Raw genomic sequence first — 70,952 nt, 5'->3', positions numbered from 1 at the left:
TCTTTGAGAAATGGAAGGGTTTTGCCCCAGACTGTACCACTGCTGGCCGCTGTCCCACCTTGGGCAGGGCTGGCATCTAAAACTGCCAAGAGAAGGACACGAGGCCCCAGCTCAGTGATGCGCTTGCTTAACCATAAAGATGTCGTGAAGGTCCAGCCCCATTGCTGTGCTGAGCACTCTCCCACTGGGACCAGGCATCACACACGTCCTGCCCACCCCACCAGTGAATGAAGCTGAAGGCACTGCCTCGGCCACCGTGGCCACCACAAAGCTCTGTTTGGCAAAACACTTTAAGAGGTGCTTGACTTTAAGGACACAGACGTATTCCACTGACTTCCATGGGGATTAAACACGTGTAAGCGTTTGGCTGGGGAGGGATATCGGTGCATCCGGCTGTGCGGTGCCGTCGAGGGGTGCACGGCATTGCCTCCCTGGGACTGCTGACTAGTGCCATGGAGCACGAGTTCTACCTGCTCTGGTCTAATCGTGCAAGGAGCAATAATAGCAAACAGATTATTTCATCCTTATAAAGCCCACAGACACCGAGTCTGACTCCGTTAGAGGAACAGGGACTTCCTCAGGGGATGTATCTGAGCGTTTGAGAAGAGCAGAAAGTGTTTCCGATGTGGAAGGTGGCTCAGCTGACTCAGGGGACAGGAGGCTGATGGTGTTGCTGTTTCCTTCTCTACGCCCTAGAAACTTTCTAGGTCTAGTTAAGAGTTCAGGTTGTTTTACTTTGCTGTTCAAACTTCGGATGAGTTTTGCCGTTTCTTTTTTCCATACACCCAAAGGCAACTGGGTGCCTGCACCCCCCACCTGCCCACCCCTCACTCGTGAGTAGGAACGTGACCCCACTCATGGGGCACAAGTCCTCACTCCTGGAGCTGTGTTCTGCAAGAGGAACCGAGGCCTCGCTCTCGCAGCTGTGCATTCCTGAGATGAAAAGGGCAGCTCAGGCTCAGGCTTTCGTAGCAGAAAATCAGACCTGGACAATCTATGGAAAACTCTGGCAGCTGCAGGAGCCGTTTGGCTGCTGGAAAAATCCATAGTGAGCTCTGTCGGAGTCCCCTCCTGCTGCTCCAATTTGGGGAGCCTTCCCCTCAGATTTCCAAGATTTTGAATGCTTGCCCATCAGTCTTGCTAGAAATGTCGCTGTTTGAAGACTCCCAGTTTGGAGGTGTAGGAATTATAAAATGCTGGCCTGGCTCTTTCGGAAGGATTATTTGCTTTTCAAAGTCACTGTCTGCAGCCTGGGCTGATCGTTCTGTTGCAGAGGAAAATCAGCAGCAGACTGAGACGTGGATGAAGTAATGAGTTCATCTCTCTGCAGTCTAGCCAGGTGCATGTTTGTTTTTTTTATTTTCCCTCCCAGAACTTAATTAAAATGCATTCATCTTTCCTCACATTTTTATGAAGCTCAGTGGCAAATAACGGTCACTCTCTGATTAGGTGACATTAACTTGTTTTCGTGGCTGAAAAGGACAGGTCCAAGGGCAGCGTTGTTCCCCTGCGTTTGGGTACTCTGGGATGTGCTATCTCCAGCAAGCAGCTAGAAACCCAGGTTTTATAATCTGCACCAGCAGATTATAAAATCTGTCCAGTCCCATGGGCTGGACTGTGCTGGTGAGAGGAGGAGAGACTTGTCCAATGGAAAATATATGCATTAGTCTGGGCTGGTTGATAAATCCTTACCTGGCTGATGATCTTCCTGCTCTGTTTTGCTGGTGTTGGCACTGACCCCACGGACCTCATTCTCCCTGGGGTTTGGAGGTCCCCTGGCCGGAGGAGCAGCCCGTTGGCCATGGCTTGCTGCCTGCTCAGAGCCCAGTCTTGCCCGGACTCCTCCTGGTGTCCCCAGGGGAAACCTGGGGAAAAAGGAAAACAGAAATTCAAGCAAGTTTGATTGAATAATGAATTCTTTACTCAGCCACAAAACTGATCATATTTAGCCAGAGCAAAATTAAACAGGGGCCCTCTGGTGCATCAGAATAGCCTGTCCTACAAAGGAAACCAGCAGCTCCATTGTGGGAGGGATGTAAATTTGTTGATGGGAACAAGCTCACTGTGACCCTATGGCCTTCTGCTCTGCTGCCATTTTGGCTACTCCAGCCTGTGGCCAGCACAGCCAGCCCAGCCCTCAGCCCAGCCGGGTTGACCAGTGGCACCCGTGGGTGCTGGTGAGCAGGGTTGGCTGCTGTGACTGGGAGCAGGCTGCACGGAGGGCTGTGCAGTCCCAGAAATGTCTTTGTGCTCCTTTGTGACACCCGTCCAGCTCGCTGGCATCCCGCAGGGTGTCTGGCTGTGAAATGACTGGCTTTACAGTGACGTTTGTAAAATACAGCTCTTCTTAACACGGAATCGGTTGTTACTAGCATGAATTTTGCAGCGTTGCCTTCTGCTGGAAACTCCTGCTGCTCTGACGTGCCAAAGCTCAGGACGTTTTGTTCTGTTTTCTCATCTAAACCTGACCAGTCCCGTGAGATCAAAATCATACCTGAAACACTCAAATTTCTCAAATTTCTCAAATTTCTCAAACAGTATATGGTAATTGAACACACTCAGGCGTGTTGCTGGGACGGTTGTGCTAGGAGAGAGCGTGCGAGTCCAACACAACTGCACCAGTGGGTGGTTTGGGTCTTGGACCAAGGCAAGGAGGTTGGAAGGAAGCACATGGCTTCACTTGGGTGCTTTGTGGCTTGACCATCTGCAAGGAGGATGAAGAGGCACCATCTCTTGCATCCACCCTCTCTGATTTAGCTCGTGCCTGGAAAAAGGCAGTGGCAGGGGCTGTCTGTGGGATAAATGGCATCTGAAAGAGAGCAGATTTAGGTTAGATGTAAGAAAGAAATTTTTCACTCTGAGAGTGGTGAGGCAGTGGAACAGGTTTCCCAGAGAAGTTGTGGCTGCCCCATCCCTGGCAGTGTTCAAGGCCAGGTTGGATGAGGCTTTGGGCAACCTGGTGTAGTGGAGGGTGTCCCTGCCCATGGCAGGGGGGTTGGAACTAGATGATCTTTGAGGTCCCTTCCAACCCAAACCATTCTACGATTCTATGATTCTGTGTGACAAGTGGTGCCTCCCGAGGGCCTTCCAGTGCAGACCCACAAAGTTGTGGCTGGAGTGATGGGAACTACAGAAGAGGTGACTGCGAGACCAGGGGGTTCAAAGAGCTGAGCTTGGCTGCCTGTTCCGGGGACAGGTTAATCAGCTGTAACGTGTGAGGTCTGCACGGCGCGGTGATGGGTGGGAGCATACGGAGGGGGAAGGCCATGGAGTTAAAAGAGCGTTGGTGGTAGCACAAGTGTCCTTCCGGCAATACGTGATTTGTTAGGCTGTGACGGTGTCTTTCACATGAAGTAAGCAGCAGATGCCCCATCATACGCAACATTTAATGCAGGATGAGAGCAGTTTCACTGTAGGAAACTGTTCTCTGTCTGCAAGGGAGGCACTGGGCAGGCTGGACCGAGCTGGCAACACCGATTCGGCGACTGCCGTAGCTCGCATCGTGCTCGCAGTTGGAAAGGGAATTTTTAAAATCGTGTTTTTATTAGATGCCTAATTGACTCATCATCCCTGCCCTCCCCCCATGCACACATGTTTGCTCTGCCCTGAAATATGAGCTAAACGAGGCTGGCGAGAAATGTTTTCTGAATATAGCTGGGGAGAGAGAGGGCTGAGGAGGGTGAAGGAGGAGTGAATTCGTGCCATTTTGTGAAACAGAAGGTTGTAAAAGACTGAAAAAAACAACCCAACCCATGCAAAAAATAACAACAACAAAAAGCAGTTGTGGTTTCTTAAGCCAGTTTGCGTTCCTGGAAGTTGATGACGCCCTGGATTACTGTTGTTTTTTCAGACCTCTTTCAATCTTTTTAGGATAGTTTGTCTGTAGTGTGGGTATGTGTGGGCAGAGAACTGGGAAACATGCAAAGGGGAAAAAAAAAGTTAAAAATGGAACAGGCTGACTGCATATCCCTTTAAAAAAAAAAAAATTAAAAAAAAAGAGCTCAAAGTTGTTAAAGATTTGGGTATGTGGGGGTGGAGCACAGGCATGGCAAAGGAAGTCAATCCTGAAGACCACATCTAATCCAGGATCTTTTGTGCTTATTAAAGGTTGTGCCTCCTCGGCTATGGGAGAGCTGTGTCTCGGTTTGTAAAATAATTGGTCCAAACTTCTGATTTATGTCCCTTGGATGCTGCCTTGCTCTGCAGAGAAGAGAAGGGATGCAGCCAAGCTGTCCTAGACCAACGTGCTGGGAGCACGATGGTATGGCGGTCTTGAACTGGTGCCACCAGGAAATTTGGTGTTTTTTACAGTCCAGTTTTGGTGTCACATCTATTTTGGCATTTTTTTGCTTAGAAAACAGTCACCTTCATGAAGTATTTCTCTTTTCTCTGTGTTACTCAGGCTTATGCTAAGCTGAGCCCCACCGGTCTCCATGGGATGCTGCTGCTTTGTGGGTAGTCCAAGAAATTCAGAGTTAGCTCAGCCGGTCCCCGAGTGGGACAGAGGGAAGGTGGGGAGTCAGAGGGCCAAGGTCTCCTCCTGTTTACGTGAGTGTGTAACAGCCAGAGCATGTTCTGGCTATTCTGCTCGTTTCCTGATGGTTGTTTTGGATTTTTATTGCCTGCACTAAAAGAAAGGTCTGGTTTGTAGTCTGAATATCTAGAAGGGACTTAGTGGAAAAAAACAGTTGCTGCATCGGTGTTGGAAGAAGGAACAGCTTTTCCCACTCTGCCAGGGCAGGTGGTGGTGCCCTGGGAGGATGGCTCTGTGCTGGCAGGGGCTTCGGCTCGGGCCCCGGTGGCTGTGCCCTGCCCGCAGCTACCAGCTGTAAGAGGGGTGGGTGCTGCTGCTGCCAGGTGAAAAACACCCATTGAGTTTTCACTCCAAGCTCTTCTCCACCCTGAAGCTCCATAAACATGCCAAGATCACAGGTTTGTGGGTTTTTTTTTCCCTTGTTACCAAAGCAGAGACTGACGTTGCCAGTAAGCGCATCCAACAGGTCTGATCTTTGCTCGTTGCTCCTTCCCAATTTTCCTTATCGAAAAATTTCACATTAGCTCTCTTCCTTTTTTCCTCAGCTGGAAGCTTCCTTTTAAAACACTAATATCTGTATCATTTTTATTTTCTCCCAGCAGGTTAATTAATACTTGATTCATGACCTCGAAAGCTAATGGATATTTATCCAGCTCATGAAGGAAACGAATGCCTTCTATAAATAACTGCAGCAACACTCGCTAGCGCTGACAACCCATCTTTATTTATGCTCCTTCTTTTTCAGGAAACGAGCCCTGCTCGGCTCCAGAGGAGTTAATCCTAACCTTTTCCCAGGGTTGGTTTTCTCACTGGCCTGCCTCGATGTTTTCCTACTTGAGCTTTACTTTGTAAACACGGTGCCTTTTTTTCCGAGGGAAAAGGGCAGCGTTTGTGGAGAGAGACCCGGAGAGCACGGAGTAATCGCTCCAGCCTGGGCCAGCAAAGGCTGTTTGAGACCTTGGGTGTTTTCATGGCCTGGGAGGTCTCTGGCACTCTCTGAAATGTCGTTTAGTTTTGGCTATTAAAAAAAAAAATGGGAGAGCCCTTTGCAAGTTCTCATCTGCTTCAAATAACTGGTGTTTAGTGTCTTTGTCTCCAGCTCTCCAGCTATTGTCATCGGTGACCTTAATTAGGAGCACATTAAAAATCATGTCTAGTTTGTCATTCACGTGCACAGAATTAGAGAGTGATTATTTACTTTCGCTGTTAACTTTCACGTTCCTCCTGGGTGCTGCTCTGCACCCAGGAGAGCATCTGGCTCCTCGCTGGAGAGGAAGGTGCTTGTTGTCCGTGTAGACATCAAGGGCAGAAAGAACTGGGTGGGTGCTGGGGAGCTGGACAAGGGGACCAAGGGACACAGAGGTGGCATGAGAGTTGTAGTGGACGCTGGAGGCCAACGAAAGCATGACCTGTTGTACCATGGTGCCTTGGCTCTCCCCACGGCACTGCCCATTGCTCGCTGCTGCCCGTGGCTGGGTCTACACCAGGTCCTACATCTCTGTTACGGGTCTAATGCTGCTTGTGGCTCCAGAGGGGCTGGGGGCTGCCCACAGCTGGAAAAATATTGCTGATGTCATTTCTGGGCTCCTGACCTCACTGCAGCAGAAACCGATGGACAGCTTGCCCTGGACTCTGCAGGGTGGACTTTTTGCCACTTTGGCAATGACACTTGTTTTGAGGCAGGATAAGAGAAATCAAGTGAACTCGCTCCTCCTGCATTGCTCAGTCTCTCAGTTTTCATCGTCAGCGATGCAATCTGTGAGGCTGCCCCCGGGAACTCAGCCTCTGGAGTCACACCAGTGTGTACAAACCTCAGCTTTTGTTCATTTTCATACCCCTCGTGAAAATGTGAGCTGAAAGCTTCAAGCATGTGAAACCGCTAGACATTTTTTATGATTGTTTTAAAAATCTATACTGCTTAAGATGAACTTACAGGTTTTGTGGGTTTTTTTTGTTGTTTGTTTTTTTCCCTAGGGACGTTGGCTCATGAATTTTTGATTCTTGATCTTAGCAGCACTGATTGAATTAGAAACAGAACAACTGATTTTAATGAGTGTAAGATTAATGCAGAGGAGCTTGGCTGAAACTGCCATCCAGCTGAGCACGGAGGACTGTCTCACTTCACCTACCAGCTCCCTCCTCAGTGGGCTGTTGTATTGCCAACGTTGCCGTAGCAGAGAATGTTCTCATCACTGGTCATTACCGGGGAGAGATGCTCATTAAACAGCCTGGCTTGTAAAAGATATTTTGCACATTAACCCTTGGCAGCTGCCCTGGACCCTCAACAGTCCTGCAAGGTGGGCTGTGGCTCTTGAGCATGTAATGGGGGAAGGAGGAGGGTGCGGATGGATGTGCGCTGGTGGGGGAGAAACCTGCCTTGACCCTGGGTCGGTGTCCGCTGGAGGGGAAGGAGAAGACTCTACACACCTGAAATTAGATGTTTGTGTCGTGAGTGGTCTTAGTACCTGAGCAGGTGCTGGAGGGCCAAGGATGTGTCTGTGCCGGGGCTCCGGAGCGCACAGGCGTAGGACTGCCCGCAGCAGGAGGCATTTATCTGAAAGCCTATCCTGAACTTTTAAAGGATTTGTTTCTGCTTCAAAACCTACATATTATAAAGCAAAATTCCTCACGTTGTTAGCATCCCTTTCCACCAGCAGCAGTTGTTAGATTCCAAGTCTGTTGCCAGCAGCAGCGCCGATGATTTACCTCGTTTGCTGCAAGGCTGCAGGACGAGCCCGCTTTCCCCTTTGCTGAGCTTCCCACGTTGTCTCTTTGCTCACCAGGAAGAAAAATCCTGCAAAAATGGGGCTGCCACCACCTCAGGAGGCTGCCAGCACCCGCCTCCAGGTGCGGCTGGCTTGGAACACATTTAAAAACCCGTCCCGAACCCGTTTCTCCTCCTCTGCGTTTTTCCCAATACAGTTTTCTCCCCCAGCCTGAGCTCCTGGCACCAGCTTGCAGGGAAAGGACAGCCACCCAGCACTGAACAGCAGCTCCTGAAGAGCAGTTAATTCATCCTGGTGCTGGAAAAGGGGATGTGGATGCTGCTGCATCACGGCATCTGCCCCGTTTCGGTGTCAGCGCAGGCAGCAGCGAGCGTGGCTTGGGGGAACCCCCCACCCAAGGGTGCTTCTGGGAAAAGTGGGTGCCACTGAAATCTGCAGTGCATTTTTTTCCCTTTTTAGCACAGCAATTCCCTTTATTTTTTCCTAGGCTCAACTTAAAGTTTGTGCTTTGGGGTTTTTTTTGTTTGTTTGTTTTTTTTTAATTTTTGTAGGGCTTTCATTGCTGTGACAGGGATACCAGGGTGGAACAGCTGATCACTGGGATCAACAGAAAATCAACAGCCAACAAGACTTTTCTGCTAAGATCTGGGGTGGCCCAGAAAAGGGGGCTGCGAGTGGAAATCTTTAGGAGCCACCACTTTCAAGCCTGCAGGGACCACCAGCATCTTGGAATCATAGAATGGTTTGGGTTGGAAGAGACCTCAAAGATCATCTAGCTCCAGCCCCCCTGCCATGGATTTTACACCCGTCTGGGTGCAGGCCACCTCCAGCTGTGCAGGAACAGCAGCATCATGATGGGGAACATCCATTGCAAAGTCCAGTGGTGTTATCTGGGGCTTTTGGAGACCAAATTCCAGGTGCCCTCCTATGTTCACAGCTCTGCCACTGAGCCAAGAGACCTGGAGATAACCAGTGCTGTGAGGCAGCACTCAGCATGAGTCCTGGCAGCAGCTGGATATGGTGCCTTGGGCTTCATCCATGTCTACCCCAAAAATGCTTGGATGGGGAGCGACGCTTGGCCAAGCTGTCCCATAGCAGCTCCACAGCTGCATGGCCCAATCCTGCTTGAGAAACTGGGAGATTCAGGGGTCTGCAATCATCAAAGCACTTCACATCCCGAAAAACACGGCAAAGCCTCCTCAGCTGTGTTGTCCACCTATGTCCTCAGCATCTCCCCAGCCTGGCCAGGGCCGGAGCTGCGCTGCTGACCTGGCCGGGCAGAGATGTCAAGGGAAGTAATTTTTTCTTGTCTTTTTCACATTCTCAGCTTGTGACTCAGCTATCAACCATTGTTACCTTCCCATGTCTGGCAGATCAAGAGAGGACCGCTGTGTTCGTTCTGTGTTGCCAAGGAGAGCTTAAATATTGTGATTAGAAAATTCCAGTCTCGCAGAGTCTACTCAGATGTGCAGGAAGAAACCTTTGCAATTAGATTCCCTGTGTGCCGGCAGGAGGGAAGAAGTTCCTCTTTTTTTTCCTCTTTTTTTTCCATGACTATATTCTTCTGTGATTTTAGAGCAGCAGGGAAAAAAAAGCAAGCCTGTTTGATTTTCTTCATTATGCGAAGCTTGGTTTTACTTTCTGATTACCAAAGCATGATAAACAGAACAGAGATTATCTAGAGATTTTCGAAGATTTGCTTTCAAATTTTATTTTTCCTAAGCCTCATTAAGCTTGCAGGTTTTATCTACACCTTGTTCTTACAGTGGAGTAGCGTTGCCATATATTAACAGCCATATTTTTTCATTTGAAATTAAAACCAGATAGAGGCTTCTCATGCTTTTCTTTCAAATCCTGTTTTAACAAATATTGATCGTGGGTTTGTTGTTTTTTCTCCTCCTCTGACCCTGCTGGCTCTGTAAAGGACAGTCACTAACGAAATGCTTCCGGTCCTGGATCTCTCTGCGTTACTGAGTGCAGTTTTGTAGATTCAGGGATAGATTTTAGAAGGTATAATGTAAAGATAAAAGAGAAATGTGGCTCCCAACACAAAGACAGGCAGGAAAAATAAGATTTAAAAGCAAGACCTCTGCAATTAGGGGGTACAGAGCAGCTTAGATGTGGTAAGATAGCCCGTGATGTGCCTGGGTGCATCTTTTGGGAGCTAACTGCTATTGAAAGATCTCGTCCTCCCTGACTTTAGGAGAAATGGTGAAAAATCATCTGACGGCTGAGAGCCACCAGGCACAGCCTGTGAGCTGCTCTCCAGGAGGGGTTTGGAGGAGGCTGGCGGGGAGTGGGTGTGAGGACATGGAGGGACAAACACAAAAGGCACCCTAACACCTGATGGTGTTTCTTGTGCCGGAGCCAAGAGAACTGACCCACCTTCTGGGTGTCCCAGGTGTGCATCTTCCTGTGCCCGTCCATGAGCCCACAGAGGTCTTGGGGCGGCTTGAAGATGCGATGAAAAGGTCCCTTGTGCCACCAACTCAGTGTGGGAAACAGCTTCCTCTTGCACATGGGGATGGTGTGACACCACCGGAGCTGCCTGTGTGCTCTTGAGTTCCTGGGGAAGGCGCTGGAGATAAAAGGCCCAAGGCAAGTTTCTCTGTTGATGCCCTGCCTTGTTATCTTAGGAATGGGAGACCCGGGTGCACAGAGTTGGGTGAGGACAGACCATTCTGAGGGTGCCACTACGCCAATCCCTAACCTTTGCTGGATCCGGTCTCACGGGGACTGGACATCTGCAGCCAGTTCTGCTTTTACCCTCAGCGTTGCTTCTGCTCCCCTTCCCGACAGCGTTGCACTTCTAGGAGAGGCTGGAGAGAGTTTTTCCAGTAACACATCCTCTCGCTATCTCTGCTACATGCAGGATGCCAGGCTTGATGAAAATGTTCTGATCTGTTCTGACAAATCCTCTGTTCCTAAGTAGATAATAACCAGAAAATCTTCCTAAATAAATCCTGGTTTCGGATCTGTGCCCACACTTGTTATTCTTTTCGTGCCAATTAACTGCTCCTTCTTGCCCTGAACTGGGGGCATCCTCAGCCCCTCGAAGTAGAAAGGGGGGCACAGATTTGTGGCTGCTGAAGTCAGAATGGGACCCGGTGGAGTTTTATGACTGTAAAAAAATGCAAGTCTGATTTGGCAGCATTAACACACAAGCGACCAGAAACACTCTCCTCGGCTGAGCAGAGATTAAAGGCTGTGGATAGTTACAATCCCAAACTGCAGCGGAAAGTGCTGGGACACCTCTTCATCATATCATTGGGCAACGAAGCTGGCAGATGGATCTGACCTGAAGGAGAGAAGAGGAATATTTTAGAATAATATCTGTTTGCTTCTCCTTTCTCTTCCTTCAGTATCAAGTTGATATACTTGATACTGAGACCCCCTTGGCAGAGGGCAAGTGTTGGGCTCCATCTCCCCTTAAACTCGGGCCACGTTTGCTGCTGCTGGTGAGATCTGCGTGTGTAGTGAGCACACGAAACTTCCTCGGGGAGATTCACCATGGACACGTTGAAGAAGGGATCATCCTTGCTGGTGATGGCTGCTGCATTCCTGTGGACAGCAGCCACGTCCGCAGCATCTGTGGTCCAGGTTTTTGACCTCCTTCTTCCATCTGCAAATCCTCGGAGTGCATCCAAAGCCCTTGGACAGTGAGAGAGCAAAGCTGCAGAACAATGCTCTCGCTCAGAAGAGAGGCAGCGATGCCACCTGCAGCTTGGAGCAGCCAGGCCAGGGGTGCTGGACTCCCAGAGTCCAGGGGCTCTCCTGGCCGGACAGTGTTCACCTGGAACCCAGGGACTTCCCTCAGATGAATGTCTTGCACAGAAAATTAGAAATATTCTGATGAAAGATTCTGCTGTTGTTCTGAGTTTTCCCTAAGAAAGGAGAGACTGAGCAGCATTTTTTTTTTGGCTGATGCAGCATTACCTGATGCGTTGTCCTCAGATTCATCCCAATCCTTGACAGTTCTCTTCACCTCCTGTGTTTCTGCCTCTGGAGTCTGTGATCCCATGTGGTGAGTGCTCCTCCATTGCCGGTGCTCACAGCCCACGGCCCTGGGATGAGGAAATTAAGGTATAAGTTGATCTTGCATTGGAGTCCTAAATCTTTTCCAAGCTGCACATGATTCAGTTCTTCATTGCCCTCATTTCTCGTTGATGCTGTCTCTCTAACACATGGTAGAAATTACACTCCTTTGGGGTCAGGGCAGTAGCTGAGTGACAAAGCCATCCTGAACCAGGCAGGCTGGGATATTCCGACTTGCTGGGCCAGGAGTTTCCTCTGGAACAATCTTGAAAGTTATTTTTTTACATAGCCCGTTCTCAGACTGAGGCTTCTATGGGCCCAGCAGGTATTTTACTCACACCTTTGCTCCAGGACTTCGGCCCCCCCCACCTCGACTGGTCCAGCACCTGGAGAGATGGGAGTGGGATAAATGGGTGGCCAAAAAAAAATAAATAAAAAAAACCGTGCAGCTGCAAACCCGCCGCCGCCTGGTTGCTGGGCAGGCAGGGATGGCCCGGCGGTGTTTGGGGAGGCGGGTGGGGGGGAGCAGCAGTCCCGGCCGCAGCGCTGCGGTGTCCCCAGGAGGTGGCGGAGCACGAGCGGAGATGCTGCGCGGGAGCGCAGCCGGGGCCGGGCGCGCTGGGACCCGCGGAGCCGCCGCACCCCCCGCGGCTAGAAGGGGAGCGAAGTGATTCATCAGGGCAGTTCCAGGAAAGAGAAGAAAAGTCTCGCATCTTCTTTCTCGGAAACCCATTGTGCCAAAGCCTTTCATTTGGGAGGGGAAAAAAAAAAAAAAAGGCACAAACTCCACATTTTATTTGGATAGAAAGGAAAAAATGAGCACATTTCCCCCCCTTTGAACAGGCGCAGCTGTCAGGACATCCAGTGTCTTGTGTCCCCGTGGCCTTTCCGCCTGAGCAGAGCCTCGGCTGACTCCTGTTCCCCTGGCCGGTGCCCTCATTCACTGCTCTAATATCCCATCTGTCAGTCCATTCCTTAAGGAAACTTCACTTACGGCTTGGATCGTGCTAATAGCAGCTGGCAGAGGTTTTCCCTGCAAAAGCAGACCCGGCAGCAGCGCAATGCGTGGAGGTCTGGGTGGCTGGGCAAGGACAGCTCGTGCTCCCACCTGCAGCTCTTGGGCTGGGATCAAAGGCGTTTTCCCCACAGGACATGTTTAGCCCATCTTCCCTCCTGGCATCACTCTTTAGGCACCTGTGTGGGAGGTGAGACAGCTGGAAATAGCAAATCAGCATTTCTTTTCTAAACATTGGTGATTTTCCCTTTCTAGCAAAGGGTGTAGAAGAAAGAGATCAGCCATTACAGACCAGGAGAAAGATTTGCTTTCAGTGAAACACTGATCTACAGCTTCTGCTGGAAACATTACATTTCAAGGAAATCATTGTCTATATTTCATTTGAATGGGTGACTTTGAAACGCATCGCTATTGTTGGTAAACCATACACCAGACTATTTAGCCCATGCCCAGTTTGTAACAACAACAACAAAGTTGATTCCTCCCCAGAAAAGAGTGTCTTCTCTCCCAGTTTTCCCTTCTTGGGTTTACATGTCGAAAGTTAACTGAAACAGCTAATGGTGACTTAATGGGGTCCCAAGGCAACAGGGACCAAGTGCTGCTCTCTGTCTCCCCCTCATCTGTTTGCCCCCGTGATTGCTACAGCCAATCTTCCAGGAAAGTCCCAGGACAGTAGAGCGATGCTCAGCAAATGCAAAAAATCAGATGTAGAAGATGTTGTGCAATCATTTGCTTACCGGAGCCCGTTTTTTGCTTTTCAGTCCCTAAGAGGCAATTACAAATCCTCATGTGAAATGCGGTACAGCCCTGCTGCAAAGTGTTGGCAAGAGTCTTCCGTCCTATCCTGAGATGGGAAAAAACAGCAGTTTCAAGGCCAGTTATTTTTCAAATTCAAGCAAAAAAAAAATATCTTGTTTCTTTTTGTTGTTCCTTTTAAATTCTTACTTAGCATCCTGAAAACCCTTTAGAGAATTTGCATTTAGAACATGAAATGAATTTCTCACAGTGAGGCCAAAGAAAACCAGGGTGCGTGGGTGGAGGAAGCTGTGGCCCATGCCAGCAGCCAGCGCCAGCAAGTAGATGTCCTCAGCTGCAGAAGGTGAGGCCGAGCACAGCCACAAATCCTCCTCGCAGCCCATGGCACTTGCTTTAAAGGGCCTATAAAAAAGCTGGAGAGGGGCTTTTTGCAAGGGTGTGTAGTGACAGGACACGGGGCAATGGCTTTGAACCGAAAGAGGGGAGATTTCGATTAGATCTAAGGAAGAAATTCTTCCTTCTGAGGGTGGTGAGGCACTGGACCAGGCTGCCCAGAGAAGCTGTGGCTGCCCCATCCCTGGAAGTGTTCAAGGCCAGGTTGGATGAGGCTTTGAGCAACCTGGTGTAGTGGAGGATGTCCCTGCCAATGGCAGGGGGGTTGGAACTAGATGATTTCTGACATTTTCAAATAGCCAAAATTCATTCAGAAAAGCATAAGACTCTGCAGGAGGGACATATTCGGTCCCCACACTGGTGGCATCCACCATGACCACAGACACACAGGTGTGTTTCTAGCTCAGCTGCTGCACAGCCCATGTCCTTACCTGTCCATAAAACACCATCTGATGCCTGTGCCAGGATGAAGATGCACAGGGACAAACCAGACACCTCCGTTTTGCCTAGAACGTAAGTTCACGAACTTCCATTATCATTCAGGCATGATCTGATTGAAACATCATGACCCTCTGTTCCCCTCTTCTACTCTTTTAGAACACATTTCTTGCTTTTTCCAGCTGGACAAGCTTCTGCCAGCTTTGAAGTAAATATTTTGTTGGCTTTGGCTGCTGTCAAAGCCACACACAGTCTTCTGCCTGATATTTTATCCATCTGCTGCTAAAGGTCTAGAGAATATGTTGAGCTTAGAGTCTCAGAAGGGTTTTGAGGTGCTGAGGAGGATTGAGTAGCACCAATGCAAGAGAAAAATCTTCTTTTCAGCTTTCACGTGCATAGTAATTCAAGCTGAAACGCCTTAGAAATTAAATACTCCGAGAGATGCTTGTTACGACATCCCAGTACCCACGTGCTGAGAACTGGAGAGCGTACGCTGGTTCGCATTAGCTGAGGACCTGATACACCCTGTTCACTCCCTCCCCGGTTCACATGCCGACGTGTAATCCAACACTGATTTCCTCTTCTGTCTCAAGCGAATGGAAAAAGAGAATTGGACTCCCACACCATCCAGGCTGCCAACATCTGCCTTGCCTCATTTCTTCTGCTTGAAGAACATCTGGCTCTGCTCTGGGACAGCCACGTGCGGCTGGTTGTGTTGCACGGGAATGGGCTTGTGCTCGCTGCGATGAAGCCTCTCGCGGGTTTGCCAGCCGGAGCGTGGCGTGTGCCCGGCTGGAGATGCTTGCTGCCCTTGCAGCATGGCTGCAAAACAGCTCACAGTGCCTTTTCTTCCAGAGCAAACACAAATAACTTTCTGTTTAATGCTGATTCCATCTCCTGCTTTTTTTTCCCCCCCCCGGGCTGCTCTGAAGAAAGGATGTTTTTGGGACAGTTGAGCTGTGAGATCTGGAGGTACCTACCCAGGAGAAAGCACATGTAGCTGTGGCACCACTGCTGTGAAGGGGGCACACAGGAGGAGCTGCTCAGGGCTGGGGTACGTTGCTTTTACCCCGCGGGCTGTCTGCAGGCAGGACACTATCTTGTAGGCCACCACGGGCAGCCCTGCCATGGGCTTCCTGCAGGACATCAGTCCTTTGCTTAACATTTCTCAGCTTTACCCTCCTCCAACTCTGCAGAAGTTTGTCCCATGCTGTTTTGAATCTTGCATCTCTGCTTTGCGTGAAGTTCCTTCAAATTCTCAAAAATACCACTTCGCTGTTGTTGCTTACTTTCACTTAAGGGGAGTTGCTTAGCTAACATTTGAATTAGATCGTTTTCCTACCTCTGTCACAGCTGCGAGAGGACAAGGAGACCTGGAAATCCCTGTCATTCCCATCCAGACATTTTTCCAATATCCCTTTGCTCCCCAAAGCCTTGCAGGGTGAAATGCTGTCCCTGAGCTCCCAAACCTTGAGCACGCCTATGCCTTACTCCTCTGGTCCCCAGCACTCAAAAATTACCGTCTGGCCCCGTTTCTCTCACCTAACCCCAAAGCCATGGGCTGTTCTCCGCTGTCGCTCCGGGATGCCCGTTTGGGGACACGGCGCTTGGGGACCGGCGCTGGAGGCAGCTGGTAGTGAATGGCCCTTTGTGGCTTTGCTGCATAAAGAGGGCATTATTAAATCTAATAAATAAGAATCTCCCTGTTAATAAGACTGAAGTTATGGCAGGAGTTACCAGGGGGAACGCACAGCACCCGCAGCAGGGAGCTGCCTCACCCGCTCCGCGCTGGGACGATGGGCACGCGCTGCGGCACGGCCAGCGTGCCCCGGTTCAGCTCTGTCGGCAAAGACACCGTGTGCGTGGAGGGCTCCTGCTGTGCTGGAAAACAGGGAGAGTAACCAAAACGATAGGCCAGTTTTGGAGCTGGTTCGCGTGGTGGAGCAGGCTGCATCCCACCGGGCTGCTGCCGGCCCCCGCGCTCCAGGAGCAGGTAGAGCGATCGCAGCTGCTGGGGGATGGTTTTTCCCCGCAGCCCTTCGGCTCAGAGTGGGATAGGAGAGAGGCGGAGGTGACCTCTGAAGGGAATATTTAAGAAGTTGGTTCATTTCCAGGAAATCTCTCTCTTGTTTTCTCTTTTTTTTTTTTTCTCCCCTCAATGGAAAAGCTAAGTCCTCGTGAACTTTTTGAGAACTTTTGTTCGTTGCCTCTTGCCAGCCAAGCTCTGCTTTGTGCTGGTGACAGAACCCCTTTCTCCAACTGCTGGCCATGGGCCAGGACCTGAAAATCTCGACTGTGTGCAGGCAAGGCCATGAGCCCTGTCCCCCTTCCCTCTGGGCTGACGCAAAGCCTCAGCTCCAACCAGCTCACCTTTGGGGGATTCTCTGTGGGTCTTTTTCCTTCTCTTCTTGTGCAGGAGATGATGGAGCCAGCTCTGCTTGTTTCATCTTCCCCTGCAATGGAAAGCCCCAGATTTCATGGAGAATAATCCATCGAACCTGTGGCAGCAGAGGCTGAAGTGGGTTGGTGATACCTAGGAGAAACAACTGTCCAAGCGATGTTGGCAGGAATAGTCAAGGCAGGAGATGCTCTTCACCCCAGAGAAGGAAATGCAATTGCCACGAGAAGATTTCACACCTCAATCCCTCTCTGCTTTCTAGTCTTCCCTCCTCTTCCTCTTTCCAGCTTCCAGAGATGCTCTTTCTGGGACAGGACTTTTTGCTGGGGCTTTTATTACTGTTTGCTTTACGTCATTCAAAGACCTCCAAAGGGACCCAGTCTCCTCCTGCTCTGTGGTAGGAAGGAGATTTCACTGTTCAAGAAGTGAGGGTGGGTCTGGGTGTAAGAGCAGAGACAGGGAGGACAGAGGAGAGGGAAGCCGGGGTATTTTACCAGTCTGCTCAAACCAGCAGCCCCCACAGCAGAAGGTCCCCTCTCACCAGTGGCATCTCCAGAGGCACAAACCATGAAACGCTGGTGGAAAACACCCAACAGGAACGGATCATACAACGTGTCATTATATCAAGAGGCTCACGGCTTGAGCTCTCCACTGCCACTGATATCCCCAGGGCACTAAATAAAACTCTTCACCAAGTTCCCCTTTCCCGGAGCTGAGGCTATGAACAGGTTAGCGAAACGTTCGGGGATTTCACTTACCCGTTTCCCAGGGGTGGGGAGCAGAAGCAGAGCTGTTGTGCAACCAGGAGGGAAATAATCATGATCTCTCTAAATATCATCTAAATGTGATCTCTCTCCAACTGCCAAAATATGTTTTGAAGCTGAATGGGGAACATACACAAGCAGCGATTGCAACACAGCTACCGCTACGAATTATATAAAGAGAATTTTACTTTTCTGTGAGAGTTTTAATGTTTGCAAATGAGCTGGGCACAGGGATAATGTGTGCTGAGTTGTCAGGAGGAAAATCATAGAATCTTAGACTGGTTTGATTTGGAAGGGACCTTTAAGATCATCTAGTCCAGCCCTCCTGCAGTGATCAGGGACATCTTCACCTGGATCAGTTTGCTCAGAGTCCTGTCCAATCTGATCTTGAATGTTTCCAGGGATGGGGCATCTACCATCTCTCTGGGCAACCTGTGTTAGCGTTTCATCACCCTCATCATAAAAAATTTCTTCCTTACATCTAGTGTAAGTCTACCCTCTCTTACTTTAAAACCATTACCCCTTGTCCTGTTGCTACAGCCATATTAAAAAGTCTGTTCCTGTGTTTCTTATAAGCCCCCTTTAAGTACTGTAAGGCTGCAGTAAGGTCTCCCTGGAGCCTTCTCTTCTCCAGGCTGAACATCCTAGGCTGATTTCCAGAGGGAGGAGTGACAACAACTCACCCCAGCATGGAGGGAAGGCAGCGGTGAGTGTGCTGGAGATAGTAAAGATGAGGGACTACAACCATCTGGCCAGCAGCTCTGGGCTCTCTGCAGTCATCTCCATCTGTTGGGGAAGGAGTTTGAGCTGCTCAGCTGTTTCTGATGGTCCGTAGCAATGATGACATATGTGGGTGTAACCGTGATTTCTATAGACACATTTATTGGAACGGTATAGAAATAGAGTGCAAATTTCAATAAGATGTGTTTAAACATGTCATAGGCAAATAGTCTTATTCATTGGTGGCAGAGGAGCCCAGAAGGTTGGCAGCATGTCCAGATTCGCTGATACACCCAGATCCACCAAGCCAAGCACAGCCTTGATCCCCAGAGATGGGTTATGACCCTTCTTTCTGCAAACCTTTCTGTCCCTCTGCTGCACACTGCTCCACTCGACAAGAGCTCTCACCAATGCAGGCACTATTTCGTCAACTGGAAATGCAACCTGGGGTAGGGCTCAGTGTAGACACCTGCAGAGTCCAGGTGAAATGTCTTCTGCAACACAGAGTAGCCCTCAGCTGATGCTCTTTGGAAAGGCAGAGCCTGTTCCTCCTCTTCGTGGTACGCTGATAATGGTAGTAAATATGTGCAGTATCACATCAGCTAGGTTAATACTGAGTAATGCGTAAATGAGCATCTTAAATCTTTAACAGTCCTCCTGCTGAAGTTGTTTCCATTCGAAAGTCCCATCCAAAGTCAGATCAAGATCATCCTTCTCCTGCTCTCGAGAGAGTTCCAAAATCACCTGAAATGGGCAAGATAAAACATTATTTTTCTAGAAATTCACTAGAGACTTTCACTAGACACTGTGATGCTCCTTTGCAGGAGCTACAGCTCTGCAAGCCTTATGAGAGGTCTGTGAAGTAGCTTCATGTGGGGAGCACCTACATAGTAGCTGAGAATCCCGTGTTCTCTGGTATAACCCACTAAGAGGCACCAGCTATCCATAGGTGGACTAGATGATCCTTTGGGGTCTCTTCCAATCCCTAACATTCTGTGATTTCCTAGCACCTCCAGGCAGTTTTTTTGGTGTAGCAGCCTTCTGCCCGGGGCCCAGGTCTCACTGGCTTTTGTTGCTCCTCATGTCTTTACAGCATGTCTAGCCTTGAAATCACTCACCTGAGCCAAAGTATTCAAAGAGAAGCTGTACTCCTCGAGGTTGAAGTTTCGTTTGGCTGTGGAGAAGTGGAAAGAGAGTCGAAAATCAGCAGTCTGTGTTCCACCTCTTCAAAAAGTCATCTTGGTTTGCCCTTACCTTCCTCTAGCTTGGAGAAAGACTGAGACAGGGGCAGTGCATCTTCCATTGGGACCTTGTAGACTAGCAAAGAGGGGAACCTTGAAGAAAAAGAAGAAAAGGCCATTGCTCTGTATTGAGGTTCTGGGATTAAAAATTTATGTCAAGCTATGAGCTGGGTGTATGGATGTTTTGCTGCAGGGATCACAGCAGGGTTGGATGTGGTGATATTACCAGATCAGATCCCCATACAGGGACTCTGAGCTGTTCATCCATCTCCAGCTGAGATCCTATGTGTGGCCATCACTCTGGGCATACTTTAAGGGATGAGATAGTGTTGAAACCATCGTTCATCCTGTATTTTGTACTTACCGCTCCTGACGGGCTGCACTTGGGAAAATCCTCAAAATCTCAGCATGGAGAAGATCAGTGCGCTCTGGATCCTTGACCTTAATTTCCAGTAGATAGCCTTTGCCAAACTTGTTCTTCAGGTACTGAATGGAGCCAATGCACCTGCCGGGGAGGGAGGGGGGAAAAAAAAAAAAAGAGATGTCAGTGTGAAACCTTTGGTGCCCCACCGTCTGCTCCTTCCCAAATTGTACTGCTGGTGAAATCACAGGGAGCACTTCATAAAGGCCATGGTGATGGACTTAGGTAGGTGAGGCCGGAGGGGAAAGCCCTGTGGCTACATGGACCGTGTCTCAGTTCAGCCACGTGCCGGCTGAGCTGCCGCCCACCGTAGCTGCCCGGACACCACGACGGCCACGCGGTCGCACACCGCCTCCGCCTCCTCCATGTAGTGCGTCGTCAGGATGGCTCCTGTCTCCTTGGTTTTCACGGCGGCACGAATCATTTTCCTGAGGACCAGACAGGGAGGAAAAAAAAAATAAAAAGAAAAGCTAACATTCCATAGGAATATCAGACACTTTTTCTTATACTTTCGTCCCTCCAAATGCCTCTCCCCTAAAACAAGTGTTAAAACTTTACATACAGCAACTTTAGGCTGATGTGCACACAGTAGTACTTTGAAATACTGACCAAAAAGTATTTTTGACTCAGATCCCTTTATGAATTCTTCCAAATCCTGTACATGACTGTCCTAAAGTTTGCAACAACGGTGAAGGTACAATGTTTTTTCTCCTTTCTCATACTTCAGCTAGAGAGAATCAGGAGAATGGAGTTTCCAATAAAACCATTGACACGTGATGAGCAGCACTAACTGCAGATGGGATAAACCACTCCTTACCTAACCTTAAGCATCTACTCCTGGCTTCCAACCCCTTTACCACCATGGTGGCACAGTGCCCGAGGTCCTACTCACCAGACACAGCGCTGCCCCTTGGGATCCATGCCAGCTGATGGCTCATCCAGGAGCAGGACCGCAGGGTTGCCCAGCATGCACACTGCGAAGCACAGCTACGACACGGAAAGAGGTTTGAGTCCAATCTTTTGCAGTCCCTGGCACTCTGTCTACAAAGAGCTGTGAACAGCACCACTTCTTTTATGGGAATCGAGGCTCTGATTTATAGGAAATGTGGTTTTGGAAAAGGCTAATTTCCATCACTCCACCATGGAAGACAACACGATGCTCTTCCAGGTAGCTCAGAGCACAGGTAGGTCCCTCTGCTCACAGAGGGATTTTGGATTTGTGCTATGTGTGCTGCAGGACTCGTTATAGGTAAAATAAAACAGACCTTTCTGGTTATCTCAGGAGGTAATTTTCTGGGTTTTTTTTTCAAATAGTCTTGAAGCTGCAGAGCATTCACTATTCTGTGGGGAAACGGAACAAGCGAAGAAAGGAACATTTTCGTTATTCTCAACTCAATAATCTCATCAAGGATTCCCAAAAGGATAAGAAAAAGGAACTTTCTTCCCCTTGCTCTTGACTCCTGCTTGTTTTCATTAAATATTTATTGTGTTATTAAAATGTAAGTGCATATTTGAAGCAAAGTGTACTGAATAAGCCACAAGCTCTTTTCCAAACCCATCATTAGTGTCAACAGCATTATAAATCTGTTCCACCTTGCCACTGTCAGCTGAGCAGGGAGGACTTAAACACCCTTTCTTGTAGTGCCAAACCATAACATCAGAGATTCTAGAAATGCTTCCTAAAGATAACATACTTAAAAGGACATTAGTGATAAGTTTATCCCCACTAAATGCACTTAGGCAAATTGGAGATTTTCTTAACCCACTTACTTAATCACAGCATTTAGCACAAAATCACTTTTGCAGCCCCATTTCCTGAGTTTCTTTCCAGGTTGCCTCTGTCTCACAGTGAATTTTGACTTTCCTCTCCCCTCCCCATGCCCTAGGACTGGGCCAACCAAACGTGGGTTGGTCCCCAAACATGGGCCAGCCCCGGGAAGCACCCTCCATCCGTACCGGTTGACAACGGCAGCCGTATCCTCCTTGCGCACCCCTTTCACGGCTGCGTAGAGCCGCAGGTGCTCGTGCACGGTGAGGTCTGGCCAAAGCGGGTTCTCCTGCGGGCAGTACCCCAGGAAAGTGGGTGCATGGTCCTGGAGGTGGGAGGTTGCTCCACCTCCTGTCTTCATCAGCACCTGCACAACCAGGTTGATGGTTTCGCTCTCACATAGCCTTGCCCGGATGCAAGGATATGGTTCAGAGGAAAACTATGGGCTTCATCAGGATTTGGGCGAGGAAACCCAAAAAGCAAGGGAGTGATTTTGCAACCCTCATTTACATGGTTTCTAAATATAAACATAGAATCATAGAATCACAGAATGGTTTGGGTTGGAAGGGATCTCAAAGATCTTCTAGTTCCAACCCCACATGGCCAATTAGGGCAAATGCAACTGTTTGTCAAAGTTAGAAGTAGCTCACAATATTTTTTTATTAACACATCATTTGATTTAATTGCACACTGAATTCACAGTTGAAACCTTGATCAATAATAATTCTTTGAAAAAAGTTTATAGCTTAGCCTAGGTGCGAGGTTTGAACTTGCACTTTCTCATGGATTTACCCCTTTTCTCCAGACGTCTCCTACCTGCCCAGCAGTCAGTGTCGTCTCACCAGTAATCATTTTGATAGCTGTGCTTTTACCAGCTCTGTTGGGCCCCAGAAGTCCTAATATTTCTCCTGGAATCAATACATTTAATTTCTTAGTAATGCTCCTCACTCAACAAACATATCAGGTGCAGTCCCACAAAATAAAAAATATAAAAGAGAGCATGAAATGTCAAAGGTCTTATAAAAGTAAACAGTATAAATATATACTCTGAGAGCCCATCATATTTCAACTCTAACTGATGCTGCGAGTCTGAGCATTGCTCCCAGGTCTCAGAAGCCACCGCTGAAGTGGATCCTGGAGAGAGGGGGCTATGTTATTTCAGGAGGCTGCATCCACATCCCGTTGTTCATTAACACATCAATCACAGACCAAACATGCCTTAACCCCAGAGCAAACAGATTTGACCTGTATGTCCTTGCTCAGATAACGGAGAATCTGCAGAGAGTTAACTCTCTGGGTATGATCGGGGCTCCAAAACAGGTCTAGGAAAACGGTTACAGTTCTCACCTTTTTTAACACAGAAAGAAACATTTTTGACGACTGCTTTCTTCTTCTTCTTAAAAAGTGAACCAGCTTGCTTTATTTTATATTCTTTGCGCAGATTGCTGACAATAATGGCTAATCTCTGGAAGCAAGGAAGAAGAAAGATTAGTCTATTATATTGAATTGCATCAGTCCTTCGGTAATATTTTTCCATTAAAAAAGGCAGAAAACCTTCTAAAGATCTTTGAATGTGTTTTATAGTTCACTGAGAATATGAGGTGCAACAGGACAGTTTATTGTCCACGTTCTTAACAGCTTTCTTCTCTACCCTGATGAGACTCGTGCTGTACATTTGGGAGTCGGAGTTTCCCCGTGAGAATAATACAGCCAGAGCACTGACCCGCACTTATTGATACTTGGTGGTTTGTTTTCTACCAGTTGACTTCTTACTGGTATAAAATAAAACAAGAAGGACACAAAACTTAGTCGCACCTCCTCCTGACTCGGAGCCGCTATGGCATTTCTCACTGCTGCTCTTTCAGCTTTGACATCTTCATCTTCCTCTTCGAGCTCCTCAGGGTGCCGGAGGGGTTTTTGTCTTCTTGGGGAAATCCTACAAACCCACCAGATCCGTCTTAGCATTTTGTTCTTTACTCTTGTTCTCCACTAATGCATTTTGGATAGACCAAGAGTGAATATTCCTCTGGTTCAATGTTTCTTGTGGGATTTTTACTTATTTTGGGCAACCTCGTGTAGTGGAGGGTGTCCCTGCCCATGGCAGGGGGGTTGGAACTAGATGATCTTTGAGGTCCCTTCCAACCCAAACCATTCTATGATTTATTATTTTTTTTTTATATTTATAATTTTTCTGTGTTGTACAAAGAACCAAGCTGGTACATCCATGCAGCACGGGAAACACCACGTGTGGGCACCAACAAGCTTGAGGGCTGTTTTATATTATTAGAGCACTGTAGTATTTAAGGGGCTATTTTAGTTATAAAAAATAACCAGTATTAAGAAAAATATTTAAAAATAGGGACACAAAGGTAATGATATCTGATCAAAATGTCATCTTCAAGGAAAAGCACTGTGGTAGGAGTTTAGACCTCGCATGTGCCTGTGGTGCATGTGAGTTTATACGAACCTAAATATTGGATCCTTTCTCAGAACTGCTCTTCCATATTTTATCTCCAAATATCGAAGAAGAAAAATGAGACCCACAGCATGGATATAAGGCTGAAAAAAAGAGGTTGCCACATTAACAGCCTTGCCTTCCATCCTACTATGGCTGAAACTGAGAAGCTGGTGGCAGTGTTATAAAATATGTGGGGAAAACCCACAGAATGTGAAAATAAACTCCTTTAACATTTAAACTGGGAGTAACCCTGAAGGCTGTGAACTCTATCGCTTACCAATACTGCAGAAAATACCAATGGTAGAAGAAAAACATAATTCATAAAACAGGGAAGCATTAAGTGACTTGGGTTTTTTTAGTTTTCCCTTCCCCATTCCAAAGGAGTGAGGTTGTTTTCATACAGGGGGGTAATCTGTCATCCAGACCCACCAAGATTCTCCTTCTGCATGAAATGAGCTCCAGGTTCTTGCCTGCTTCCTCATAACTGAGGATGGGGTTTAGGAGACACACATTCCTAAATAACAGTGATTTTAAATGTTTTCTTACTGTGAGGAGAGGTATTAGCACAGTTTCCTTTGGAGTCACTTCATGTATATCAAGGTCTCTTATAAAAATCTATAAGAAACAAAAAAAAACCACAACGATCAAGATCCATCATTCTTTAGTACAATGCTGGCTAATTTTGAAAGGGTTAAAGCAAACAACAAATACTTTGAAAATGTATAAAAGCTTCTGATTTACCCAAAATATTCACCACACAAATGGACAAATACAGATGTTTGACTGTGGGCTTCTAAGTGCTATACCAGAAAACGTCATGGCACTCAGTACAAGTATCAGACTCTTCTTTTGAGGGTAATGGCCTGTTACAGGCAAACTTCCCATCTCCTCTCCTTTGGAGTTCCAGTGGAGAAGAGGTGGAGGTGAGTGGGACAAGATAGAGGAGGAGTCTTTTCTATTTGGACTTCACTCCTAAGTCATTTATGGCTTGTAAACAGTCTTGCATGTAGCTGGAGGGTTTTGTTAAATTCTTAGCTGACTTTCCACGACCACCCTCAGCAGACTTGGAGTAAAGTGGCTTGCAAGTATTCTTAATTTTCACTCGGTTTTCATGTAAAGTCAGATACATAACGTTAAATTTTGTCTTACGGTTGTTCAAGCCAAGTTGCTTGACTGCATGGAAAGAATTAAGCATGCTTACCTAATCCACAGTCACAGCTCAACTGCACGAGAAGTAGCTCCTAGCCATAATGAGCAACTGGAAAAATTAGATCTGATCTCAAAAAGTCATCTAAAGATGCACTCGGGCCATTTGGAAAATCCCACCCATAAGAGGAAACTAATGAGCCTCCCCAGAATGCAGCATGTGGTTACCACCAGGCTTTGCTCACAAAGACACATAGTTGTGTTTTATGGTGGGGTGCCTCTCCTCGCCCAGCATCACCCTTACGTGCTCACAGCTGATCACTACACACAGCAGTGGGTACACAGGAAGCAAGAAACACAAAATGTAGCCCCAGACTTCAGCATCTATTAAGTAATCCATTATTCTGCTGATGATGTAAGAAACAAAGTATACCTAAAAATAAAACAAGAGGGCAACTTAGCTGATGGGAAGGGTTACACTGCTTGCTGATCTGCAAAGTTATGTGAGTCTACATTTTCAATTCCCTGTTGAATTTCTAAAAATGGACAAGAAATATAAAGATGAGAAACACTGAGGGTTTAGGATGTCCTCAGCCATTTCTGCTTCATGTTAGGCTGCTGGTTTGCATCAGCCAGGGAAACCTTTCCCAAGACGCAGGGCTGCTTCAGGCAGAAGAACGAAGCACAGGATCCCATCCTGTTCTTTCCCATTCCAGTTCATGTCAAATAACCCATCTCCTTCCAGGTCAGGCTCAGGCTATCTGCATCTAACCTGATGGCTCATGTCTCAACATCTTACATCTCTCCGATGTGAGGTGTTTAACAGAGCAATAAATAACTTCTTTGTCTCCATTCCTGCACCAGCTCAGGGTGGATACAAGCATTTCCCCGTGCCACAGCACGATTGTGGGAACAGAACATGGTGACACGAGTTTAATATAGAATTGACTGCTATGAAACACTTGTCCATATTTATATTCTGCATCTATACTCAATGTTTTGACCTCTAGTTCATCCTAAAGATCTCAAGATACCTTTCTGTAAACCTTACAGCACATCATCTAGCCATATGCTTACCAATATCAGGATAAAAGTCCAAAAATCACAGCTCCATCCTTTGCGAAAGACAAAGGAGATCAAGTAGATGAAGAGAACGATAGAAATTCCGTAGCCAGAAATACCCATGATCTACAGAAAGAAAGGGCTTTCACTGGAGAAAATAGAGTGATCTAAACAACCAGAAACTTATGCATAGCAATGTGGTTCAGTTTAAATGATCATATATTAAGATCAGGACATTCAGAAATTACCACAATTTTACTGCTAAATGTAAAGGCGCACGTTAAAGCAAGATTTATCACCTTTTGTCTCCAACTGGGGAAACCCAAATGATAGGAGGTGAAACAACGAGAAGGTCAGTAAGTATCTGAGGACCCAGAGGAGTGTCAGCACCATCTGCACCCACAATGTCTCAGCTACCCCTGCATGTGCTGAAAATATTACCCCAACCCTCCCTGGTGAACCAGCAACCACCAGAACGGGATGTACCAGCAAGAAGTGGCTGTTGATGTCCCCGGAAATGTGGTTGCTTATTGTGAACTGAAACCAGAACATGGAGAAGAGAAGGAGCCAGCACAGCGGGATGTCCACCAGCGCCTGGCCGCACCAGTACGCGGAGGGAAAGAGCCCCGAGATCCTCAGCTGGGCACCAGCTCCCACCTGGGAAGACACAATGCGAAGGGCAGTTTATTGTTGGTGCCTGGTTGGCCAACTGCACCCATGGGAATGGCTCCAGGAAATCAGAAGCTAGCAAAAAGCTGCTACTATTGCAATACTGGGCTGAAATTCCACCTCTTTTTGTCTTGAAGCATTTTGTGCTGGCTGCAAAGATGCTTACAGCAGTACAGAGAAAAACGCCTTAAGCTGCCCATCATATTCAAACACCCTTGTGGTAATGCAGTTGCAATCCCTTCTGCCCACCCCAAATCTGCTCCATTTCAAGGAATTTACCTTGTAATCCTGCATGTAGCCCATTGCAAAGTGTGGAACAAAACCAGGGAATAAAACCACCATATACATGAGTTGAAAAGAAACAAAATAATCCCAGTAGCGTGATTTACTGATCTGAAAACAGAAGAACAAAGCATTTGTAGAAAACATCTGCAATGTAATGGTTAGATGCCACAACTCATCTTACCGCGTTTCTTATGAAGTACAGGGCAGTTATCAACACAAAGTGGGATTTGAAACCAAATATTGGCAGGAGGAAGGTTTTCCTCAAACCATATCCCTGCAAAGTGCTTGCCACTGGTGAGGAGAGATGAACTTGAATAACATGGCATAGAGACTAAGGAACCTCCTGAGGCATCCCTCCCAGCCACCCTCTCTGTTCAGTAGCCTTCAAGACCCACAAGGGAAAAATTAGCTTCAGTTTTCCTGAAGCCAAATGCGATGGTTCCAGAGCCACCACTGAGGAAGGTGGGTTTACAGCCTCCCATGGCTTCCCATTAAAATCTGATGTCTTACTGGGACCTTACGCAGATTTAAGAACTATTTTCTGACACCTTCTGGCTGTTGGACTCTGACACTTACAGAGAAAAATGGATGATTCCAGATCCGAATGTGCGCAGTGGAGTTGAGGGCTCTCAGCAAAGCGTTGCTGATGACATTCACAAGCACTGGGAAGCAGTTGTTGGCCTCCATGTGGCATAATACGGTAAACCTGTAGCTCTTTAAAGGGAAAAAAAAAACAAAATGAAAACTCTTGGTTTTTCTCATCTGCAAGGATGTAGTAGAAAAGGAGCATACCAGGAGAATCCAGGCCTGAAATAATTTTGCCTATACCCTGTCTGCTAAAAAACAATTTATGAGGTATTGGAAGTCTGTATAGCTGTACTATAAAACTGTAAAGTTTGAGGTTGAGGATGAGGGAGATAAGGTCTCCTCTAGCATGTAGATTACTGGTTAAAACACTTTCGAATCTTTGTACCTCCAGGCCTTATTCAACAGAATCATCCCACAGGTAGAGCTGATGGAAGCATCTTGCTTAATTATTCTATCGTTGGGAAGAAACGGGAGGAGGAGAAAAAAGCCTCACCTGACCTTCACGAGACACACTTATAGCTCCGTTGTGTTTTAGCTCCTCTGTGATATTTTCCTCGTTTGTTATTTCCACTGTGATATCTTGGCTCTCGAGTGTGTGGATGAAATCTTCAATGCCTGTGCCTGGTGTGAAAGCCAAAAGCAGAGGAATCATAATACTGAGCAACAAGAGAGTCTTTGATGGTTTGTTTTTTTCTAAAATCTGTGACCACCAAACAAAAACAGAGGAAGTCCAATAACAGTGGATGTCAGACAGCACATATCTGGTGGATCATTGCACACTAATTTATCTGAAGTTAATGGATTTCAGTCTCGTTGAATTAATTTTTGCATTGTCTTTTTAGTTTTTTTTTTTTCCTTTGCTGAGTTGCTACGAAATGTATTCTCCTTGCTGATAGTCTGACAACCAGTATCATACTCTGGCCAAACAACATAAAATAGCACTTGCTCATAGGAATGTTGAAGGCAAAACTCTAGAAGCAGACCATTAAGTTCACTCAACATCAGTGAGCCTATCCTGGAGTATGGTGCCCAGTTTGAGAATCCCACACTCTGAAAATGCAGAAATTGTTTGGATAGAGGTCTGGATTTGGGGCAGGGAAAGAACTGGATCCCTTCTAATCCCATCTTCTACGACATCCCTTTTCATATTATTGCATCAGGATCTCACGAGCTGCTGAAGCCAAAGTAAGCTTCATTCACAACCCCTTAAAAATCACAATTTCCCTGCTTTTCTGTCACCAAAACCTTCACCATCCTTTAGATCACCTTTGTCCTACAACCATCTGCTCTTTCACTTGTTTTCCTTTGCAACAGCAAGAAGCCCCAGAATAGGAAAGCATAGGGAAAGGCTCGTTGCCCTCACCCGTGTTGTTGTGGACCAGGAGGCTGGTCGTCTCCAAGTGAGCTCTCTTCCCCAGGGGCAAGAAGTACAGTGCAGACGAGAGCTCCCAAACACTCACACTCTGCCAGGCAGCAAACAGGGACTGTTGCAAAACCACAGGAAGCAGAAAAATCGCATAGAGCAGCAAACTGCATTAAAAAAAGAGATGAATAAACACTCTGAAAACAGATATTCAGCACAACACATTCACTTATTGGCAATGGTATACCATATTCAGGTTACTTAATGCTTTTTCTGTTAAAAATTTTTAGCAATTTTCTTTTCAGAAATCTCAAACTTTGATCATTCACAAAGGCCCTCAAAATTTAGCAGGGAGAAGACCTCAGATCTGGAGTGCTCGGCTTTTTAGGGATGTGAAATGCCTTTCAGACTTCCTTAAGATATAATTTTTCATAAATCGATATCTTCCTCCTGTTTCCTGTGACCTACCAGGAAATGCCAGCATGACAGATTGAAGACCAATGGGACCAAACGAATTCAGACACTGGCAACGTGAGAGGAGTTTAAAAAAATTAAAGAAGTCTGAAAGTAGCACTTTTCCCTCCTTTCCCTGTACACACCGGTTTATTTTAAAACTTCGTCTTCCGTTTGAGGTAAAAGTGTTTCTAAATGATTCTTTTTTTCAAACAGAGAATGGGTTTCCCTTGCATAAATGATTCAGTATAGAAATGAAAATGCACAAAAGGGGGATTTCATACTACTGGCACTGAAAAGGCAGAAGCTTTCTTCTCCTCTGCACACAGGTTATCAAGATCGTTCATAGCCAAGACCTGATATCAATTAATCCAAACGCTCATTGAAACAGAGGTGTGAAAACTGTCCCCCAACTGCGACATTGTTCAGTTCCAGATCTGCAAGACAGAATCACTTTGGTACTTACAGTGACCGCAGGTTTTTCACCGAACTCTTAAGTTTTAAGAAGCGCACCCATGCCATGGCAGAGACCTGCTGCCTCCAGAGAGCCAAGCCATCGACGGCCACGTTCCCGGTGTCCGAGAGCAGCAGGGAGCCCGGCTCCGTCTCGCTGGGGCATCGCGGTCCTGCTTCTGCCCACTCCTCCCCAAGGACGTGCTCATCTGCAGAGAGTTTTCCACATAGAATCATAGAATGGTTAGGGTTGTGGAAGTGACCTCAAAGATCATCTAGTTCCAAACCCCTTGCACATTTAGGTCCTAGACCAGCTTCTACATTGTAATGTGTGAAAAATTAAGAACCACCTCATAATCAACTGCTGAAGGCATGCTCAGGGGTTATTGCAAAGTAGCCGTTCCCTTTGGCTATGGATGACATATTTGGAGCTGCAATTGTACCTTCTTGATCCACTGTGGCTTCTTCCTCCAGTTTCAGGAAGACATCCTCCAGGGTTGTCATGCTAACTCCGTAACTGATAATTCCCTGGTCGGAGCAGCTGTCGAGGCCACTGAACAGATCTGCAGGACGGAGATAATACAAGTGCCTCCAAGGTTTCAAACATGAGCACGTATCTCCAGACCAGACAGGTTAAGCTGAGTCAACCTGATTGGAGCATCTCCAGTCACAGGGAAAATGATAAAGCAGCGAGCTACCAGGATGAAAAGGATCTGGAGGAACACACAACTGCCAGATCCATGGCTCATTGAAGATGTTTTTCTATTTAGCACCAGTATTTCAGACTAAGCATCCTATGAGGCAGTAGGGCTATGGGACTGTTGGACTGAATGTGATGGACACGGAGAGTGAGGGTCTGCCCGGTGCCACTGCGGGTATGGAGATGCGCAGGTTGTATGGGGTTTTCTCTTGTCACTATCTTCTCTTTTAACACAAAGAAAAATAAACTCTCAGTAACACACGTAGCCTGGTTAGCCTGCTAGGTTTTGCATTACAAACAGAAGAAAAGCACTTGTACATTTTGATCTTAAACCCATGGATGGTAAAATTGCAAGAGGAAAGCCAAAATGCAGTTCTAAGGTCCTTATGTGACTCCTGTAGGAAATCATTATTTCCGTTTCCTAACATTTGTGTGTATTTTTTCTCTACAGACAATTCTCAATTATTTTCTTATACTTTACCTGGGAATTTATTCACATATTCTAATGGCAGTTTAAATCTCAGCTCGTATTGGCTGTGCCCTGAGAATATGACGTTGGGGATGTACTGTTTAACTAGAGATGTCACGTTCTCTAAGTCACAAGAATCATTGACGTGGATCCTATTCAGTGGAAAAAATCAGATGGTTAGTTTTGAAAAAAAAAAAAAAATCAAAACCAAACCAAAATCAAACCACAAAAATCCTATTGTATTTGCTACACCACATAAAAAAAACCAACCTCCAGCATATTTCACTTGTTCCTTACTCTGGAGTAAAGTGCTGCTTCAGTTAATTTAGCTGAATATTAATTGAGTTAATTTTCTTGTTTTGACAACATCTACTCTACGGTTTCCCTCTTACAGTCATTCTGGTGGCTCCTTGTACACGCATGTTCCCAGATACCAGTTGTTGGGACTGAAGTTGATACCTTAAATGATAACAAATGCCCCATTTTTTCTTCAAGAACAGAGAAGAACCGACACACTTCAGCCTCCCGTGCGAGATGAAAGCCTTGCGGTCTGAAGAAGGAAAAAGCCAAAGGAATTTATACTGTAGAGCAGTGGTTCGAAACTTTTCTGCAACTGAACCTCACATGGACTTTCTGCTCCAGGGTTGCTCTGCAGAGATGCTACAGGCTGAGCCCATGCTTACCTGCAAGGATATCAGCCTCATCCATGAACTGGGTGCTGAACAGGATCACCCGTCCAGCTCTGTGCTCCTTCAGGAGGCTCCACACCTGGTGCCTGGAAAGAGGATCCAGCCCAGCCGTTGGCTCATCCAGGAACAAAATCTGCAGAAAGGATGAGATCAGACATTATTTGCTGCTGGAGTAATTGCATGTCTTTTGGGGTTTGATGTTCCCCTGAAAGTCTCAGGTCCTGAGGGCAAGAGACCCAGGCCACGTTTTATGCAAGGGCAACTATTCTGGGAGCTGTGCAGAGGTTGGGAGACTATCTATCTGCTTTAAAACTAGACTAGCCAGATGGGTTATGAATTTAACAAAATGAAATTATTAAATTTATTAGTTTTAAAAATTATGAGTGCTTTAAAGAGATCTGAAGTCATGCAAGAACTTGTAGCCAAGTATATGCATAAGGTTTTAGTTTTGTTGGACCTAAATATTCTGCTGCTTTACCTGAGGATTTCCAAGCATGGCTATTCCAATGGATAACTTCCGCTTTTGCCCACCACTCAGTTTCTCAGCTTGAGTGTCTTGAACGTTGCTGATATCCAGCAGTTCCAAAATGTTTTGCACCTAGAATAGCACAAGGACATCCATTCCCAGCACCAGTTGTCCTTCTGTCCCTTTTAGACATGAAGGAGATCTGGCTGGGACTGAAGGCACAGTTTCTAAGAGCACATTCCGAGGTCTAGCTCCTACCCACACCAACACACCAGCTGCAGGAGCAGCTGCTCTAGGGCTGATACATCCTCTCATTTCCTTGGGTTGAGCCGAGGAATCACTGTGGTTGCGCCAAGCCCACAAGCTTGCCTACTAACCTGGTCAAAGCTGGACATCAGCTTTGATTTTCAGAAGACGCAGCCAGCTGGAATCTTTGAGCTTCCCAGCACAAAAGGAGCCGTTACTGAAACGTGGGGCTTGCTGTAGCCTCACGTCGCTGCGCAGTGATGGGTTTCAGGGGAACATGCACTTACCTCTCGCTCCCTCTCTTTGGACTTGATGCCCTTGATTTTTGCAAAAGTTTCCAAGTTTTCTTTCACTGTTAAGGCTTCAAAATGTAAGTTGAATTGTGGGCAAATGCCAATCATCTCTTTAATCTCTTCCCTATCTCCTGGTTCAGAGAGCTTGTAGTTGTATATGGTTGCAGAGCCTGTTTACAGGAATAAACGTGATGAGATGGAACAAACTCGTTGTTGGACCTTTTGAATCAAGCCCACTCTGTCCCACCGTTTGCCGTCCTACCTTCAGAAGGCAAAGTGAGTCCACTGAGCACGTTTAACAGCGTTGTCTTTCCAGACCCACTGTGGCCAAGTAAGGCAGTGATCTGACCCTCATAAATATTTAGAGACAAGCCTAGAATGAAAACACATCAAGTTTGGGAAGAAATGAGGTTTGACTTGCCTCTAATCATTATTGAAGGCAAGGCAAGGCAAGTATGAGAACTAAGTAGTAACAACTAGTCAGAAGTGCATTAAGCAAATTGGGATTAAGTTCTACCAACCTTGAACTAAAAGCATAAGAAGCTGCTCTGTATTTAGCAGAAAAGAGAGAAGTACAATGAGGGGGAGGAGGGGAAAGCTTTCTTCTCTTTACGCTTATTAAAAGTAGAAAATCAATAAAAACTGAACAGAATAGTAATCGGTTGCGTCAATTAATATTTTACACAAGTTTTCAAGCAATGCAGGTGTTGTATTATTTCTTTGACTGACTGAAACGTTTGCACAACTGTTTTTCTTCATCTGTGACAGGAATCAGCACGACAGCTTTCATACCTCTTAAAGCTTCTGTCCTCTTGTCTTTCTTTTTATATGTTTTTTTAATGTTATTGAGTCTAAAAGGAAGGTAAGGAGGGTATTATTTCAGTATTCCTGTAAATACATTTCCCTGGTGCCCCTTTTCATTCCTATAAGTCTCAATTTAAAATGACAGAAATGGTATGAAAAATAAGAGGTACTGGGAAGCGACCCTGAGATTCGGTGGGGTTTGGCATGCTCTGTGCACAGGCAAGAACATCACCACCTGGTGCACAAAACTGGACCCCAAGCCTTGCAAAGACAAGGTCAAGCCCATCGCAACGGATGGCTGTTTTACAACAGGCTGCCTTCCGTGTTCTCCTTGTCATCCCTAATGGACATTTACAAAAGTTCACAGCAAAAAAAAATGTGTTTTTTTTTTTTAAATCTGAATTTATCCAAATTTCATCACTAGTGACCAGCCTGAATGATCTGTTTATCATCTCATCTGCATCTCATCTCTAATTTTCCTCTGTGAAACAAAGTGTTTTGCAAGAGCCTCACAAACACAAAATCTGCCGGGAGAAATCAAAACAAAGTCGATGGCCCAAGCACTGGTCTGTGGGAGCATTAAACCCAAGTTACCCAACTCAAAGAGCATGAATAGCAGTTCCTTCTCTCTTAACCTGATGGCCTCCTTCCCCAGGAATTCAGGGGGCACCAGCTCTACGTCATCACCGAGGAGCTCCTCGGGGCTCGCTGCACTTCTGGGCATCTCCCTGGTGTAGCCTCTCCTGTTCCGCACCCAGTATGAGGGCTTCAGGAAGAAAAAAGGGGGATCTGGGATGCCGTATTTGCCTGACAGGAAAGCAAGGAAGAAAACCTGTCATTGGCCAAAGCCACAATCAAGACATCATCCTAGAGCAAACATTTAGGAGGTTCTAATAAGTACTTGGCTGCTTCAAAATTAGTACCTCGTTCAGTTAAAAAAAGAGGTTTGGAGCTGGGGTAGACAAGAAGGTTGGCTTCAGGGTTATATCTAATAAATTCCATATTTTACTTAACAAATTAAAATATTGTCCCACACATTCGTAAACTATTTTCTCATCAGCAATTCATCAGCAGTATAATCAGAAAGAAAAAAACACTATATATTTTGTTACGTTTGATTTGGGAATTACCAGTGTGTGCTAGGGGTAGAAAATTCACTCAGTGGTGTAATACATTTCTTTAAGTCCAAAACTTTTTTTGGTTGGCTCAGGGAACGGAGCAGCCCATCATTTCCTTAAGAAGCTGTTACACACAATCTGTATAAATCAAAAGTATAGAAGAAGAAAGTATGATCATAAGCATAAATCCTACCTACCTGGCAGAACTCTGTCGAAATACAGAGCTAACAGCATGTACAAGACTGAGTCAAAGGCCAGCATAATGTAAGCTGAAAGTAAAAAGGATGATTCCTCCATAAGATTAGAGAGAGACAAACCCATTCCATATTTTTCTAAACGGAAAGCCTGAAATAAGAGACAAAGAAGAAGAATTTTCAGGCTGGAAAACAATGCACGTGCCATCAAGCCATGGACGCAATCGACTTCGTTAACCCAGAAATCATCTGCTGTACTGACCAATTTTTCTTCCTGTATTTCAAGTGAGTAAGCAAAATAAAACCTCTGAGTGGAGTAAATATAAGTTTTCATTCAGAATTTTCCAGAACAATTCAGAAGCAGAAGAAAAGTTGAGAATTTTATAGAAAGTCATTCAAGAGACTTGATATTGGCACCCTTGATGTGACAGAGTCATGACGAAGATGGCATAATTTTACACAGTGATTGATTTAACCATATGGCAAACCATATGAGCAGGAAACTCAGTTTCTTTCTCGGCTGGTGCAGAAATCTCCTCTCTCGGATAGATTTTTTAATATATCAGAAAATCAAAAAATAGAATATAATATGATATAATATAATAAAATATACTATAGTAAAGTACAGTATAGTATAGTTTAGTATAGTATAGTATAAAATACAAGTAACTGGAGCTAGAATTCATCACTCAGAGCTATGGAGATATGGAAAAGCTGATCTTTTGAAATGAGGACTATGACTTCCTATGCCTTTCTGTATCAGTGAAGTACAGCAGGGTCTTTTATTGTCATAATCTGTGAGAAAATGTGCTCTATCCCCCCCCGACAGGGCCCAGGACAACTTACTGGGAAGTTTCTGTTGCAGAGATGATGCCCCATACCTTTGTGATGACAGTATTAAGTGCAAAAGGACAGAAGAGACTGAGAAACAACTTCAACGGTTCTGGAATATTTTCTATCAACATCATGAGGCTCAGACATCCGGAGAGAAAGGTGATGAGGAACCCCATGGAGCTGGCAAGTTTGGCGGTCCGGAAGAGGGAGCAGAGCAGGAAAACCAGGTGGATCTGTCAGAACAGAAGTTTCCTTCAAACACTGAAGGAAGTAAATATCCTTAACAGTAGCACTTCCATTTGCCAGGCAGATATCTGGTGAGCTGGGCCCACGTAATAAAACCCACTAAAGTCCTCCTTAGTGGATTGATCTGAGTTTCAAGTCAGGTCTTTTGTAGCCAACCTACTGCCCGTCAGACCTTCAGGCTGTGATTCAAATCACTGCTGCTGAGTCAGAGGATCCACTCAGCTATTTCACGTAGCATGACCATGCCAAGGATACAGTCCCGAGCACTGTGAAAAAGGCTCTGGAGTAACGTTTAGGCTCATCAGCATAGGAATAAAACACATGGTGAGAACACTTGGCTTTAAAATCTGACTTACACATGAAAGGCCGTAAAGGAAAAACAGCAGCAAGAAGGCAGGGAAGCTGCTGAGATAGAAAGCATCCTCCATTATGAGAGGTGTCAGCAGGCAGGAGAAGATCACCACGTAAACAGCGTAGAGCAGACTCCAGGAGAGCCTGAGGATGGAAAGATGGCATTACACTTTCGTTTAATTAAGAACTGTTTTTGCAACTTCACCTGCATGGCAGAGCCATTTTAAATTAAAATATCAAATATTCCCCAGGGTCAACTCATTCATACTCTGTGAAAAACAGACAGCATGACCCACCTCAGGAGGTAATGCCCAAGGAAGCAGAATATGCTGCTGCCATGCTCAGCCCTTCTGGTTTGTCCTTAGAGTACTGAAGAAGACTTATGAACTCATTTAACTTATTAACTCATTGTGCAAATACCCAAGAGTATACTGATTTTTGGCAAACAGACGCTTCAGTTAAGAACTCACAAAAACGAATGAGTCAAGAACTCACCAAAATGCAATATCCTGCAGCCCCATCATCTTCATCAATACTTTGAGCTGTTTCTTTTCTCTTACAACACTCGTTGTTAAGAAATACATGAATGGAGAGAAACACATCACTATAGTAATCATGAAGTAACTGTTCTCCAGTGTAAGCGAGGCAACGGCACCCCGGGACTTCATACGGACACCAGCAATTGACTTCATTTCTTCCCAAACAGAGTGATTTGTCACCACCTAAAGGAATTCAAGGTCAACATCTCAGTATTTAGTTTATTTTCTACATTGAGTTGTATTTATATAAGGAACTTTCTAACTCATCAGCCCTAGATCTTCTTTTTAACGCCGCTTTATAGAAAACATCAACAAGTAATGCAAGTAAAGCCCTATGGGAAGGACTCATCTGACCCATTTGTGTGTCTGCATCTCAGCTACACTCCCCTCCCTTGTCTGTTGAGGGAGATGAATCCTTCAGCTCACCCACAGATAAGGATCCGGACACACAAATGACTCACATTCTCCAAGGTCCTGTTTCTCTCCCTGGGGATGAAAGCAGCCTGGACAACTGGAGGTGCATAGCCAGGTGGAATGAGCCCTACCCTGGTATATTTTTTAGGAACAATTTGTAAAGGAAGCACAAGAAATGACAGACATGCCTACTTTGAAACCAAGTCATCCAGCAGATAGTCATACCACCCCAGCCTCCTGCAAGAATTGCCTTTTCCTCGAAATCTGAGAAATATTCTAAATCAAATAATGGTATTACACTTGGTTTCCAGCCTTTAAGAGAAACCATCATTTTGAAGAGAAACAAAAGTTAGCACAAATCTTCAAAATTAAATTGAAAGCAGTCATTTTCTGCAGGAACTGCTGATTGCATCAAAGTTCCCCACTGTCGTTGTCAATAATGCTCCGACAGCTGAGTAGTTTAGGATATTTGTTTTTCTGCAGAATTTTCTGACAAGTCTGTCTCTTGTTATTTGTCTTTCCTGGACCAAGTTTAAAATAAAAGTTACCTACATCAGTTCATAAATTCGATTTACCTCTATAATAGCAGCATCGATGCTGGACTGCAGGGACAGGAAGCCTTTGTACCAATACGTTGGGCTGGAACAGTGCTCCGATGAGAAATTGTAACAGCTATCTGCAAGGATGAAAGGTTAAAGGCATCACAGGTAAGAGCACTGGAACGTAATTGGTTTTCACTACCAAAGATGCTGACAAGCATGCCTATGCACTATGGGAAACTCTTCAAAGGGACAGTGGCCCACCGATTAAAAAAAAAAAAAAACCAATTTATTAAGTCACTTAAAATATATAGATTATTCCAATGAAGCGATGCCTATCCATGCCAGGCAATCACCCACACATAAATTCTCATTTTGTATTACCTATATGTTCAAAGTGGTCATTTGGAATAGACACGTTCTCAAGATGAAACCTGAGGTGGTAGGAGAAGTTGTCCTTGAATATAACCCCTATAAATCCAGTATTCAAAATCGAGGCTTCCTCCAGGGCTCTCTCATTATCCAGTGCCTCTAGTTTCGTCCCTGTGGTTTGTAAGAAAAACATTGCAATGAGTTTCTGTAGGTCTGGAAACACGTGCACGGGCACAGGGTGTATATTCTGCTCTTTGAGCATCACGATTCCTCCTTTCCACGTCTTCTCCTCACTGTGGCACCTTCACATGCTTCGTACTTCACCAGCCAAGAAGCAGCGCACCTCAAAAGAATGAACGAATGTCTTAGTAGTATTATTCTACAAAGGCAGAGCTTTACACACTGACCTCACCAGTAATTTAAATACTAGAGAAGAAACATTTGTGAGGATGGAGGATTTGGGATGAATTTACCGACTGAAAATACTGGAGAACGACTAAAACACCATACATGTAAAACAGGTTCAATAACGACAAAGCTAAATGTTTAAAAGGCTAAACATACCTATCATTAGAGAGTTCAAGGCCACTTTATTCATTATCTGCCTTGTGGTCGCAGTGATGGGTGTAAAAGCGATGGTGATGCCAGTGGCATTATAGGCAGGATCATCTAACTGCCCGAGGTGGCTGTAAGGCACTTCGGAATAGCGGCTGTAAGAGGAGAACGCCCACACTAGGAACATCAGCAACAGAAAGAGCAGAGACAACGTCCACTCCTAGGCAAGGGGGAGAGTGGAGAAGGGAATTTAATAGCATAGCAGTATCTGAGCATATTCTCTGCAGGATTAAAACGCAAACAAGAGGCACGCAGTCACAGTGGTTTCTTAGATGTCAACTAACGAGTGAGATCTTTGCATGTCCGTGTCACCTCTGTAAATCACTCTGCTCAAAGTACCGACCCGTGCTCTTGTATGTCACATAAGAGACAGAAATATTAACAGTTTAAAAAGTGAAGTCTTGTAAAGGGTTCATCATCAGTCAGGGCTTTTCAAATGTACTTCAACTTATAACTTTAGAAAACGAAATTGGGGTATAGAGGCAGGCAGGGGTTGGCTACTCTCAATGGTTAGTTACTTTTTTCCTTTTTTTTTTTTTTTAGCTTACCTGAAAGCTCTGCATCTTCATCCTCCACTTGATAAGTAGGTTTTTCCACAAGAGAATTTTTGTTTGCTGGAATACACTCATATTTCTCTGAAGTGTCTTCATCTTTGAACCTACACACAATGTTTTTTGTAAATTGCTTTCAAATACAATAAAAGGTAGAACAGCAGTGACCGCTTTTATTTGCACAGGTCCACAGTAATACTTTCTTTCCCCTTTTACTGCAAGAGAGAGGTGAAGCAACTCAGACCTCCTGTGCTGAGCACAAGCCAGGCCTGCAGCACAGCTTCGAGCTTCTTCTCTTCAACCAAGAGATCTCCTCATCCTCAGCACACCCCCAATCCTTGCAGTTCAGCAGAAAGACACCCATTATAACCAGAATTTCACACTTCCACGCTGTAGCATGGTAAGGCTGAGAGAAGTTATTTACCAAATACAATGAGAAGATCAGACTACATGACCTAATTGGCTTGGGTGGCCTCAATATCCAAGGAATAAAAACAACAACAACATGGTTGATTAAAATCACCAAAATCTTTCTGCACGTAATTTTAATATGCTGTAGGCTTCACACCAAGAAGTGTTGAGCAGCTGCTGGCTGTGATGTGAGCTGAGCTCATACGGAAAGCAGCGTTGATTGAAGGCAACTCGGAGCTACAGGAGAACAAATTCTTGGAAGTGCGTTCAGGGAGCTGTCGTTGTTGGGGATATTCACGGAAAACGAGAGAGGAGCAAGCAGCCATGAGCATGCATCGGTGTGTTACTCCAAACGATGTGGCAGCATCCTTAAAAGGATGTGGTCCAAGCAAAACAAGGTTTATTAATGCTGGTGGTGGAAACTTAAAGAAGTAGGCATAAAGCTGGCTGCTGAGTAAGTTTTGCAGGTGAGATATGTCTGTGTTATCCATCAGTAAAATAATCATGAGCCACTTCAGTGAGCAAAAGGACTAAGGACCCAAATGTGAAAGGGCTATACTCACGCAGCCAAACTGCTCTGCTGTGACATAAGTAACTAAAATATGCTTTCAATCAAGATCTTGATCTTCTATGAGTGAAGTGTCAGGTAGAAATATCAGAGCTTTTATAGTCCTAATCCTTTCAAATGTTCCTGTCATACAGAAGTAGGGTTTACATTGTCCTGTTCCCTTTGGGGGATGATGCCTCACGGTGCTGACAGGCAGGACAGAGTTTATCTTCTTCCGAACATTTGTGTTCAGCCCACAGGAGGGGCACGTCTCTACCGCGCCAAGGCATCGAAATGCTGGAAAAGCAGCTGCAACAAATGGTCTTCCCCGGGTACATGCTGCAATCACATGCACTGGCATGGCATGGCACGGCATGGCGGGCGGATGGGTCAGGGACATTGGCTCAGTGTCAGAAATCTGCTATTTCACCATCACTCTCTGAATAGGTTTCTCTCTTACTGGCGATCCCACTAAATCCAGGAGCAAAAAATTTGGATTTAGCCCATCCTAATGATCTCTAGACTTCCCTGAGGGGACTGTGAAGTTAAACTTGCACTCACTTGGTCACTTTTTCATCGAACAGAAGCAAGACATAGGACGACTCGTATCACCCATATGCACTTCCACAACTGAAACGGGATTCGTGCCCCAGCTAAAGCCGGTTTCCAGTGTTTCCTTCATTTTAATAGTCACATAGAGTAACCTCGACGAGCCGACACGGGGCTAGAGTTTCAGCTTCAGGCCAGGAAATCCCAGGTGGGATGAAGGGCTGGCACACCAGGCACCCATTGGGATGTCCCACGTGTCCTCCCTGCCCGTCACCCCTCAATGCTGCCGCCGAGTTTGGGCGGTTGGGGGAAACTCGGCAGAACTGATCTCATCGCTCCTTCAGTATTTCAGGGAGAATTATCAAGAGCGTAAGATGGACAGAAGACTTTTAAAATCCAATCTTTAGCTTGCTGCATGTAGGGAAAGAAATCTGCTCCTCAGGTGTGCTGTGTTCCTGAAAATACTGAGCTGAGCTGGACCTTCCTTGTCCTCTTGGCACTGAGAAACACTGGAAGTGCACCTCTGCCATAAACTGGGCTCCACTGGCGTGTTATTTCATATCAAAGTAAGATTAAAAAGACTCTATCACCTTTAAATAGTCACCAAGTTTGGTCAAAATCTTAACTCAGCCTGTTAGAAAGATGCCAGTGTCCCACCTACGCATACACTCACCCAGTATTCTTAAGGGTGTTATTAATTACTGGGTGTTTTCATACTTTTCAAATAACAATTTTTATTTGTTTTAAGAAGAATGTTTAAGCCTTACCTTAACGAGAAGGTTTGAAAGGAATCCGGAGCTTGTCCGTTGCGGCGTGCCTGTGAAAGTGGAGATGCTGATGTCCCTGGGCTGGACCTGCAGTTGCCCCACCAGCTCTCAGTGCTCTTTTGTCCACGCACCTGTTTTTTCATTCAGGCTCTCCTGCCAAAAGGCAGTCCTGACACCATCCCTCCACTTCTCCCTGGCTTCCTCTCCCCTTCTTCCTTGGCAGATCTTCAGATTTATTTATGTTACGAAAAGCAAACAGAGCATATTGTTGTGGAGTTGTTGGAGCGGATTCTCTGAAAAGCTACTCAAGAAATTCTTGAGTTTTGGCCAGGAGGATAACAGAAAAAAAAAAAAAAAAAAAAAAAAGAGTCCAACAACAAACCACACAGAAATTCTTTCTCTGGCAAACTCTGTTATGTTTCTCAGTGCAGAGAGGCTGAACATCACGGCACACTGCTGAAGGCAGAGGAGCAAACGGTGACTCACGCTATCTCCAAATGGCAAAGGTTGTGTTTGCCAACTGTTTCAGTGCTACCAGCCCTGATGGAGGAAGAGCAGCGAAGCGCTGCCTCCTGGATAGGAACGGCTCTTCCGATCGCAAAACATATCGTAAACACTAAAATAAACTTCTCTCAACTAACTCTGTGCTTCTAAAGGGATGGGGTTTGATTTCACGCCCAGGCTGCGCCTGCCCCTCCGTCACCCACAGCAGCATCCGCTGCGGCAGCACGGCCGAGGAACCCATGGTGGAAGGGAGAAGGAACCAACGGGGACAGAAGCTGGGCTTGCACACGTGGAGGAGCTGGATGCGCTTCCCTTTGCTCTGCCTAGCAGAAAAAAAAACCCCATCCCTAACATTTAAATGACATTCAGATGGTTTAGAGCCAGGCAGACTCCAGAGGTGCAATAAGTCAGGACACAGAATCAAGCTAAGACCTGTCCTCAGTACATCTCCTCGGTGTACAAACCTTCTCTTTCTCTTTCAGCCCCTCCTCGTAAAGGGAAAAAGCCAAACCCTTAAGCAGAGAAGTGGATACGCCAGGTCCCAGTTAGTGAATCCCACAGACACCTCCCTGCCCACCTCCGTGATAGGGACACTGATGTTTGGATCTCCACATGGAAAGCAGCTCTCTTCCTGGCAGGAACAGCCCATCGCTGAGCCACGGCATCCAGCCTGCAGGTACTTGCTTGCTCGTGTCCCTGCCTGCACTGTCTGGGCACGTGTCTGTGCCTGCATCACCCGTGTCTGCATTGCCCACGTCATACCTGCATTATCCTTACCTGCATCACCAGCATCATCCAGGTGAAGCTGGGGAACTCATGGCGTGGATGAGGGTCTTGTTCTTGTGTCTGTTCCATGGGATGACACTGCCCCTGTATGCTAGTGGGACCTCTTCCCAGAGGCTGGGGGACAGGCTTACAGGGAACCAGTGGAAACACCTGGTTGCCTTGATGTAGGAGTTACTATTTTATTATCATTTCATGAATTTTTTTAGTTTTAGTTTTTTTATTTTATTATATTTTAATTTCTTTGTTTTATTTTTATTTTTTGTTTAAAGCTAGCCCTGGCAGGCCGATGAGATATCTCCTGGCAGAGAGAGATAGCACTCAGAGACTGAGTGAGAGCCCCTGGAAGAGCAAAGGCTCTTCTTCCCAGTCAACCCTCATCTATACACTGGGCATGACATTGCATGATATGGAATACTTCACTGGCCAATTTAGCGCTCAATCTTAAGTCTGAGTTCAAATAATGAGGGGAATTGTGGGCTCTCTGTCCTGGCTATGCCCCCTCCTGCCTATTGTGCTCTTGCACACTGTCAGAACATGGGGAGCTGAAAAGTCCTTGATGTCTCAGTGTCAACTATGAACATCAGTGCACCATCAACGTTCTTCTCGTAGCGAATCTCAGACTGAAACCAAAACACATGGCTCTTATAGCTGCTAAAAAGAAATACTAACTCTGTCCCAGCCAAACCCAGGACAGTCAGACACACTGTGGCCAGAAGACCTGTTCAGCCTACGGTCCTGCTTCAGCTATACTTTGGGTCAAAGCATATCTTATTTTGACTTCAGATAATAATTGTATTTCTTAAAGATGATCTAAGAGCTACCAGCTTTCATTACGCTTTTCCGGGGACTGCTGAACCCTCTCGTCTCTCCATGACCCCAGTAGTGGGGACCAGAGATGGGCCAAGGTGACCTGAGCTGGAACACACAGCTTTTTGGGTCAAAACACAGCCCTACGCTCCCCCCACCAGAAACCACCACCTTCGTTGGCCACATTACACCAGCCAGAAGGATGCTTCATAGGACTGAGTAAACCAAAGCCCTGGTGTTCTCCTGCCATGGGTGAGTGAGGGTTTTGGAGCCTCCTCTGAGTTTGCACATCATTCTCTCCAAGGTGCCTGCCTTGGGACTGGCGTTTCATCCCAGCAGGATTATTCCTCTGCGCAGCGAATCTTCATGAGTCGGTCTGAGCAGGGGTACAGATGAACTGCAGGCATCAGTTTGTCAAAGGATAAAGGCTTTATTTATTAAAATACTATTTTTTTAAAAAATTTGTAAGGCAGAAAACCTGCAGAGGGGTATGTGTCGTGACACGGGAGGTCCTAGGGCTGCATCTGATCGCACGCATCAGTAACACTGATGAAATATGCCGAGTGTTTTCCTTTGTGGCTCCAAGGGCTCAGGGGTGAAGCAGTCTCTGTTCCACCGCCCCGTCACACGCCGCATCCAAATTGTGCTCCTCTGGGTCCCGGGTGAGGTCTACAAACACCTGCAACGCGCCACAGCGGAAACAACCCCGTTATTGCCAAGGACTGACAGTATTTACGTTGGTCACAGGCTGTTTCTTCTTTTTATACAGGCAGTTTCTAACCCGAAACTTCTACATCAACATACCTGTTGCAAAGTGTGCAAAGACAAGCTGTACTCCTCCAGCCTGAGATGCTGTTTAGCTGCAGAGGGATGGAGAAGGCACCCTTAAAAACAAATCCATATGAACAATTCCAAAGCAATCTTACTTCATTGATTGTTTCCTATTACCTGCTTCTAACTTGGAGAAAGACTGGGAGAGAGGTAGCACATCTTCCATTGGTATCTTGTAGATGAGCAATGAAGAAGTCCTGAAAAAGGAATAAAAAATTGAATTAATCGTTTAATGACACAGCACCAAGGTTTAGGTGTGCTTGTAGGGTTGCTGTACTCCCAGATAAATTATTAAGCAAGATTAGTAGGAGCAACAGAGTGTTCCAGCACAATTCCAGGCTGGGTGCGTAGCCCATGGAGTAGTGACCTTTCCTGCCGAGCCGCATGTGGGAAGAGGTGCAGAATTTCGGCGTGGAGAGCATCGCTTTGCCCTGTGTCCGTCATTTTGACTTCCAGGTGGTAACTCGTGCCAAACTTACTTTTCAGATCCTCAAGGGAACCGATGTACCTGCAGAGGAGGGAAAACAGTGCTCAGCTCATCCTAAGCAGCAAGTAAAGCAGTCGCTGGGTATGAGCAGCTGATGTACATGCACTTATTCAGCTGTTCATATCGTGCTGCTAAAACAACTTACCTCCTCACAAAGCTGCTTGTTACACACTTGGGACAATCCAAACTAACATTTCTTATTAGATTAAGGGGAAAAAAAAATATAAAAGAAAAAAAAAAAGAAAGAAAACAAACAAAAAAACCCCACACTGATAAAAACCCTGAACAATCACCCCCCCCCCCCCAAAAAAAAAAACCCAACTAAAAATCAGGTGAGCGATGAGACCCCTGTGCCCACCGTAGCTGCCCTGACACCAGGATGGCCACCCGGTCACATATGGCCACTGCCTCTTCCAGGTACTGCGTGCTGAGGACGGCTGCTCGCTCCTTGTTTTTCATGGCAGCCTGAATCACCTTCCTGGGAACAGAGAGATCGCAGTTACTTCCCAGGAACAGCCAAAGAAAATCTCCTGTTCCGTATCTCCCTCCCAAAAAACAACCGAAATAATAAAACTATAAAAAAAGCTATAAAAACTATTTAAAAGACTTGAGTTATCTCGCATGAAGATCGGATGTGGATGCCAGTGCTATGTTGCAATCTGTCACATCGGAATTCCTCCAAATTTTACACTTTCAGTGTAAACTGCTGATGAAAAGCTAGAGCTGAGTGATGAGAAGGAAGAACTACCTATACTTTTTTCCTCATGCCCTGAAGAAACAGGATTGATCTCTAAGGTCTTTTCCAAACTAGAAATTCTATGATTCTATGATTTTCTGTCCTTTGTGCATGGGTTCAGCTGGAACCCACTCGTATTTTTTTGGTGCACTACTGTTAAGTTTACATCTGATGGTTTGCAAAGGGCTTACTGCCAGCTGAGCGAGGACTTTAGCGGTGGTGCTCCATCCCCCGTGAGTTAGGAAAAAGGATAAACCTCTTTGCCTGCCCAATGGTTACTGCAATGACGAGGATAAGACCCCCCCTATTAAATCTGTTATACACTTCTCAGTTCTGCTAAAACGGGGCTGCTCACCACATCCGGCGCTGCCCTTTCAGGTCCATGCCCACCGATGGCTCATCCCAAAGCATCACCGTCGGATCTCCCAGGACGCTCAGGGCAAAAGACAGCTGAAATGGGAAAGACACGGAGGTCAGTGTCTGACCAGTTGTCCTGTTACAAAACTGGCCAGTTGTCCTGTTACATCTGAATCCCTGTGAATCTTTTAGAAGCTGAAGCTCTTGATTCCGAAATAAAAGAGGAGGAGGGATTCAAAAAAATCCCACCTCAGGTGTTCTCAGATAACATTTTAATCTCCCAAAATCAGCTTTCCCCAAAACTCCCAAGCTTGCCAGAGATCTGAAAGTGGTTTTTCCATCCCATTTCCTGGCAGATGCACGTGGTGGGGCATGAAAAGGCAATTACCTTGTAAACCCCATTCGTGGTTACATTTATTAAACACACAATGTGGGAGAGTGGGGAAAGAGGGTGGTGGTGGAACCTTCTGGATTCAAAAGCTATTTGATGAACACAAAGCATGCCAGAAGTCCACTCTGCTGAAGGTTTTCTGTGCGCTGTATCCAAGAGAGAAAGAGCAGGTTGTGCTCATGTAGCAAACACAAAGCTAACAAGTACCTTTCTGGCTTCTCCAGCAGATAACCTCCTAGCTGGGGTTTTCAAATGCTTCTGGAGATCCAAGGCCTTTGCTATGCTGTGGGGAACAGAAAGGAAAAATACTGACCTGACCAACTCTGTTTGCTAACATGGTCAGGGGTACTGAGGAACCAGAGACCAACGTAACTTGTTTCAGCTGATACACACCAGCTTGGGTTACTTGGTGATTTTACTCCTAGCCTGGATGGTAAATTAAGGTTGGATGAGGCTTTGGGCAACCTGGTGTAGTGGTGGGTGTCCCTGCCCATGGCAGGGGTGTTGGAACTGGATGATCTTTGAGGTCCCTTCCAACCCAAACCATTCTATGATTCTATGATTAAGGAATTTTTGCAGAAACTCCAGACAGTAAGCACAGCTAATGAGAGAAGTGAGTTTCTCATATAACTTGCCATGAACTGGAGCAAGTTTAATTTTTTTTTTCTGAGATTTTCTAGATAAAATCTTCATTGACAAGGGACTGAGAACAGTATAAAGTAGATCTCATCAGAAGGAGATTCCATTTCTCCAAGGCTGTCTCTTAATCACACTAGCCAGAAAAACTTTTCCCTGTCCTATACTTGGGGAGAGAGGAAGAACCAAAAGCTAAAATCATTCGGCTTTGTACCGGCTGATGATGACAGTCGTGCCTTCTTTCCTCATGCCTCTGACGGCAGCGTAGGTCTCCAGGTGCTGGAGCACGGTGAGGTCTGGCCAGAGTGGGTCCCGCTGCGGGCAGCAGCCCCGGCACCCCGTGCCACCCTGCCCTGGGGAGGGGGCAGCTGCGTCCCGGCCCTGGAGCAGCACCTGCACAAATACACATGCCTGGCGGTTGTAGCGGGTTATTCCGGGGGGAATCAGCACACCCCTTGGAGACACTTGGATGTTTTCTCCTCTGTTGTGAGGAAGATCATTAGCACATGGGAAATGAAGTCCAGCATCACTGGAGTGATCATCTCCATCTATCACGGCTTCTGCTCACTGGGATCCAGGACAGTGTTTCCACAGAACCAAATAGTATTTGCTGCCATAAAACTTTGAGTAACAGCACCAACATGAGACTATCTTTTCCTAGTAATGCTTTTCTATTTCAAACATTCAGTCCCAAATCTGTAACAGCAATGGTATTTCCCCTCCCCCAGCACATGTCATTAATCATGCTGGACATAATTAAGTGATGGATTGTTACTGGCCCAACCCTGTTCCCATTCGTTTTCAATTTCCTGGTTTTGCAAGGCTGTTTATGAAGAGTATTACTTTTTTTTTTTTAAGATGTCAACATTTCTTACAGGGCTCATGAAACTTCACAATGGGTTTCAAATGCACACCGAAGATTTTGTGCAGTTCAAACCCTTAAATCTGTAATATTGATTTGCATGAAAATTAGAATGTGCTTTGGGTAAAGCAACACTTTCTTCTTACTTCTCTAAGTAGCAGGGTTGCATGTACATAAATTCTCCGACTTAAGGGCTACACTGCCAGCTTGCCTTATCACATCCTTCATTTATAAAGGCATCAAGATCCAAAGGAACCACCTACCTCCCCAGCAGTCACCGTTACGTCTCCAGAAATCATGTTTATAGTTGTGCTTTTTCCAGCTCCATTGGGTCCTAACAGACCTAATACTTCTCCTGGAACAAATACGCAAGAACTGTTAATAATAATTATTGTTAATAGGACCTTTTTCCCTGTGTGCTAGGCAATATCTAAAAGTAAGAGAAAAGGTTGTTCATTAACTTATCCCCATAAATCAAAATCATGAACACAGAAGCACAGGTGCATTGGGTTTCGTTGCACACAAGAAGGTTCTATCAAAAACATGGTCTCCAAATGTGACCTTCACATTAGATTTTAGTCACTAATAGGGGCGCAGCTAAATACTTGAACCTTTTTTAACACTGAAAGAGAGGTTTTTGACAGCAACTTTCTTCTTTTTCTTGCAGATGGAACTGGCTTTCTTGTCTTTGTACTCCTTTCGCAAACTGTTGACCACGATAACTGACTCCTGTGAAGAGATGAAGTGGGAAATAAAAACTCTCCTCCTATTGCATGACATAGCTCATCTGTTCTTACCGTTAACTATGACTCTTTAAAGAGAAAATTTCTAAATTAAAAATCCAGGAAACAGAGCAACAGGAAAGAAGGGGAAAAAAAGCAGAATGGGAATAAAAATACAGTGCCAGCTAAACTCCTTCTGGTGCCAGAGAGACTGTGGGCTGGATGGTGACATGTGCACTTGGACATCAGATCAGTAAATAATAAGTGCCTGAGCTAAGAAAGCAGAGACAGACCCGAAGATGGAGAACAAAAAAGAAAACAAGCCAGAGGGCTGCTTTCACCTCCTCTTGCTGCAGGGAGTCCATCACACTCCTCACCCTCTCCCTCTCCGCCTGGACTTCTGGGGGCTCCTCCCCAGGGACATCCCTGTTCTGGTGGGTGACTGCTCTCCTCTGCTGGATCCTACAAGCGGAGGAGGAGAGATGGTGTCGCTGCGAATCACTTCCAAAAAGTCTTGGATTTACAAGTTTGTTGCCAGGGCAGTGCCAATGCTGTGTCCCACACAATTTACTGGAATTCAGGGAGCTGTTCCACAGACAGTATTTGCTCAAATATTTATTCATGGGGGGGAAAAAATAATCCCACTGGAACGCATGAGAAAATAAAGGCCAGCTTTAGCTTTTCTTTCATCACTAAGTATTGACTGGTCCCCTGGTCGACAAACACCAACGATCTGTCCAAGGAGAATTAAAGTACACGGGGCAGGTTTTCGAAGCTATTTGGACGTTTAACTCCCAGCTGAGCCACATTGGTTAACGTCTGACAATTTAACATTTTCTACAAATCTTTCCCCACGTGACTTAGGTGGTCAGTCATGTGCTGTTGGCGACAGAGAAGCAGAGAGCAGGTAACAGACGACCCCGATCTGATGAAACTTTTGGAGAAGTCTCCATCCGGCAGAGAGCAATACTGACACATTTGAAAGGGAGTTGAAATGTTGGATTTAAATGTGTAACTATTAATTTAGCCAGCTGCAGTGAAACGTCCTGAAACTTCAGCTATGAATCTTAATAAAAAAAAGCTTAAATCACATTTATTATTCTCTCTTGAGCATTGTAGTTCAACTGACTTTCTATTGCAACACACTGGGGGGGAATTTGCCTCCAGACACATTCAGAGAAACTCCAGTAAGTAAAGTCAGAGATTGTAATGATCCAAAGGAATAAAAAAATCCCTCCCTTCATTCTCAATTTCCTCCCTTCCTCCCTTTAACCAGGTAAACTGGTTTAAACTAAAAAGATGAGCTTTATCCACACTTTGAAAAATGTTTTTAAGGTAACTCCTCCTCTCCTCCTGCTGTCAGGGCTGTGCCAGGAGGGTCCTGCCTGGCTGTGCAGCCCCGAGCCCACCCTGCAGACCAGGGTAATTGCAGTTCTCAAGGCACCCTGGCACCCCCTGCCCGGGACACACCTGAAGACGGGATCAAGTCTCGTAACTGCTTCTCCATATCTCATCTCCAAACAGCGCAGGAGAAAAGCGAAAATCACACAATGGATGTAAGGCTAAAAAGCAACAATGAATTGGGTTTGTATGGAGACAAGGTAACAACACACTTGATTAATTTTAATTAAAAGGGGATGCAAGGACCTATCTCATTTACTTCAGCCATCGAAAAGGTAGTTATGTAGGTCCAAAAGAGGAAGAACTGGAATTGATGCTTCACATACATTTCCATCTCATATGTGGGTCATTTGCAAAAGCCTTGGCATCATACTGCAGTTTTAGCTCAGATAATCTGCCCCCGACAGACATCCGACAGGAGCAGAGATGATGTCTTTTTTTTTTACAGAAGCAGCATTAGACTGATTAGCTGATTAATAATATCGCTGCCTCATACATGAGCTCCCCTTAATCCCCCAACCATATGGAACAGCATCCAGGGGCCACATGAGACACAAGCCCGTGATTATTTGGATGTACCTCCCCTGCCAACATTTAATGTGAAACTTTGACAACATAACCCCTTTATTTATGGGGAGAGTTATACAAGCCCGGTGCAAGTCCATCACATTAAAACAGTCATCCTTTCCAAAACAACCATCATCCAATTGCTCCTTACTGCAAAGGCAGCTACGAAGATGTCATTCCTTGACTCAAGAAGATCGATACTGTGAAACAATGAGAAATGCTACAAGAAAAAAAAAATCAGTCCATTAGAAAAATTCCTTAGCACAATGTGCCTCTATGCAGGGTGGGAGCAAGTGTGGGATGTAGGGATGTCTAGCTTTTCTTCAGGATGGGATAAAGAAGCTTTGATCTTTACTTATTTTTGGGAGATCGTACTGTCTCAAGAGCTGCAGCTTCCTTGGCTACAGACAATTCAGAGATGCCTGATATCAGCCAGGTTAGATCAATCTTTTCCATCATGGTTTCTCTCTTCCCAATCCTTTCACCTCCTTCTGTCAGCTCCCTTTGTCCCTCCAGGTCTTCCCACTCCACCACCTTCCCCTGCCATGACTACCCTGGCTTCTGAAATACAATCATTGTAACAGCTTTTTGTAACTAAAAACCCAAAAATATCCCAATCAAACCAAGGATTAACAAGTCAAATCTTGATCCCTTTGCCCACTCCACAGCCTGGACCTTTTCTTCTCCTGTTGTCTTTTCTCACTCTATTTGACAGTCGACATTTTGAGACAGGGAATTTGGGAAGCACCTCTTGCTTTTCCAATTCACACCATTTGGGCCATTATTTATGAATTTAGTAAGGCACGTTTACTTACTGGTGAAGAGAAGATCCACCAGCCCAGCAGTGGAAACACAGGAATCAAAATAGAGAAGGTGAAGTAAAATGCTTTGTGTAGGTCACTGAACATGTAGAAAGTGAAATTTACCTGGAATAAAGCAGAAAAAGTATTTCCAATATTAACGTATTGTTGCTAAAAACCAGGCGATTGGTCACTGATTTGGGTTATTCTGCTGAATATCAGTGCATTTGAAATGGGACCTCAGGTGGCAAGATGTGTAAATCCAACACTTCAGATTCGCTTCACTTACCAGAATGAAGATGAAAGACCAAATGTAACGATTGCTTCGCCCCGTGCGAAGCGTGAAGGCAATTAAATAGACGAGGAGGACAAGAGACACTCCATAACCAGTGACGCAGATGATCTGGAGAGAGACTGATGTCAGTGACTCGCAGATGGATGTGGGTGCATGAAAACCTGCCTCGAGCAGTCCGTTTTGATTACAATATCTAATGCAAAAGCTCGCTGCGAAATAAGGGAGGGGGATGTGGGTCTGCCCGCTGTCCCACACGCAAAGAGCTCACCAGGGGCAGCACGGTGCTGGCCTGCAAGGGGCAGACACGGTTGAAGAGTACCGTGACCCCGAACATGAGGCACACCAGGGTCCAGAAAAGTGGGACGTCCACCAGCGCCTGCCCGCACCAGTATGCCGAGGGGAAGAGCCCCGCGAGCCGCAGCTGGGCACGAGCCTGGAGCTGCCAAAGCAAACGGGAAAAGGGAGTGATTCAGCAGAGCCCAAAACATCATTCCTGCTCCTCCTTCGTTACTCTTGCTCCTCCCTTCCGTGGCTGAGCCTTCCTCTTCCTTCCAAGTGCTTTCAATTCTTTCTTAGTTTTGCTGTTGTTTAAAAACATCATTCTTAAAAAGGAAAAAAAAAAATTAAATGCTCCTGACCAAAATCTTTATTAAGGCCCAAATTGTTCTGAGCCCAAGCTGATTCCCTGAGGTGCAGGGTAACACACTTTGGTGCAACGTTGCACTCTTGTGACTGTATTTCTTCCAGCATCCCACCTAGAAACGCCGGCCAGCCCACCGGCACACGAACTGCTATCCAGGGACATCATATTTGCATTCACTTCTTGCGTAAGACCACTCTCAGCGCGTGCTTTTTACCTTGTAATCCTCCCTGCTGCTCATCGCGAAGTAAGGAGGCAAACCAGCGGCCAAAACCAGCATGTAGCTGAGGCAGATGAAAAAAATATTGCTCTTTACTTCCAGGCTTTGTGTCTGCGGAAAGAGAAATTCAGAAGTCATCAATGACCAACAGCTGCCCAGGGAAAGTCTGGCTAGCTCGATGTTCATAGGCAAGTGAGCAATAACACCTACGGTAAATAATTTGAGTTTAGGAACACAAACCAAGGCAATTAACAAAAGCATTTAGTATCTTAAAATTTGCAAAAAGTACTGGAATTATTGTAAATTTTTGAGGCTAGAGACCGTCTTTTCGATGCTGATTCTCGCCAAATGCATGCCGAAGCAAGGTGGGGCTTCCAAGAATTACTGGTGTATTCCTACCGTATGGCCACATAGCACCAGCTTCAATGTCTTACGGCACTGAAACCCTGCAGAGCTCTTCAACGCTGCAGAAGAAACTCTCTTTAAGCAGCCATGATACTGACTGCTGAGAAATGCCTCCAGGAACCATCCAGCAGCTGGACCACTGATCTCAACCCTTGGAGGTTGCTCACCCAACCACGTTTCCAACCCATCCAGTCCTTATCACTTGAGCATGGCTGTTCCAATTAATTTTCCCCAAGCACGGCAGGACACTCACGCTATAAAAGGGCTTACTCCAGACGCGGATATGTGCAGTGGAGTTGAAGAGCCTTAGGAAGGTGTTGCTGAGGATATTCATGAGCACGGGGAAGCAGTTGATGGGTTCTGCGCTGCACATGACCGTGAATCGGTAGCTCTGAAGACAGAAGAGCAAGAGACGTTACCTCGTGCCCGTGAAGAGGAGCTGACCACAGCCAGGGGTTTAGAGAAAAGCAATGGCAAAGGCAATCAGACAGTTTTATTGGTGGGACTGCAGAGACCTGGAAGCACATTAGCAGGTACCATGAGCGAAACGATCAATAAAGGCAACAATTTCTGGAGAAAAGCACGAAAGTCTTGCATTAATGCTTTTCTCTAAAGATCACCGTGAAAAAGTGGAAAGAACTAAATACAGTCCTGGTTGCCCACGAACAGGATTACTGCTACTATTTAATATCTCAAATAATCTCCCTTTTGCAACTGTGTGCATTTTGCTGTGCCTCATTTAAACACATTTCAGAAAATCCTGTTGACGTGCAGGATGAAAGAAGAGAAAATATCACTCACCTGGTCTTCCAGGGATATTTTTATGGCTCCGTTATGTAGTGGAATGCTTGTAATGTTTTTCTCAAGAGTCATTTCTGGCATTATGTTTTGAGTCTTCAAAGCAGCAATGAAATCCTCAATTTCTGATCCTGAAATCAAGTGAAAAAACGAAATTAGAATAATTAGAGGCTTTTTCTTTAAATATAAACCGTTTTTTATAGATAAGTTCCCACTTGCAAAGCAGAGGTATGTTAAAGAAAATAAAAATAATTCAGAACCTAAGCAAATTTATATTGTCTATTTCTTTTCCTTATCTTAATTTAACTGATTATACACAATATATGTTTCCATAGTTTGTTTATCACCTTTTGTTTTGTTTTTAATTTGCCTGGTTCGTTACTCTTTTAAAAATCAGCTACTCCATTATCACGACTAAAACTGGATTTGTTTTTGCTCAGAAGAAAACACTTCCCAAAGCCACGAACATATAAAGGAACGTACAAAAAGAGTAGGGCAAGGTTGGTCTATCAACTCTAAGAGGACTCAAAGTGGGGCAGAAAGCGAATCAACATCACATGTTCTTCTTCACCTGTATCATTGAAGATGAGAAGATTTGTTGCCTTATTTTGAATTTTCTCTTCAGTGGGAAGAAAATAGGAGCTAGCTGTCATTTCCCAGTTGCTGGAGCTGTCCCACAGTTGAAATCCAATGAAAAGCATAAGCATCGGAAGGATAAACATTCCAAAGAATAGTAATCTAGATGGGAAAACAGACCATAGTGGGCCCAGGGGAGCTTCACCTTGAACTCCTCCTTAAGAAAGGCAAAGGGAAATTTAAAACGTAAGTAATTCAGAGCTCTACCAGTGAATTCTAACTGTCCTTACTACTGCACCTTTTCAACTTTCCCACCTAATTCTTAGCTTCCGAATATCTCCACTAGCATTTGAGCCTTCCCTCAGTCACTCCAGGGAACGATCAAATCCTTTGGAAAGCACCAGGCCAGCACGAGGGCTGCAGATCAGGCGAGAGCTCCCGTACTTACATGGGCCTGAGAAACTTTCCTTCATGCTTTAGTTTTAAGAAGCGAACCCTCATCATGGCACACACTTGCTGCCTCCAGAGTGCCATCCCACTCATCGCCGCGCTCCCCTGTTCGGAAAACACCAGGAGGCTTTCGTCCTTCTCTTCAAGGTCTCCACGAGAAACATCATTATCTACAAAGGGCATTCAAAGGACACGTTCAAGTGCAAACAATCAACAAGGATCTTCTGTTCTGAATAGAGGAACGCTTTCATTTTTAGCCAGGAAAGGAACAAGGGCAGAGAAAAGGGGTGATAATTTATCCAGAACATAATTTACATTGGTGAATTCAGACTGGCTGAACATGGGCTTATATGGCAACACATGCAGTATCTTCACTGGCCTTGTGGCTAGTTTATCTCTTGCCACCTCCTGGTCTGAGCAGTATACCCTTCAAAGGCAAATACCCTTCCAACATCAGTCTAATTCCTGTACTTAAAAGCCTGTGGGAAGTCAAGACTGAAGCATTTAGACTTCTCCAAGAAGACATTCCCCACTAAAAGATATTTGAACACAACTGCAACTCTTGAACTACTGAAAACTACCAAAATTCACATTCAACAGAAACTCATTAGATATTCAATTAAAACACATATAGATACATATAGAACTTTAATTGTGCCACAATTGCAAAAGAGAGTCAACATTTTACCTTCTTGACCGACGGCTTCCTCGCCCTCCAGCTTCAGGAAAACATCTTCCAGGGTTGTCCTGCTAACCTCATAATGAACAACCCCCTGCAGAAGACTGCTCTCGAGGTGGCTGAACAGATCTGCACAACAGAAACAGCCAGACTCAGCCCAGTGGCCAAGACCAAGTTGGGCAGAAACTCAGACTGGTATAATTAATGTTGTACTTTCTAGCACTTGCACCATTTATCTCCGTAATTTAAATGCCATGGCAAAATTATTTTGTTCTTTAGAGATAAGCAAAAAATTCAGTTTTCTTGATTACTGTGGGCCTTGCTGGTGGGAGAAATCTCACTCTGAAATCAGAGAAAACTCAATGGATTTTAGTTTGTAGATAAGTTGGTGGATTTTCTTTTGTTCATCTGCAGTGATGATATTAGCATGTCCATTACAAGCTTTCTTTAAAGGCTGATGTTCATGCAGCTCTGGGCTTCCTAATCCCACGCAGTGTGGACAAGGGGATGTATTCATTCCCTTCACAGCAACTTTGCTTTCTGCTTTTTGCACCGTTTGGTTTCCCTTTACACCCTACAACAGGCTTCTCTTACCTGGGAAGCTATCAGTGTTTCCCAGAGGTAGCGTATAACACAGCTCACCCCCCTTCTGTCCTTTGAGCACGGCATCAGGGATGTACTGCCTGACCAAGGATGATGTAAGCTCAGGGTCGCACAGGTCATTTATGCGCATCCTGTTTGTATTAAAAAGCAATTGGTACAACATCAAACGAGAAAAAAATATATGCATGCATCATCCATTTAAAACACAAAGCCAGTGGTTGTTCTTCAAGCTGTAGGGAAAACTCCAAAACTGGGCAGCATTCCAGCGGGAATTTTTGTAGGCGTTTGCAGTGCCCCTGGTTTTGCCATGCATGCAAGAAATAGTTGAGGTTAAGAATAATGATCCTGGCCAATAGTGCTAAACCAAGAACACAGAAATTAAAATCCAGAGAAAAACAACTTTACATTAAAGCTGTTGTACATCACTCTGGCACCACAGAGTATGTGGAAATTGCATTTCCTCTTACTCTGGTCTCCTTTTGGCTGCGAAGGAGATTGCAAAGTAATTTTAGCTACATGCTCAGAGCTGAGTTCCAAAGAAAAGCACCTTGCTATCCAAAGCGAGATATTTCTGGCAGCCTCAGAAGTCTTCTGAAATGAATTGTCAACGTTTCTATTACCCTATATAGAAATTCTATAGAGAGACAGACTCTACAAGAAAATGGTCACTAGAGAATCAACTAGAAGCTTTTCATAAAAAGAGTGATGACCAAAAGGAAAAGGATTTACCTTAAGCGATAGCCAATTCCCCACTTTCTCTTCAAGTACAGAGATGAGCCAACACACTGTAATCTCCCATTTGAGAGAAAAGCTTTCCGATCTAAGGAGGTACGAATACAAAGGATTTAGGGGGGATTTACAACAGTGCAGTAGACTGACCTCACTGCTCCTTCTGAACTCGATAGATATTTCTATAATGAAGTTGAGAGGAGTAAAACCAGGCCAGTGCTGAAGGTCTTTTTCTTCTTGAACTGCTGCCTTTCTCCTAAGCACCAAGGTTAATCTTTTAATATCGTATTCTTATAAAAACCTGCGGGAAATTTCTTATGCAGCCTGGGAGCAATATGGAAATAGGAAAGAGAATTCAAACAATATCACTAAATTGTGTGGGTGCTGCTAGTGGTACATCCAGATAATATGCAACTGCTTCATCCTGAAAGAGAGCATGAGCACAGTCCTGGAAGGGAGCGTTTGGTCCAGTTTTAGCCTTGGCTCAGCCTGGGTCGGGTGGTCGCTCTCAGACAAAGCGTGTCCAGCAAGCACAGACTGCATCATGGCAGGACCCATACGTGGGCTCTGCAGTGGGAAACCCTTGTTTTCAAACTGTAGGCCAATCACAATGTGAAAAATCTGGGCTCACCAGCATAAGCATCGGCCTCCTCCATCGACTGGGTCGTGAAGAGCGTCACGCGTCCAGCCTGGCGTTCCTTCAGAAGGCTCCACACGTGGTGCCTGGAGCAGGGATCCAACCCAGCCGTTGGCTCGTCTAAAAGCAACACCTGCAAAGGCAAACAAGATCAGAGCTCTGCGTGTCGAAGCCAGCGCTTCCTTGCTTACATCGTTTCGTGTCGTGCTTTTTATGATCTCACTCTAAGAAAAAAATGCATCCTCAGACATCAGCCATTTTTATTGCTCTTTCTCCTATTACAATATTATTTCCTTTTTCGTGTAAAATACAGTTCTCATTTGCTAGATTCCTTGAATCTTCCATCTGCCAAGTGAATTAGTACATAAGCAGACTTAGAGTGCCAGGGGAAAAGTACAAACGTCTGCATGCCAAATCAAAATGCAAAACCATGTGCTAAAGCAGTCCGTGTTATGTGTGTGTAAATATGACCAGTCCCTACCTGGGGATTCCCTAAAATTGCGATTCCAAGAGACAGTTTTCTTTGTTGTCCCCCACTCAGGGTGTTGGCACGGACATCCTGAAGGTCAGTGAGGTCCAACATCACGAGGACTTTCTGCACCTTGGCAATACACAAAGACAAGAGCCAGTTTTCCAAAGCACTGGTCTCATTTTAGTTCCTACAGGGCTACACACAGTACAGAAGAGTATAACTTCAAGATTGAAAACTTATTTATGTCAAAGAGCTTTGCTTAGAGGTTAAGTACTGCAAATCTGAATTCTAACTCTTATGACATAAGAAAGAATTGAAGAAACACTTTTCTCTTACATTAGGGTTGTCCTCATTTCCACAGAACAAGATGATGGTGATTAGCTTTATAAAGAAAGCTCAAAGTGCCCACGATGCCATAAAGCAGAGGCCAGACAAGCACACACCAACCTCTTGCTCTACTTCCTTCCGCTGAATCCCCTTGATGTGAGCAAAAGTTCTCAGGTTTTCCTTCACCGTTAAGGCTTCAAAATGCAAATTAAACTGGGGGCAAATCCCAACCATTGCCTGAATTCCTTCCATATCCTGTACTTCAGACACTTTGTAGTTGTATATCATTGCAGAACCTGCACACAGGAATGAATGAAACACATTTCATGCTGGACAGTATTCCCCAGTTATAAGGGGAAAGTAGACTGCTTTGTGTTCTTACCTTTGACATTAATTCCAGTATTGTGGGTGCTTCTCAAGTGGTTTGTGTTTGTTGTGTGTTTTTTTTTTTTTAAAGAAAGGCAAAACAACTTTGTGTTGTCCAAAGCTTTAATACCACTCGAAAATATTTCAGAGCACCAAATCTCTCCCTTATGAACTAAAACATATTTCCTATAGGTATGCAGCTCATGGAAAACATCAGGCCATCCAGATGGAGAAATAACCATCTGTGGACACTTGCATACATGCGTGTCCACAAGGGATGTTAGCCCTGAAGCTCATGTTGAAGGAGCAATCTGCACTGACAAGGAGCCAGACCAAATGAGTGCGGGAAAACTTGATTTTTTTTGCGTCTTTACCGCCTCACACTTGAAAAAACAAACAGCTCCTCCTCTTCAGCGTTCAGGTCCATTGTCTTACCTGCTGAAGGCTTGGAGAATCCACTGAGCACATGTAAGAGAGTGGTTTTTCCAGATCCACTGTGACCGAGTAATGCAGTAATCTGTCCTTCATATATATTTAAGGACAAACCTGGAATAGAAATAGAATAACATTAGGATGGAAGTTCATGAGAAATAGACTGGTACCTGTAGCTTGCTGCCAAGTGTGACAGGAGAGCGACACTGCTTTTGAAGCTGAGAGGCAAAAACACAGATCCAAAAACATGGATTGCATCTTCAGAAGTTAGGACTAAACTTAGTAAGTAACTTGCATCAGGTCTTGACTGAATTGAGGGGACAAGGGTATTAACTTCAATATTTAAAGAATTTTGACATCTGTTTTTTTATGAGGTTCATTGCATTTTATTTTAGCATGGCTCAAGAGAGAGTCCACAGAAAGAGAAGAGCTCACAGCCCTTCCAACACGTGAGATTTCAAGAGTTATTTCAAAGCAGTCAGGCTTCGCTCCCACATCTCCTTATTAAAAAAAAAAAAAAAAAAAAAAGATTTATTTTGTATTTTTGTGAGTTGTTTGGATTGTTCTTTTTTTTAATCAATATAAACCTTTGAGATCACACTGATATTGTCACTTGGAGTTCTTGCTAAACAAAGGCATCAACAGATATCCCACGACTCTGCTATGACTATGCCTTGGCTTGGGGAACACTGCTCGGGCAGCGACAGCAGACTTGGCTCTAGCCAGCGACCAAAAAAAAGTTTTGTTTGCCCAGAAGAGTTTATGTTTTGAAAGGGAGGTTTGAGAGGTAATTTTTATAGCAGTTCATGGCTGCAAGATCCACAGCTTTTAAGGAGACTTTTGCTGTTGCAAAAAATAATAAATAGTAATTTTCCTGGAGCGAACAGGAAGGTAGCAACTTGGTTGAAATTTGCCAGTAATTTAGCCCAGCAGAAATAACCATTGCATAATGCATTTTAACAGTGCAGGAGACAGAATTAAGACTATCCAGTACATTTCAAAATAGTTTGGGTTCATATCTAGTGAAAAATTAAATTAAAAGAATTCCAAAACCTCTCTTACCCCTTAAGGCTTCGGTGCTCTTGTCCTTCTTCTTGTATATTTTTTTAATGTTGTTTAGTCTAAAGGAAAGGTAAGCAAGTCATCACAAAAGCTCACAGTTTTGGCATGTTTCCTCTGCCTTGAAGTAACCTTTGAAAACTATTGGAAGAGTATTCCTCAGCCTCCTCCTTGGACTGGTCCTGCTCATCACCATCAGGGTTCAGTGTAAGTCCATCTGAAGGAATTGCTTTATACAATTCATTTCTTGAACGCTTAAAGGCAGAATTCACTAATGTTCTTTTCTAAAAGATGTTTAAAAGGTTTCCAAGTGCAACTCAACGAATACTTTTTGAGTGTACACTAGGGAATGAGATGACACGTTGTTACTTAATTAAAAGTGATGACCCAGCTATTATTTTAGTAGATTTATATTTGCTTTCTAATAATAAGCAACAGGCAGCAACAGCAGTGGGCCAAAGTAGCCCTGTAAAGATGTAAATAACAGTATCTTAAGCAGCACACTCCATCAGCAGTGTTCTTAAAGACGATGGTGAAGGGGAACGGACTCACTGCTGCTCTGCAAAGTGGAGATTGCGGGGCAGCAGGTCAGTCCCTGGCACAGAGGAGGTAACACTTCCACTAAACGTTCAAATCCAGCTTGAAATCCAGAATGAAACACTGAACCACCCCTTCCTTTCGTGTATTTGCCATGAACCTTATCTGTATGTGTTAGATGTCTCAGTCTGACATTCCCCAGTGCAGTGTGGCTCTGCTCTCTCAAGTCAAGGATAACACGTAGCGCTCTATTTTTCATGCCTACAAGAGCCCTTACCTGATTGCTTCCTTCCCATCGAAGCCCGGAGGCATTGGCTCAGTGTTATTGCTGAGAATGGGATCATGACTGCTCTCACAGCTGGATCGCACCCCCACATACTCACTCCTGGGCTTGAACCAGTATGACGGTCTCAGGAAGAACAAAGGGGGGTATGGTGCTCCGTATTTGCCTGTTTCAGAAACAAGGAAGGTGAAATATCAACCAAAAACTGCTATGCGTCAACTCAACTTTGATAAAGGTCATGTGCAGCCATCTCTTCCTCTATAGGTGCAGAATACAGCCCTTTGGCAACATAAAAGGATTGGTAATTTATTCAAAATTGTCCCCTCATCCATATCTGTAAATGCAGGCAGGCAACAATCAAAGACCTTGTTGACCACCTCTTTGTCCCAAAAGGTACAGGAAAATCGGGTCAAGTCCTACAACATCCTTTTAAACCCAGTGTTTAGGGCTGCTGGAGCCCTGATGTTAAGGATCTTAGTGCCTCACTGCAGGATTTAACGTTCCTTTTGGAGCCTGTTTTTGAGACAGGGTCAAATGAGGTAGCTACATGCCCCCAGCTTCTGGGAAAACAGGATTCTTCCCAACCATTTTTTCCCCAAGCAATACAGCAAATCCAGTTTTCAGCCCCTCATGAAACATGGCATGGCTCATGGCTCAGTGCTGTTAAGATGCTGATCCACAACCTGACCAGCTCACTACCAGGACACATTTGTTGCTGCTCCACATAGACAACAGCTTTCTCAGCTCTATCCCACCACTTCTTTGGCACCTTTCCCCCTGTGAGGGAAGAGGATTATAGAAGAAAAATGCAAGCAAATTTGTATTCTTTCCCCTTCACATTTCTACTTACCAGGCAAAACCTTATCAAAGTAGATGGTCAACAGCAAATACAAGACACTGTCAAAGTTCAGTATGAGGTATAGGTTAAAGAAAGGGTACAATTCTGGTGTAAAGGCTGGTCCATGTTTTGCTAAATTTACCATCTAGGGGGGGGAAAAAAAAAGCACAAATCAGCTGCAACACTTCCTTTAGACAGAAATGCTACATGTAAGCCACTGCTGTGTCATCATGACCGTTCATCACCAGGAACCCATGCCCACTCATGATCATGACGCTGTTTCTAAGCAGGACAGAGATTTATTACGACCAGAAGTATCAGAAGTGCTTCAGTAAGCTGAATTCAAAATTGTGTAGAAGTTATTACACCAGAAGAGTGATGCACACAGTATTTGCTGGGGCAGCACTTCAACACCTCACAGGTCTTGCAGATCCTGGCACCCACCAGCCACGTCCCATGCTGCAATGATTTTCCAGAGATGGAAATTTATTGTATATAGAGATGGTAAAATTTGTGAGGCAATTGAAAGCCTAACTATATTTGTTATGAATTAGCATGCACTTTTTGGAGTCAAGTTTTCTTTTGACAGAGCACCTAGGGCAGAGGGGCATGACTGGGTCATTACGGCAATGCAAATTCTGTATGGCAGCTACTGTTACCAGGCAGAAGTCTGCTGCACGTTTGCTGTGGGCTGAATTTTGATGATGTGCCAGCTTAATTTTGAACATACCTGTGAGATGCCAGCTGTAAAGGCAAACGGACTGAAGAGATTAAAAATCCATTCCAGAGATAGTGGTAGTTTCTCGAACAATGTAAAAAATCCCAGCAACCCGAAGATGATGTGAAGGACAAATCCCACGAAACTGGCAATATTTGATTGCTTTAGCAATGAGTTGAGCATGAAACAGAAGTGGATCTGCAGCAGAGAAAATCAGTAATTAGCGGGATACGTGTCTGCTGGCGATTAAGGAAAAAGTAACAATGTGAAAATTCAACAAGAAGCATTAGAAACCCAGCTGAGTTTCAGTTGTCCCCTACAGATGCATATGGCACATCACAAGGCTCACGTCATTTAGCAGACAGCTCTGATATTCAGGGGAGGTCCATAGGGGCAGATGGATCAGACCCCTCTCAGCCTCCCAAGGAGGCTGGATGCAAGAAGGCAGCCCCAGTCTTCCCATTAATGCCAGTGTTAGCACCTCTTTTTACTCTGATTTCAAGTCAGAATCTCTCAAAATGTAACAGGAGTGATATATTAGCCTACAAATTACAACAATAAACCCCAGTAGCAGAGAAGTTCTTGTTACTTTCTCATATAGTGCCCATCCCTAGAGTACTCTGTAGTCTTAGGGGTTTAGATGTTTTGATTAGGAAACGGGAAAAAAAAACGTGCATCATTTAAGAACACAAAAGCAGACTTACTGATGCTATGCCATAAAAGAAATAAAAGAAATACATTTCAAAAAAGTTGTAGTCATGGATGACTTCTTTAACCGTGATCAGGGTCAGCAGACTTGCCATTATTGCAACGTAAACGGCGTACAGCAAGCTCCAGGACAACCTACGAGTGAAGGCACAGCTATTTTTGTCTCTGTACATGACAGCACATGCCATCACGTGGCCAGTACGAGACACACTCTTTAATTCAGATACTTCGTCATTCCCAAATACACTTCCACTTAGAGTTTCCAGACTGAAAAGGTGCAAATATCACTGTCTTGCACCTGTCCAAATCTTTGCAGATGCAACGATACCAGCAAAGAGCCACAGAGCATCTAAGCACAGGCTCTGCAGCCAGGAACACTCATTTTTATGCTTTTCCTATTGATGTGAAATATTCGTGCTTGAAGGCTTCGGAAGTCTATTTTGATAGACCCTATGGCCCCCTGTACTTCAACATTTACAGTCTTCTCCAAAACGTGTTGTTTCTTCATTTTTTTGTGTTCTCTGCACTTACCCACCCATTTCCTGGAGGTAAGCGACACCTCAACACCAAGAACCTTGCTACAAGCATCTCTGCTACACGAAGAATGCTCTTTCTCTATTTTTGGGGGAGGAGAGCTGAGCTAAGTATAACCAACAAAAAAAAAAAAAAAAAGTTCCTGTATCAGAGCAACGCGCTTGGAAACTGAGGTCCTCCAGCAAACAGTCCATTACAGATAAAAGCAGCGAAGGTTTTGCTTCAATAATGTGCAAAACTTGGCTTCAGAGAGCCCAGATGTATGGTTAGGCAATTGCATGTGACTGCTGCTGGGGTCTGGGGAATTACTGCTTCTCAGCTGAGCGGTACCAAACCCACATCCATCCTGCAAGCTGGTATACATCCCATAGACACGTGAATTAATGTCATTCCTGTAATTACACAGTTTATTTCTATGAGACTTACCAGAAGGCAATATCTTGCAAACCCATTGCTCTCATTAATACCTTGAGCTTCTTTTTCTCTCTTGTGACTTTCACGGATAAAAAGTACATATTTGGGCAGAAACACAATACAATGTAAACGATGAACCAAGAATAAACCAGTTTATACACAGGTTTGATCAAGGGTGATTTCAGACGAACGCCGCTGATCGACTTCATCTCTTCCCAGACAGAATGGTTTGTTTTTATCTAAAGAAAAGAAATTAGCCATTGATTTGATTTTCTGTAATGAATCAGCCAACATCAGAACAAAGAGGTTTTGGTAAGCATTAAAATTATTAATTTGTCAATAACAATGTTACATTTATAATGGCAAATAATCTCAATATTTAGTATGTTTTTGTATTGCCTTGAGCCATGAGAATGATCTATCGTTCTTTTAACTTTTGTATCACATTATGTATTAAAAAAGTTAATGATCACAGAAAATGAACTGATTTCAGTTGGTGGTTTTTTTTTTTTTTTAGTTAGTTGGTTTTTTAAGCTTACAGATGACTCTGGAAAGAACAGAAAATACATTTTCCATCATGATCATACTTACTTCTATGACTGCTGCATCGATGCTGGACTGCACTGATAGGAAACCTGCGTACCAGTACAGAGGGACTTTGCAGTTACCTGATACAAAATCAGGGCAGGTATCTGTGGGAAAAAAAAAAAAGATGAAGAATTTGGTCTATATATTTCCATATAAATGTGTATATATATATATATGCTTATGTACAAGTGAGGGATTGAAAATGCATTTGACTTAAGACAGCAAATCATGATTTAGCTTTACTCAGCCTTTTTTCCTGGAGCAGGCATTTTCTCCAAGAATACGTGGTACTGGGAGTTGGTGGCTTTGGCTCCATGAGCCACCTGACGTGGCAGCAACAATGTCTTCACAGCATAGAAGAGCTGGCCACACTCAGCTCTCCTGCTTTGGCAGGAGCCTGGGCTCAAAGTAGGGTGACCATAAACATGCTCAACACCAAGGGCTGGAGAGGAGCAACTCCAGGAAACGCAGAGTCCACTGAAACTGGGTCACATCTGCAAAGAGCTGCTGACTGGTGTAGACAGAATAAATAGCCTCTCCATCATTTCCATTGTCCAAGACCAATTCTTAGCAAAATACTTTTTTTTTTTTTTTGCCCATCAACTGATAAACTCACTTGATTTTTATCTGATAATAATCTTGCTTTTTGTTTCAGATAGTTTACTGCTTTTAGGCAGTAAATACAGGTGCATTTGGTCGAAGAAGTAGCGATGCGGATAAGTGTGGGCAGGTTTGTGTTTGAATGCATTAAATATATGTCCAGGCACTGGATATTCAAAGTATATTACACCACAATGCTCGTTTTCCAGGCATGATTGGACATGGTAAGACATAGAAGGGAGAAGGAGGAAAAGGCCTGTGGATAACGTGTATGTGTTCTTAAAAACTTTTTTCTCTGACACTTGTTTCCTTCTAAGTGAACAAAACCTCAAATCCTAATTAATATCTTTCTTGAAGCACTCAGCACACACAGCCTCGATCCCTTCTGAGTGGATGGCAGCACAGAGATCCACCTAAGCATTTTTTAATGTAAAATCAACTTCTCTGGTTTCATTTATTTTGTTACCGATGTGTTCAAAGGCATCATTTGGAGACACCACACGGTAGCTCTGAAATCTGAGACGGTAGGAGAAGTCATCCTCAAAAACAACACCAATAATCTCTTCCTCAAAAAATCCTCTTGTTTCCATTTTTTCCTCATTCTCCACCTCTTCTATTATTGTACCTGTCATAAAATACATCAATAAATAAATAAAAAAAAGAATAAAAGTTCCACAGCTGAAATTTTGATTAGTCATGCAACAACATGAAAACGGGCATCAGCCACAGTTTGTACCCTCAAAAATTGTGCTGTCCAAACGCTTTTCTCCCCCCACCGCAATGAGGACTGTGTCAAGGTCAGTTCAGGCACTGCTGCCATAACAAGGATTTAAGAGCAGCGTTACCCGTCATTGCAGAATCCGAAGCCACTTTGCTCATTATTCGCCTGGTGGTGTTTGTGACAGGTGTGTAGATGAGTGTAACTCCTGTCGCGTTAAAGGCTGGATCATCCAACCGTCCCAGGAAGTCGTAAGGGATTTCTTGCCGCGGGTGGTGAATTATCATATTTGATGATGTTTGTATTATTAAGAGAAAAACCATTGATGTAATCCATTCCTAGATGGAGGGAAGGAAAGCAAAGGTGAGTGGCAACTCAGTGACTTGGAGGTTGGGTGGTATGGAAAGTGTCTCCAAGGGCTCCTCTCATCCAGCGCTCCTCTGGCTGCACGGTCCAGCTCCTCTGGCCATGAATGCCTTCCTTCTGTAAATGAGGAAGAGCTATTCCACAGGGGTAATAATTTTAAAATATGAGGAATGTTCCAAGTGAAAAACGTGTTTTCCTGGTATCAGAGCCAACGAGGTCTGCTGATAATTTTACACCCGCAATCGTGAAGCGGACATTGTGTTCTTCTGGACAGCACGGAACTGGGATCAACAACCAAAAGCAACAAAACAGCTTTGTAACAAGCCCTTACTATGCCGTGATATTGCAGTCTCATGGGAAGAAGTGTAACGGCTGACATTTTCCAGAGAACCACATTACCAGCTGAGGCTTCTCATATGTCACCTAGCACAAAAACAACGCAAGGTAAAAATCCCTCATGGTGGAAACCCTAACTTCCCTTTGGAATAAGAGATACTTGCCTGAAAAGTTTCTGTCTTCATCCTCCACACCAGAAGAGTATTTTTCCATAGGAGAACACAGGTTTGCTGAAATATTTTTGAGGCTTTCTTGAATATCCCTTGCATTTTCCCAGCTAGGACGAGAAAGAAAAGAATATCATTTAGAATAAAACACATCACTGGAAGTCAATATATTTACTTGGGTAAATGCCACTTCAGAGGAAGCAATAACATGGGAAAGGTTGACAGCTTTTCTCCGTTTAACAGTTTGGACAACTGAGGAGAAGTTTGAAGGAAATAGTCCAAGACCACGCAAGGGAACAGAGAGATGGGTTGTACTCAGCTGCCTCTTCCATGTGCACGGATTCATCCTCCTTCATCCCAGAGAGGCCTTCACTGGCTACAGTTTGTTTCTTCATCCATGTAAAATTAACAACAGAAGAGCCCATATGTCCCACACGAAAAATGTGAGAGGATTGTATGGCATATAGAAGAAAGAAGATAGACATTTTGATTTTCTGTTTTCATACAGTTATTCAAAATACGTAGAACACATGGGACCTGCAGCAGCAGTGTCAAGTCCATCTCCTGGGTGCAGTAGCTCTGGTTCACGTTGCACGCCTCAGCTGAGCCTCAGACCCTGCATTTCTTGCAGGGGATTTTTGTCTCACCTTAGACATGAGGTTTGTTGCCAAACCGCTGCTCATCTGCTCTAGATATTGCAACCAAACCCTAAAACATCCCCGTAACACACACGCCTTCCCCCCACGCTGTCTATAGGGGAAGGCAGCTGCCACCCAGGAGGTGGTTAGGTGCTAGAAGTAGCTTAAAACAGACAGTGCCAGTGTCTCCCTTAGCAGGCTGTGACAGAGCTATTTCTCGTGTTTTCACCCAGATGCTAATATAATAAATTACAACTCTAGTACAGCCAGAGCAGAGCAGCATTAAAACACCAGCGTGTTTCTTCCTGTCCTCCTAAATACTGAGCAGGGAGCACTTATTGAGGGACATTTTTATGGGGAATATCTATTCCACCTCCAACTTTGATCACGTGGCCAAGCAGCAAATACTCCGTGCGAGAACAGCGATTTCAGAGCTGCTGCTTCCACAGCCTTCCCAGGGGAGAGCAGGGGAGGGAACCTCAGAACACGCTCTTATATTTTAATCCTTTAAAATGGCTGAAATCAAAAATCAAAGCAACTTCAAACGTGTTTGTGCTCTTTTCCCCTCGGACATCGTTTCCTGATTTCGCGGATCGAGCAGCTGGAGTTCATAAACGGTTCTACTACTCCGTTCCCTTCGTTGTTTGTTTTTGGAAGAATTAAATATTTGTGCAATCCAAGGGCAATGGATCCAAAATCCCTGTTTATCCTCTGACTGTTAGCACAAGGCTTATCTCCTGGGCGCTCTGCTTTCCCTGCCTGGAGCTTTCTCCCGTGCTTCCCCATCCCAGCCTACACGAAGGTTAAAGGCAATTAGGAAAGGGTTTCTAGGAAGTGCTACTTTTTTTTGCCCAGGTCTGGATTTCAGCCATGAACTGAAAGCAGCAGCCCAGCCTGGGATGTAAACAGAGGTTCACGCTGGAGTATTTGGATAACATGGAAAACATGATGGCCTTGTAAAAGTAGCACTGAATCTCTGCAGACATAACAAACACTTCATTAAAAAGAGAGATGGAGCAAATCTAAAACTTTATTAAAAATTCCAACTAATTATCTATCAGTTTTAATCTTATTTTTGCCTTTAGAGCAAGAAGCTCTAAAGGTTTTGACCACGGGGTGATTTTTGAGAAGCCTGGGTTGCTAGGGGCAGATGGCGTGTACCTAACCGAGAAGGGGAAGAAGGTGCTTGGACAAAGGCTGGCCAGACTTGTGCAAAGAGCTTTAAAGTAGTATTGCTGGGAGAGGGGGAGCACAGTTCAGCCCACCGCTGTCAGCATGGCGCCAGTGCCAGCACCAAGGGTCCAGAGGCTGAGGAAGGATCACAGGTATGTTCAAATGAACTTACACTGCCGTCCAAGAGAACCCCTGTTGCTCCAGCCAGCGAGTCGGCTTTGTCGGGGGCCCAGCTGAAGTGTTTGTACACCAACCCACGCAGCATGGGAAATAAACAGGATGAGCTGGAGATGCGTGCACATGAGCAGGGTTATGACCTTATTGGCATCACGGAGACGTGGTGGGACGACTCCTATGACTGGAGTGTCAACATGGAGGGGTATAAGCTTTTTAGAAAGGACAGGAAGGGGAGACGAGGAGGGGGTGTTGCTCTCTATGTCAGCAACCAGCTGGAGTGCGTGGAGCTTCGCCTGGGGTCAGAGGAGGAGCTGACAGAGAGCTTATGGGTCAAGACTAGAGGAGGCATGGGTTTGATGGATGGACCACTCGGTGGATAAGGAATTGGCTCAATGGCCGCACTCAGAGAGTAGTGGTCAACGGCTCGATGTCCAAGTGGAGACCGGTCATGAGTGGCGTCCCTCAGGGGTCCGTGTTGGGCCCGGCCCTCTTCAACATCTTTGTCGGTGACGTGGACAGTGGCATGGAGTGCACCCTCAGCAAGTTCGCCGATGACACCAAGCTGTGTGGTGCCGTCGACACGCTGGAAGGGAGGGATGCCATCCAGAGGGACCTCGACAGGCTGGAGAGGTGGGCCCGTGTCAGCCTCATGAAGTTCAACCGGGCCAAGTGCAAGGTCCTACATCTGGGTCATGGCAATCCCAGGCATAAATACAGACTGGGCAGAGAATGGATCGAGAGCAGCCCTGAGGAGAAGGACTTGGGAGTACTGGTGGACGAGAAGCTCAATATGAGCCGGCAATGTGCTCTTGCGGCCCAGAAGGCCAACCGCGTCCTGGGCTGCATCAAGAGGAGCGTGGCCAGCAGGTCGAGAGAGGTGATTCTCCCCTCTACTCTGCCCTCGTGAGACCTCACTTGGAGTATTGCGTCCAGTTCTGGAGCCCCCAACATAAGAAGGACATGGACCAGTTGGAGAGGGTCCAGAGGAGGGCCACGAAGATGATAAGAGGGCTGGAGCACCTTTCCTATGAGGACAGGCTGAAAGAGTTGGGGCTGTTCAGCCTGGAGAAGAGGAGGCTCCGGAGTGACCTTATAGCGGTCTTCCAGCACCTCAAGGGGCCCTACAAGAAAGATGGGGAGAAGCTGTTCAGGAGGGCCAGTTGTGATAGGACAAGGGGTAATGGTTTTAAAATAGAAGGAGGTAGATTCAGATTGGATATTAGGAAAAAATTTTTTACCATGAGAGTGGTAGAACACTGGAACAGGTCGCCCAGAGAGGTGGTGGATGCTCCATCCCTGAAGACGTTCAAGGCCAGGTTGGACGAGGCCCTGAGCAACCTGATCCAGTTGGAGATATCCCTGTTCCTTGCAGGGGCATTGGACTAGATGACCTTTGAAGGTCCCTTCCAGCCCTAACCATTCTATGATTCTATGAAGCAAATATCTCTGGAAGATGAAACATGAACCCAGAAAGTTAAACAAACGATGCTGCTTACAAACGCTGCACCAACTTCATCAGGAAGAATTTCAGTTTAAATTCGATATGGAAAGACACAAAACATAAGTGGGAGAGATGCCTCTGCAAGCCCTGGGAGCCAAACCTGCGGATTCGGCAGGCAAAACCAAACATCAGAAACCTATTTGGGGGCAATGGTGTTTGAGAAGCTTTAAACCAGTAAGAGCATCACTTGTAAAACTGGGTGTCTCTGGAAGCATTTCCCTTCTGAGGGCTCAGTAAATGCACCCAGACTTCTTGCTCACCAGGAGCACACTCCTCAGGCACAGCAATAACTCTGCTGGGATCCTGTGTCCAGCTCTGCTGTACCAAAGGTTGTCCCGGGAGGGCAAGTCCCATATAACCACTTCATTTATTGACCATCTCAGGGATTTCCTATTTGGCATCTCCTCAGACTTTTTTTTTCCCCCCTCTAATAAACTTAACACAGCATATTGTTATATGCCTCAGGAACACTGGCAGGAACATCTCGATGCAGGAAGCAATGTGTGATGCACCTCGTGCTTCCCCGAGGAGCCGCCGGTGAATCCCTGTGCGTGGGGAGCGCAGAGGTGAGGGTGCCTCTCGCCGTACCCTCCCGTTTGCCAGTTATTCAAACACAAAAAACCGCGCCTGGCCCTTACACAGCCCTGTGTTTACATCCTGATAAAGACGAGGCAGATTTGT

General features: G+C 45.3%; 2 protein-coding genes across 2 annotated transcripts; both read right to left on the bottom strand.

Annotated features, from left to right (window-relative positions):
* Positions 1-18,424: 18,424 nt before the first annotated feature.
* On the bottom strand, positions 18,425-39,225 carry LOC104373308 (ATP-binding cassette sub-family A member 10). Its single transcript, XM_086624284.1, is given in 37 exon segments — positions 18,425-18,523; positions 18,898-18,953; positions 19,034-19,113; positions 19,385-19,525; positions 19,750-19,869; positions 20,334-20,428; positions 20,707-20,782; positions 21,398-21,576; positions 22,026-22,117; positions 22,557-22,674; positions 23,025-23,145; positions 23,677-23,888; positions 25,139-25,246; positions 25,891-26,001; positions 26,362-26,532; positions 26,824-26,937; positions 27,406-27,543; positions 27,911-28,038; positions 28,781-28,947; positions 29,700-29,895; positions 30,130-30,249; positions 30,868-31,007; positions 31,315-31,405; positions 31,539-31,677; positions 32,023-32,142; positions 32,544-32,719; positions 32,812-32,922; positions 33,342-33,400; positions 33,989-34,160; positions 34,669-34,816; positions 35,547-35,732; positions 36,102-36,240; positions 36,592-36,818; positions 37,625-37,725; positions 37,973-38,131; positions 38,525-38,735; positions 39,124-39,225. Coding segments are annotated over 37 exon segments (4,923 nt in total).
* A 4,861-nt stretch (positions 39,226-44,086) lies between these two features.
* LOC104373307 (ATP-binding cassette sub-family A member 9) lies at positions 44,087-66,089 on the bottom strand. Its single transcript, XM_086624317.1, has 36 exons — positions 66,041-66,089; positions 65,662-65,820; positions 64,599-64,699; positions 64,020-64,246; positions 63,056-63,194; positions 62,364-62,549; positions 61,646-61,778; positions 60,790-60,961; positions 59,979-60,037; positions 58,920-59,030; positions 58,239-58,414; positions 57,801-57,920; positions 57,314-57,452; positions 56,683-56,773; positions 55,945-56,084; positions 55,360-55,479; positions 54,670-54,841; positions 54,217-54,383; positions 53,649-53,776; positions 53,095-53,238; positions 52,440-52,553; positions 51,851-52,021; positions 51,577-51,690; positions 51,303-51,413; positions 49,990-50,081; positions 48,861-48,981; positions 48,409-48,526; positions 48,061-48,152; positions 47,150-47,328; positions 46,507-46,582; positions 45,907-46,001; positions 45,174-45,293; positions 44,696-44,836; positions 44,446-44,525; positions 44,302-44,357; positions 44,087-44,176 (listed from the first exon to the last, which is right to left on the bottom strand). Exons 1-36 carry the CDS (start codon positions 66,072-66,074, stop codon positions 44,087-44,089), a joined length of 4,488 nt encoding a protein of 1,495 aa, XP_086480443.1. The 5' UTR covers positions 66,075-66,089.
* Between the last annotated feature and the right edge of the window lie 4,863 nt (positions 66,090-70,952).

The sequence above is a fragment of the Tauraco erythrolophus genome, chromosome 20 (assembly GCF_009769465.1).
Source record: "Tauraco erythrolophus isolate bTauEry1 chromosome 20, bTauEry1.pri, whole genome shotgun sequence".
Taxonomy (NCBI): Eukaryota; Metazoa; Chordata; class Aves; order Musophagiformes; family Musophagidae; genus Tauraco; species Tauraco erythrolophus.
This window is presented reverse-complemented; position numbering and strand designations above follow the sequence as displayed.

Coding starts and splice junctions, on each gene's coding strand:
- LOC104373307 (XM_086624317.1), bottom strand. CDS start 66,074: ATGAGCAAAGTGGCTTCGGATTCTGCAATGACGG. Junction 62,550..63,055: donor TCTTTTATGGCATAGCATCA/GTAAGTCTGCTT, acceptor TCTCTGCTGCAG/ATCCACTTCTGTTTCATGCT. Junction 44,177..44,301: donor CTTTGCACACTTTGCAACAG/GTATGTTGATGT, acceptor GGCGCGTTGCAG/GTGTTTGTAGACCTCACCCG.